At 40.7% G+C, this 60,948-nt stretch overlaps 7 protein-coding genes across 11 annotated transcripts; 4 read left to right on the top strand and 3 right to left on the bottom strand.

The window, feature by feature from the left end:
* Positions 1-347: 347 nt before the first annotated feature.
* cers4a (ceramide synthase 4a) lies at positions 348-15,821 on the top strand. The gene is made up of 11 exons (XM_010871549.3): positions 348-429; positions 2,236-2,409; positions 5,185-5,302; positions 6,517-6,635; positions 8,021-8,078; positions 8,306-8,356; positions 9,550-9,642; positions 10,680-10,808; positions 11,152-11,258; positions 12,978-13,134; positions 13,771-15,821. Exons 2-11 carry the CDS (start codon positions 2,237-2,239, stop codon positions 13,963-13,965), a joined length of 1,200 nt encoding a protein of 399 aa, XP_010869851.1. The 5' UTR covers positions 348-429; position 2,236; the 3' UTR covers positions 13,966-15,821.
* Positions 15,822-15,917: 96 nt separating this feature from the next.
* Positions 15,918-19,088, bottom strand: LOC105011492 (kelch-like protein 23). 2 transcript variants are annotated; one of them, XM_020048899.2, is made up of 3 exons: positions 17,004-19,088; positions 16,468-16,876; positions 15,918-16,252 (listed from the first exon to the last, which is right to left on the bottom strand). In XM_020048899.2, exons 1-3 carry the CDS (start codon positions 17,968-17,970, stop codon positions 15,949-15,951), a joined length of 1,680 nt encoding a protein of 559 aa, XP_019904458.2. In that variant the 5' UTR covers positions 17,971-19,088; the 3' UTR covers positions 15,918-15,948. The 2 variants fall into 2 exon arrangements, with proteins under 2 accessions (XP_019904458.2, XP_010869850.2); XM_010871548.3 differs by having other exon boundaries at positions 16,468-16,879; positions 17,004-19,086.
* A 167-nt stretch (positions 19,089-19,255) lies between these two features.
* On the top strand, positions 19,256-32,493 carry tmprss9 (transmembrane serine protease 9). Of its 2 annotated transcripts, none has more exons than XM_020048898.2 (17): positions 19,256-19,619; positions 19,736-19,774; positions 26,753-26,929; positions 27,025-27,152; positions 27,252-27,319; positions 27,420-27,595; positions 27,785-27,826; positions 27,906-28,019; positions 28,157-28,322; positions 28,437-28,711; positions 28,815-28,957; positions 29,124-29,385; positions 29,511-29,624; positions 30,376-30,544; positions 30,787-31,052; positions 31,166-31,302; positions 31,980-32,493. In XM_020048898.2, exons 3-17 carry the CDS (start codon positions 26,797-26,799, stop codon positions 32,139-32,141), a joined length of 2,355 nt encoding a protein of 784 aa, XP_019904457.1. In that variant the 5' UTR covers positions 19,256-19,619; positions 19,736-19,774; positions 26,753-26,796; the 3' UTR covers positions 32,142-32,493. The 2 variants fall into 2 exon arrangements, with proteins under 2 accessions (XP_019904457.1, XP_019904456.1); XM_020048897.2 differs by adding an exon at positions 20,267-20,282 and having other exon boundaries at positions 19,256-19,746.
* A 181-nt stretch (positions 32,494-32,674) lies between these two features.
* Positions 32,675-36,390, bottom strand: timm13 (translocase of inner mitochondrial membrane 13 homolog (yeast)). Its single transcript, XM_010871547.3, has 3 exons — positions 36,124-36,390; positions 35,584-35,652; positions 32,675-33,748 (listed from the first exon to the last, which is right to left on the bottom strand). The coding sequence occupies exons 1-3, from the start codon at positions 36,241-36,243 to the stop codon at positions 33,650-33,652; spliced, it is 288 nt and encodes a 95-aa protein (XP_010869849.2). The 5' UTR covers positions 36,244-36,390; the 3' UTR covers positions 32,675-33,649.
* Positions 36,391-41,941: 5,551 nt separating this feature from the next.
* larp6b (La ribonucleoprotein 6, translational regulator b) lies at positions 41,942-44,063 on the top strand. 3 transcript variants are annotated; one of them, XM_010871546.4, is made up of 4 exons: positions 41,942-42,082; positions 42,188-42,321; positions 42,516-42,729; positions 42,842-44,063. In XM_010871546.4, coding segments are annotated over exons 2-4 (1,296 nt in total). In that variant the 5' UTR covers positions 41,942-42,082; positions 42,188-42,319; the 3' UTR covers positions 43,922-44,063. The 3 variants fall into 3 exon arrangements, with proteins under 3 accessions (XP_010869848.2, XP_010869847.2, XP_010869846.2); XM_010871545.4 differs by having other exon boundaries at positions 41,943-42,082; positions 42,191-42,309; XM_010871544.4 differs by having other exon boundaries at positions 41,944-42,082; positions 42,188-42,309.
* Positions 44,064-44,145: 82 nt separating this feature from the next.
* On the bottom strand, positions 44,146-46,634 carry vmac (vimentin type intermediate filament associated coiled-coil protein). Its single transcript, XM_020048903.2, has 2 exons — positions 46,017-46,634; positions 44,146-45,826 (listed from the first exon to the last, which is right to left on the bottom strand). Exons 1-2 carry the CDS (start codon positions 46,205-46,207, stop codon positions 45,472-45,474), a joined length of 546 nt encoding a protein of 181 aa, XP_019904462.1. The 5' UTR covers positions 46,208-46,634; the 3' UTR covers positions 44,146-45,471.
* A 294-nt stretch (positions 46,635-46,928) lies between these two features.
* Positions 46,929-49,853, top strand: ndufa11 (NADH:ubiquinone oxidoreductase subunit A11). The gene is made up of 4 exons (XM_010871540.3): positions 46,929-47,052; positions 47,468-47,560; positions 49,306-49,428; positions 49,664-49,853. The coding sequence occupies exons 1-4, from the start codon at positions 46,974-46,976 to the stop codon at positions 49,774-49,776; spliced, it is 408 nt and encodes a 135-aa protein (XP_010869842.1). The 5' UTR covers positions 46,929-46,973; the 3' UTR covers positions 49,777-49,853.
* The last annotated feature ends 11,095 nt before the right edge of the window (positions 49,854-60,948 follow it).

Below are 60,948 nucleotides of genomic sequence, written 5' to 3'. Positions count from 1 at the left end.
GTGGCCCAGTCAAAGCCCTAATCCCAAACAATGTTTCCAAGTGTTTTTCAAGAAAACTGAACATACCAGCAAAGAATGGACCAAAATCACTCTCTTGTACCCCAAAATACGGTATCTGTTATTCTCCTTTAAAAGTGTCTACCATGTGTACACTGTAAAAGTTGAGTAAAAACTATAAACGCTGGGTTAATGCTATTTCAAAATGTGGATTTGTATCTCAAAATGTGGAAATAGTTTCTACATTTTCAATTGTTTTGTTGGTAGGAAAGGACTTTCATAGAGCGGTGGCGCTCTAGTCCTGTGTTCCATTTGAAGGAGCCGTGTCTCACACCCGCCCCTGACGGAGAGGTTGCGTCACACCGCTCCTCCTCTCCCGTTTAGCGCTGTGAAAACACCGTGCTTCCCATCCCATCACTCGAGCGTGGACAGGTAATCTCAATGTTGTTGTTAATTTAAATCAATTTCAAGTTAAGCCTCTTCCATAATGCCTTTGGGCTAAGGGCTGTTGTATTCTTTAGGATATATAGACGTCTGTGGTTAATGGTATGGTATAGGCCATCGAACCCGTTTTTTTTAAAGAGAAGGCCTATAATTAACACAAAGACTAATTATGTACATACAGGCAATGCGTCGTTGTGTGGATATAGTTCACGATTCAAAGCTTGCTATATTTTTTATTAGGGTGAAACCGTGGTGTGGTTTTGGTCTCCATCTCAGACAAAAGGCTAGATAGAGAGCTATTTTTTTTATGAATCAAAGGGCTATCTAAGCGCTTTTCTATTCTCATTGCGTCGTTATAATACTAGTTAATAATTCTAAGTATTAATTGAGGCATTTCTCCTGGTTTATAAATGCAGCGGAATTTGATAAAATAACAGAAAGCGGTGTTATCCTAATACGCGCAAGGTTAACGCAGAGAAATTCGCGCTCTAAATGATGGGTTCTATTTGCTTTGCTTTTCAAATAGGCGCGGTCCATCAACAATAAATATATACACAAATATTTTATAATTATACGACTGATGTACATGTACACAGACAGTCAAGTAGAAATGTTATTAGCTTTTTATGTAAGCTACCATATGTAATTGGAATAATTGAGAAACGGATGAGATATGTGGGGTGTTACAGACGTCATGCTGTTTCTTAAAACTTGTCTGTAAATCGTGTATCAAGGACACATAGCGTCTGCCTTCAATCTCCTTGTTAATTCGGAGGGTCCCAGCTGTTGTCTTTTCAATAAATATTCATCATCGCAGCATCAATGTTTCAGCAGGCACAGCTACCGGCGGACTGGCCATCTGGCCATTGTGGCAAAAGCCAGATGGGCTGGACTATATTTTAGTTAAATGGACTCTTTAAAAAAACGCATAGCGACTCATGGGCCTTTCATCAATGGTTATTTATTTAATGTTTTGTTCTCCATTTCTCTGTTGTCATAATAGTGAGCATTTGGCAGATCAGTGGCTGTCTGACCGCCAAGGTGGGACTGTCCAGTTTTCTGATAGCTGAGATAAGGATGCACAGATTCACACGCAAAGAAAGATTTGGGCCATCAGAAAAGAGGCCCTCGCTGTCATCAGTTTAGACAGATACTGCCAGTTCTTTAATGGCTGGATATCATAAGAAGTAGTAAATTAATTACGACTTAATTAGAGAAGGGCGATTTTGGGGGAATAAAAGACACTAACTTGCAGATGATTCTAAAAACATGTTAGATTGTCTTTTATAGTACTTGCTCTCATTGCTATATAGTATATGATGCTTTTGATCAAATTTAATTAGGCTGATAATTCATTAAAATACAACACAACACTGAAGTAATGCATAGCTTAATTATATTAAGTTAAGATATTATTGTTTATCCTAACAATCTGCTAAAGGTGAATTTGGTGACTGTGGGCATTTTAAATGTTTTATCAATGTTTATCAGCTACTTAATCTAAAGTGGTCTCTGTTGCCAGCAGGGAAAGCGTTGTAATTACATAGCCACGCCAATGGATAATAGAAAGTTCTACCTTAAATTCGATTCCACTGAAACAAGACAAACTGTAACAAAACACAGAAGGTTTTATATCAAATTCAAAACAGAGAGAGAGGGTGGCGGGAGAGAGAAACTGGCAGTTTCGTTAGATTTAGGATGAAGCTGAATTTGGGCAGCTTGAAAGAGTTTTTGTCCCTATCCACTCATGCACAGCCACTTACAACTCCTTTGCATTTCTTTTGCTCTGTATAGGATGGAGGGACTGCTAGACCAGTGGCTATGGAAGGAGGACTACTGGTTGCCTCCAGGGGTCACCTGGAAGGACATCGAGATGGGGGAGGGTGAGCGCTACCCTCTCCCTCGGGACCTCTTCTACACACTGCCCCTGGCACTGGGCTTCATTGTTCTGCGTTATGTCTTTGAGAGGTGAGCTGGGTTGCATCGCAGAGCTTTTGTAATGGAAAATGAAATCAAGCGTTTCATATGGATTCCGGCTTATTAACTTGTGCTTTCCAGAAAATGTGGAACCGTTAACTTGTGCTTCGAGTGAAGAAATAATCTGACCATTTCAAACTTGTGTTTTGTGAAAAGTGAATGTGACTCTGTCTGCTGAGATAATGCATAGGTCCATATACCCAGTGGATAGCAGATGCCTGCCTGATAGGTACTGTGTTTTGGCTGGGGCTGTGAAGTGCCTTGCTGTTATGTATCCATCCCATCGGACAGGGTTCACATCGACTGTGGTTGAACGGTGATGGATGATGGTGTGTTCTTCAGGCTGATGGACACTATATGTGTTTGCAGTGTCATGGAGAGGATGGAAGATATGCAAACTCAGTTGTTTCTCTGCAGGCACTGGATGGCGAATTACAAATCTTTATTAGCAAAGAAGAACAAGGGTCAAAACATTACAATAGCTTATGCACGCGAGAGCATTTATTCATATTTTTTAACAGGCACAATAGGGCAATGAGTTTCTTCTGACCTGGAAAAGCTCTGGACTAAATACCTATAATCTTGACAAAGACCCATTGCTGTCAGATTTGCTAAGAACATGTGCATTTGTTTCTAACCTTTTCTGTCTTCGGTGGAGTCCACAAGGATTCAGAGATGTGTAGTGTAGAGCCTGGAAGTGGCATCCGTTAAGATAGACCCAAGGTGTAGCAAAATGGGAGGTCGTTTTCTGCATTTCTGCATAGAACCCCCAAATACCTTTTTCGATAACAGCAAAAGCTACCAAAATGTACTTCAGCCATTTTCACTGTAGCTCAGTGGTTCCCAAGCAGTGGTGCGCAAAAGATGGTGGGCGGCGTTGAGATGTAGGGCGAATGTTTTGCCCATACATTATTGGACGAGTTTAACAGAGCATACCAAAAACTGAATTATCACTGAAAATGTGGAAGTGATAATTCAGTTATAGGTCGACCCCGTACTGTTCAGCTCTTGACATCATAATTGGCAGCTCCCAATAATAACCTACTGTATCAATTCTAATAATAACCTGTCAGTCCTTCTCCGTCTGCCCTCCTCTCATCCTCCTTTCTTAATGACTAAACCAATCTGACCCCATTGACGGCCCTGCTGCCTGGAGAACATACATCTGATGCATCGACATGGCCTGCTCTTTCTAATCACTATTTCCTGGTGGTTTGGTGGGGCACTTCACCTGGGCGTGGCTGAGCTCAGGTGCCGCCGGGACATTTTGCCAACATAAAAGAAAACACGTAAACCTCTCATGTTGGGTTCAGCGTTCAGCGGGGACCCTTTATTAAACTGTGGGCAAAGATTACGGAGTGCATTTTTAAGTAACAAAAGCCTTCTGAACCTCATTCTGTGTGTGTGTGTGTGTGTACAAATTTGGCATCAACATTTCAGTTATTGAGCAGTTGCTCCTAACCAGAGCAACTGAAATGAGGAATTAGGGTTAGGTGCCTTTCACAAGGGAGCGACAACAGATTATTATACCTTAAATAAAAATGTAATTAAATAATTAACTATATGGACTTATTTTCTTTGTTTATAAATTACAAATGTGTAAACAAAACCAGTGTTACTATCCAGTAAATTGCCATTATACATTTCTTAGTAATTGATCCCTAGTCAGTAGGTGTGACTGTGGGGACGTAATTAGCAGCTGTTTTTTCCCTGTATTTTCCTTTGGGATTTGTGTAACCAAAAAGCAACGAGGGTTAATAATTACATTTCTTGTAATTTAATTTACTCATCTTCTGTCTCCTCTGTTCTCAGCGGCTTCCTGACTGGTGAAAAAGTACAAAAATAAATTTAGAGGCCACTAGGAGAACACATAAGTATATTCAATATCAAGGAAGCAAAGTTTACTGGATACTAAAATAAAGTAATAGGAAAAGAAACAAATGCAGGTATAGTGTAAAGACGTTACATATAAAACTAAAAGTTTCTTTGTGTCAATGTGCCTACATCCTTGGATAAAACAAAAGCTGATTTGTAAGGTGTTTGTCAGATTTTGGGTACTCTTCTGTGTGATAAGATGTCATTGATGAATGTCAACTTCTAATATAGCCAACTGTACTTTCTTGTATTTTTATCCATGTAAACTTAATTCGTATGATATTAGAATTTAAGTATATTACAAATTTTTACAAATATCTAAATTGGGACTGTAAAAACAGTCCACCCCACCAAGACAAGTGCCAATTTACATGTTCTTTCCCAGTATTTAACACTTGGGCATATATCCAACACGTGGGCATATACCCAGACGCTCACACACCCTCTCACAGATGAACACAGATCAAGTGTCCCTGAAGGCGCAATATCAATCAAGCACAAAGTTTGTCTAGCCTAATGTGACACCACAGTCATGGGAACTGGAGAGGCTCCAGTGGTTGTCAGTGCATGTTCCTTGATAAAAAATGACATAATAATAAGCTCTCATGTTTCTGTTCTACTGGTCTTGTTGAGGAGATCATGTTTTTATCTTAATCTATTTCAAGAAAAATATCCTAACCACCAGTATCCCCCCCACCTGACCTGTCCAATAAAAGACTGGTATCTGTTATAGGATATAATGATACTAGAGCCTGGAGTTTCAGGAAGTCAGTGAAATTCACCAATAGTGTTCAATGCCCTGTTTCTTAACTAAACCCACATAAAGGAATGTCTAAACGAATGCAAATATATGGGAAAACTGATGTTTGCAGAACTCGTTCTCATCCACAGGGTCATAGCCATTCCACTGAGCAGGCAACTGGGGGTGACAGACAGAGTACGAGTTAGAGTGCTGCCTGTACAAAAACTGGAGACCTTTTACAAACAGAACAAACAGCAACCCTCACAGGTCAGTAACAAAACACTCAGCTGAATTTACTATCTGTCTCCATCCGCGTAAGTGTTATTGGGATATGGAATAAGTGACTATTCAATAGTGAAACCAGCAACAATTGCAGATATTGCATATAGCGCTGTATTCACTAGATAAGATGAGAGCATATGCTATATTTGCTCTTGAAAATTAGAATTAGAATTAAATTAGAATTAGAACATTGTCATTTAAAGGCTGAGTTTTAATTGAATGGTTCAAACTGGGTGAATAGGGCTCAGGTGAATGTTTAGTAGCAACTCGTTAAGGGTTATTGGCTTGGCTTGGTTCACATGGAAATGTTCTAACTTTTGCTCATCAGAAGCTGACGCAGAATTTGCAAGAGTTGACATGTGGACTGCACACGTGCTGAAGGGGGTGTGTCTCCTATACATGTCCAATCTCTCAAAGAAGAGCATATGGAATTACACAAAAGCAATACTGAAACTACTAACTGTGCATTCAGATGTCATCATTTTCCATCAAGAAGGTTTTCATTGTTGAAGTAGGTTGTGTTACTGGATGCATTATTCTCTGGCTGTCAGTGTCTGGGTTAGACGAAAAATGCTGAGATCTGCTTCCTCTCATTTGCAAACCTCACATTTACATGAGGCACAAGGGCTCCTTATGGACACACATGTACAGTACAAATACAAACACTACACCAGCCCTACCCATTTTGTGCAACCACCTTGTTGGTATATAGCAGATAATTCCCCAGAAAATACTCTTAATGTTTAGGTAAGCACTGTCTCTCTCAGTGATTATTCATAATGACAGGTTCAGACAACAACTAGGAGCCTCTTGGGGTAATTATGTCCACTCACAGTACAACAGATGAAACATGATCCTGGCCAGTGTAAAGTGTCAGGGAGGTTTGGAGGGGGAGGGGAATAGCTTACACAGAGCAGGGATCAGGGAAATACCAACGCTGGGTGATTAACACATTTGTAATTTGAACAATCCTTCTTCTTTGGCATTTACTGTACATTTGGAATTCCGTCAAAATTAAGCTGTGGCAAAAATACTTAAATAATTAAATGATCTCATCAAAAAAAAAAAAAAAAAGACACTGAAGTAGGTAATGGATTGTGTTTGTGTTAAAGCAGTATTTGAAAGATGTGCTGATTGTCCACTCCTGGGAAAGAGGACAGTGGGGCTTCTCTGCTAAGTTATTTGTCCTGTCTGGTCAGAGTGAGGTCCTGGGTCTTGGAAAGCAGTGTGGTCTCAGTCGGCGACAGATTGAAACATGGTTCCGCCATCGTCGCAACCAAGACAGACCGAGCAACACCAAGAAGTTTTGTGAAGCCTCGTAAGTCAGGTTTAATTTCAAGTTCCGTGTACTCATCTGATCTATTACATTTTGACATAGAGTTTATTACAGGAAGTATTTGAAGTTATTACATTAGCAAGAAAAGGTTTGTGAACGCTTCTGAATTGTCTGCATCACAGAACATACATAAATGTGTACTTTGAACCCGTTGGTCAAACTAAACAGCTTAGGTTGGAGAATGTATGTGAACCTCTAGGATAATTAATTCTTTCAGTGTTGATAATTAAAGTTTGGTGTTACAATCAATGAGCTGACATTCAAGTTTGGGCTAGAGTTGCCCTGTCATATAAAACCCCCCACAAAGTATGGTTACCCAAAACAGAGATCTGTTGAAATGGAATGAGGCCCTATCAAAAGAAATATCAGAATACTTCAGAAGATTAGTTGAGACTCATATGGCTAGAAACAGCTAAAAAGCTATTTCAAGGATTTGGGCCTGCCAGTCTAAATCAGATTGTGTACAAATCGAGAAATGGCAATACCACAGTTTTTCTCCCTAGGAGTGGAGGGGACAAAAAAAACAAAGTTAACAGCTAAGGATCTGCAGGCAGAGCACTTTCTAACATCAATGTCAAAATAAGAAAGACACTAAAATAAGAAAGACACTAAACAAGAAATAGATAATGGAGGGTACTAGAAAGGACACCCTGCTCTCCAAGAAAAACATTGATGCCTATCGCAGGTTTGCCAAATACCACCTTGATGTTTCACAACCCTACTAGAAAAATGGACTTCTATGAACAGACAGTTTTGGCAGAAGGACAAAATGCTTTGTTTGGAGGAGAACAAATACAGCACACCGACACCCACAAATCTCTTCCCAAACGTGAAGCATTGTGGAGGGTCATGGTTTGGCCAAACTTGTACCGATCAGGAAACTCAACATGAGAATACTAGGATAAGAGTCCATCATCTGAATCTGAAGAGGCTGGGTCATGTAGCATGACAACGTATCTATCTACAAAAGCATGGCTTATAAAGGAGACAATTTGCATCTTCGAGTGGCCTGACCTCAAACCTATATAAAGACTGTTGCATGAGCTAAAGACTTGGTCTGATCAGCAACTACAGAAAATGTTTGAGGCCCCTTCATTTATACTGAACATCATGGTTCACATCCGTTTTATGGTTTATTGTTGTTGTTTATGTTTGACCAATGCGTTCGATGAAGACATGTAAAAGTACATATTTTTGTGTGTTCTTGGTTCACACACACCGTGTCATTGTAACAGACTACATTTAAGGAGCCATTTTTCAGGTAGTTCAATAACCCCTAAAGTATACTATACCCCCTAAAATAAAGGAGAATATGACATTGCTATGTCATCTGAAGTTCTGAGAAACATTTTGTATTGTTTTCGCAGTTGGAGGTTTGTTTTCTACCTCATTGCATTTGTGGCAGCACTGGCCTCACTGATTGATGTGAGTATATCAAAGTAACGATCCACAGCTATCGGATAATCTTTACCAGTAGTTTTGAAAGGAGTGCTCACAAGTCGAAATTTGTCCCCAGAAATGTTGCACAATTGTGTAATACGTCATCTGTTTTGTATAAAGCGATACCACATTGTTATGTGCTTTTTTAAAATTAACTTTGTATGATGTTAGGAATTTCCTGTGAACGTTTGTTTTGATGCTCTATCCCACAGACCCCCTGGTTCTGGGACCACAGAGAGTGCTGGAGAGGCTACCCCAAACAAGTGAGTAGTACAATTCACACTTACTTCCAATTGGCTAGTGGTCCCAAACATGCTTGTTCGGTTACTCATCAAAACCTATAGAATTGTCCTGTCACCCACTGAGTAAACACCTCTAAAGTTTCTAGTGACTGCACAGTTTACGGTACAGACCCAATAAGGAATGAGCCGCATAGCACATCATTGAGTAATGAGCCCCAGAACACGGGGAGAAAAACACATTGGACAGTATCTTTGCTTTTCAGCATCACTACTGAAATGTCTGGAGGAATTGCATGGCATTGTTTGTTGGCATTGTGTGTTGGCATTGTTTACGACGACTTAACACAACCTCTCACCCCCTTTCCCTATGAGGTCACGACCCGAGACAGAGAAAAAAAAAGGACGACTAACCAAACATCACTATCTACATGTAAACTGATTATGGTACTCTAAACCCCCTGATGTTGTTGCTCTTTCCTTTGTTGAAGCCTGGCTGTTATTGGTGCTTTGCAAGTATGATGGAGGTGATTTTTAAGGGTTTCTAAGGGCTCAGTAAACTTCCCTCTATTGTCTCTCTAGAGCCATGAAGAGTACTGCTAGTGGGGGGTGATTGGGTCACGTCAGCCTTTTGGATTTATTACCACTTTCCATGTGTGTTAACGATCTCGCTGATATTTTTTATGAAAAGTCCTAAACTGCCTGGGGAGTACACTTTGTAGGTCTTTAGCTATGAATATTGGCTTGAGATTTGTAGGTGGTGTAAAGAGCAAAACATAGCATTCTCCTGCTCCAGGTGTGTGAAATTCAGAGTTTAAAAAAAAACTTTAGTCAGAGACTCATTTTCGAAATGCTCAGCTGTGCGGACAGTGCGCGGCCTGCATTGGCTGTGGTCTGTGTCCTTGGTTGTTTATCTTGACTGACTGTCTGTCCTCTACCAGTGCCCAGATGGGGGAGACAGTCAACAGATTAGGTTCTTACACCGTGGGATATGTAGACTATCAAAGGTTTCTAAACGCCTCTCTCCCCTGTTTCTCTTTTTTAATTAGTGCTTATGTGTGAGAACCAGACAGGTGAAAGTCAATACCCCTATATGCTTCTACTCCTCTATGGTCTTCAACTTCCTTTTCTGAACCCTTTCCCGGAACCGACCCCAGAGTCTTGCTCAGTCTTCTTCAACCCCCTGTTGTTTGTTTTGTTTCTCTCTGTCCTAGCAGCCTGTCGCTGAGGCACACTTCTGGTATTACATCACAGAGATGGGTTTTTATTGGTCTCTACTGCTCTGTGTCTCTGTGGATGTGAAGCGGAAGGTATGTGTCCTGCCTGTCTCCTTTACACACACACATCTGTCTTCATTCAGACAGGGACTCCAAACAACACAACACCCTCAGCTGTACCTAAATTACAATGAAACCTCCTTGTCATAGTCTTTCCTCATACTTACAGTGGTGTCTGATGTCCCGGTGAAATTACTTTCCCTTCTAGATTACAGATTAAAACAGCATTTTTAACTGAAATGTCATTTTGTTCCTCTCAGGAACTATCCACAGAGGTGATTGCTGATAAAGTCTCTACTGTACAGCACAGTATCTATGAAAAAAAATCTTATGGCCGGTACACAAAAAAGTGACATTACATTTGACCTGTAATTAGACCCCTGTGATTTGAACAATTTGACCATGGCGCATTGTAAAACACAAGCTGCCCTCAGCACGTGGTCATTCTGATCACACATAAACATAGGGGATGATAGTCCAATTGGCAGTCAGAGGTGAATTTGGAAACTGTAGTACAGTGTATCCTAGAGACAAGCTGCTGTCTGCATGGTGGATCATACCCATCACAGATATTAACATCGTTCCCAGGCTCTGAGCCACCTTTGATGCAATAAAACACAACGTCAGATCACCATCAGACTGACTGATGACCTTCTAAATCTAAATCCTGCAAATATTTGGCTCCAACTTTTGAACCGTTGGGTTTATAGACCCAGGAAAAGGAACACCTACATTAAAAAAAAAGACATCTCTGCAAAATAAGGGAAACTGTACTTACCATGCTGTATAACTCAGACCTGCTGTAACTCAGGTTACAGTATAGCCTCTATAGCTTTGTCCCTCCAGCACTAATGCTGCCTACACCGGGATGGAGCATTTGATCAGTAAGGGAAAGGTTGCTAGAACGAATCTCAGAGCCGACAAAATAAGGCAGTCAACCCTAATTGATCTCCGGGTGCACATCACGGTGGCTTGCCGCACATATTTAGAGGGGTTTGGTTATACACGTTGGCCACATTTTGGCTGGATTGTGCGTAAACTGCCAAAAATCTTCCCTTGTGTGTCTTCAGGACTTCAAAGAACAGATCATCCACCACATTGCAACCATTTTCCTCATTGGTTTGTCGTACTGTGCTAACTATGTGCGCATTGGCACTCTGGTGATGCTGGTTCATGATTCCTCAGACTTTCTCCTGGAGGTAAGATGGCCGTCAGTATCAGTCTCATAAAAATCACTTAGACACTGACAACGCGTTTGTTCTTCAGTTCATGCTAGAGAAAACCAATACACTTGTCAGAGAGTTGAAACTGAGAGGTCATACAATGTTAGACAATGTCAATGTTAGACAATGTCAATGTTAGAAAATGTCAATGTTAGACAATGTTAATGTTAGACAATGTCAATGTTAGACAATGTCAGTGTTAGACAATGTCAGTGTTAGACAATGTCATTGCTGTACATTAAGCTGTATCATTAATAGTGTCTTAAGGGTTTTAAACAGGTTTATCTGTGATAGCACTAATATTATAATTCATTCACAGTCTGCCAAGATGTTCAACTATGCTGGCTGGAGGAAGACATGTGACACACTGTTTGTCATCTTTGCACTGGTCTTCCTGCTAACACGACTAGTGGTGTTCCCTGGCAGGTGAGTCCGGAGGTTCTTACACATGGATGCTACAGATTATTAGAAGGACGGTATATTATAACGGTCATTTTACACAGCTCGGGAAAAAATTAAGAGACCACTGCATCTTTTTCTTTCCTTTCCAAAAAAGTTGAAAAGAAGGTTCTGCGTAGGGAACAGAAGTGTTAAATTTGCAGTGGTCTCTTAATTTTAACCCATCTGTTCCCTACTCAAAACCTTCCTTTTCGACTTTTTTGGAAAGGAAAGAAAAAGGTGCAGAGGTCTCTTAATTTTCTCTGGAGCTATGAGTAATATTAATTGGAGTCCAATATGTAATTATTTAAAGACAGTTTATCCTTAAATCAGGCTTAAATCAGGCAGGCTAATCTCTGGAAACAATTATCAACTGCACACAGGATTAAATATTCTGTTGCTCCTGATCACAATTTTAGAAGACCCATGACATATTCTCATTTTCGCCGGACCGCGTAAGCGGAGCCGGCCAAGAAGAGCGAATGTCTCTTACTGAGTGAGTGAATCACTGACTGACTGACTATCCCTTGTTAAATAGCGTAGTAGTTAGAGAAGCGGATTTGTGAACTATAGGTCTCGAGTTTGTATCTCCTCGCAGGCAACACGAAGTACGCATTATTAATTATTCCATTTAGATGAAAACTTTGCTGGCTAAAACCTTTACTACCTACATTATACTACGCCTGAAATAAAACAGTTTTATCACGGATGCATACAACAAGTATGCATCCGTGAATTTGTTTTGGGTAAGGATAGACAAACACATTTGCTGGCTTAACATACAGTAGTTATGTTGGCCTTAACTGAAACTGTATACGGTTATATTGCGACTGTTTCTGGCATGGAAAAGTTCATCTTCAGTCTCGCTAGCAATTGCTCAATTCTTATGATTATTCCTATAGGAAGTTAGTAGATACTAGTAAGCCGATTACTGGCTAATAAGCCAGTGGCAAAAGCAATACAGTTCATAGACGCTATGGTGGAGGTGAACGTAATAAGAAACGTTAGTCAGTTAAACACAATCCTCAAAGGAGTCTAGCGACTGCCTAAATGTGTGATTCCGTGGTGTAGAGGTGTGGAAGACCTAAATTCTAATCTATTGAGAGCAACAACATTTATTTATTATTTCTGGTAGATTCCATAATTCTCTCGTCTTTTCACTTGATGAAAAAGTTAATTATCATCACCTTTATTGATGGTTATTGTATTAATGTATGTTGTTATGCCATGAAAGAAAAAAATATGTTCTTATGCCATGAAATGAAATAGCTTTGGCAGACTCGCTAGCAATTGCTAAATTCTTATGACTATTCCAGTAAGTTAGTAGATACCGGTAAAGCTTATTACTGGCAAACACGCTGTTATAACAGCAGAGTTTAACTTAGTAAGAAAAGTTAGTCAGTTTAGTCAGTGTCATTCAAGAATGGCCAATTAACTGTTAAAACGGCCAGTGGCAAAAGTGGATTTGTTCAAGGTAAACACAAGGGGCTATACTGACAGCTGCCAAATGTACAGCTCCTTGGGGTAGACTTTCACGTGGGCGACCTGGGTTCGAATCTCGAGAGGGCAAGACTTTTTATTGCGGGCCGGCTGAACTAGGCTTGCCATTGATAGTCTCTTTACTTGTTCCACTTTAGTTTATAAATGTTAAAATGCAGGATATGTTATTTACTTTTTCTGTGCCACTTCCTTCTTCCTGCCTTTCAGAATAGTCCACTCTACCCTGGTTGTCTCCATGGATTTCTTTCAGCCTTTCTTTGGCTACTATTTCTTCAATGCCCTACTGCTTGTTCTGCAAGCTCTGCACATCTTCTGGGCCTGGCTGATCTTACGCATGGTCTTCAAGTTTGTCTTCTTGGGCAAGGTCAGTACAGGTTTACATTGTTATGTATATTACTGCCATACTTGCCATATCTATAATATTCAATATTACAACCCATTGTGCTGCTAGTTTACAGTACTCTTTTTGAACAGCTGCTAGTGTACAATGGAATATTATTGCTTTATTTCTTGCTATATTTTTGCTTTATATTTTTCTTGATTCCCTCTACGTAGTTGTAGTGTGCTAAGTCACCATTCATAGGCATAATACACTCATATGTATCTATAATATTCAATAATTCTACCAAATTACTGCTAGTCTACATGCATTTTTATGTATATTATTGCTATACTTGAAGTAGTCATCCACCATACTGCCTAACACTAATTTCACTGGAAACTAATGATATTTATTGCACTCATTCTCAGATTGTTACAATGGAAGGCAAAATAGTGTAGCTCATAATGATCCGATGGTGATGAGAGGCAACACACTCTTTGGGGAAATGTTTTGTTTAGACAGGCGTTTTGTCTGTCTTTGCAACCTTACACAGGACCCTAATCTCAGTACTGTTGTGCCAAACCTTAACCCTAAGTTAACGGTAAATGTTATTTGTAATTGTTCGTTATTTCTTAGATTTGCAGCTTTAACCTGTTACTTAAATGTACATTGTTTTAGGTTGAGAAAGATGAGCGCAGCGATGAGGAAAGTGAGCCAGAGGAAGAAGAGGAGGTTGAGGAAGAAGAAGACTCTAGCTGGGAGCAGAGAAAGGGAGCCCTCAATTCCAAACTGGCTTCCCTTGCCAACAACTGTGTCCTGAACAACCTAACAAATCAGAGGAATATGAACAGCAGACTGCCCAAAGCCAGATAGTACCACTCCATTTCCTCCACAAGGTTAAACTTTTAATCATTTTGTCTCTCCTTCCATAGTACGTGCTGGTAAGATATAATTAATTTGTATGTTTTATATAGTATATTACCAATGTGATCCATTTAGGACTTTATAGTTTTAGATAGGTACTTTATTTCAAAGCGAATGGAGTACTGAACTGTTTATTGCACTGTCGAAATAAGGGCCAGGACAAACCATGAAGTATGTTTTTTTTTGTTGATGTAATGTATAATTAATTAGATTTTGGGTTGTGTTTAAATAATGAAAGCCACTAGCTCTGGCCCAGTTGAAGTGGCCACAAGTGTGCCACAATTCCACCCTGAAACCTAATTTTGCAAAAAGAAAGACTTAATCAGGATTTTTTAAAACAACTAAAACCTATGTGGCATTCGTTTTCATTATATTAGCCATAGCGAGGCATGTATGATGTAGGATAGTAGCTTTTTGGATAAATAATACATATATTGAGCAAGAAACATTTTATGATATCATAGGTAACAACATGACAGCCTCTAGAAGGAAATGTACAGCTATTATTTCATTGTACTTTCTACTTGTTAGAATGGTAATAGCGCCCACTGGTGAGGAAAGGAGGCCATTTCTTTTGGAAAAGGAAAAGAAGTTGCGGTTGCCTTTATAGGATTGCTGGTGAAAAAACAACAAACTGACCATAGATCAGTGTCTTGGGTTAACTACTGTTACAGATAGAACCTTGTGAAATGACTAGTAGGATAAGTTCTGTTATGGCACATTTTACAGGTAGAACCTTGAGAAAATGACCATTAGGATGAGTTTTTATGGAACATTTCAGAGCCTTGACAAATGACTATTATTCTGTATTCTCTTATGGAACATTTTAGAGCCTTCGAAAAAGGACTATAAGGCTATGTTTATAATGTTATTATATGAATGCTTGCAGCATGTTTCAATTTTTTTTTTTACTCTGCTACTGAACTGTTATTTTGTGCCTTGGCTGCTATTTATACACTTTTTCTTTTACAAGTATTTGTACGTACAGTAGCTCTTTGTATTAGTGCAGCTTTACAAAGCAGCTTCTTTTTTTTTATTAAAGAGCAACAACTCTCCCTCCATAAACCAACAGCATTTCATAATATCCAGTAGGTCAAATCAGCCAGAAGATGGCTACATGAAAACTCTAAACTCTATGTTTAAATTAATACCTCTACTGGCCAATTGACCTAATGCTTAAACTACTTTTTTTTATGTTTGAAGTATGGCCTCATAATTAGTTAACAGAAAGAAAATATAATGTAATTAGCTGGACAGAAAAGGGTCATGCACTGAAAAGGTGATACTACTGTGCATAGATTAATAGATGGGGCTATGGCGTGACCTGTATTCCCACTTTGCCCTGAGATATGTCAAAAACTTGATTGTCCATCTCGAACTGGAACTCACTCACCTGGTCCCAGAGATTGATGTGCTTGACAGGCAATGACAGTGATAATTAGACGAGTTGACAAAAGCACATCTGGGAGGGTAAATAAAAGGAACCCACTTCCTTGGGACTGAATGACTATGTGGTTTCCGGGGTCAAGGTGTGCCTCACTGTCTGTCTGATGTGCCACTGCCACCAGTACGACTCACTCCCACAGACCGTCCGTGGGTTTCATCTGTGGTCTGTTTCACCTAAGGACTCACTTCAAACACTGTTATTGGATGTTTATTTTATTGAAAGGGCAAGTATTGCAACAAGAGAAATGGCAATAACACAGGACTTGTCTTTTATTCTGCGTAACACACACCTCATAATGTTTGTTCACTCGTGGCCAGCTCAGCATAATCAATAAAGGATTTTTATATTGACAAATGGATACATATGTCTCAGGTGTACCATTTCATTATGAAAAAAATGAAGAGCTTATGTCTAAAAATGTTAATATAACATTTGGGGCAAGCAGCATTTTCAGGTCCAAGCAGTTCCCTGGCATCTCTCCGGTGTCATGCGGCCAAGCGCATGGTGACACATCCCCGGAGAGGCACAGGACAGGGAATGGCGCCGTCGATTTCCATGCAGGTGTCAATATAAGGATCCATCAGTACCATGTTTGGGAATGCTTTGTTTAATTTTCGCTCACTCATCAGGTAGATCTGGCCATTGACTGTGGTACAGCCACCAAAAAACTTCCTGCCCAGATACTCCTCTTCCACAACTGTCCATTCATCTGTATCAACGTCTAGCCTCAACGCCTGACCTCCCAGGAAATACAGGGCCCCATTGAGTACTGTTGCTAGAAGGTCATACCTACGGGATATACACACGTCTATTGTATAAGGAAATTATCATTGCAAACTATATTAGTCCAGTGACTTTCGAACTAGCCTTAAAAAGCTTAGTTTCTTTTTTATACCATTCAGCAGATGCTCTCATCCAGATGGACTTACAGTATGTAGTGAGCTCATACACTGTATTTTCCCCTTGGCAAGATGTTTTTACCAACACAGGACCAGTTCACTTACCTTGGCAGTGGGGAGTAGGTGACCACATCCCACTGGTCCTCCTTGACCCGGTACCTCTGAATCCCGCTGTAAACCTCCCCGTTCTCATCTAGTCCACAGGCCACATAGATACACAGACCCAGGGTGGCGGCGGCGGCCCTCTCCACAGACCGCACCATAGGGCTGACCTCCTCCCAGCCCCGCTCCCCCAGCAGCAGCTTCTCCACGTGGGCCTTGGGCCCCTCGTCCATGCTGCCCCCCAGGACGTACAGCTCCGGCCCCAGGCCGACAGAGCAGTGGCTGTGCCTGGACTTCTGCAGAGGGGGGCCATCCGCCCAGCGCTCAGTCCGACACTGGAACATCCGCACCCAGTCGACACTGTACCAAAAGACCTCGTCACGAAAGTAGCCGCCAGTGACGACAATGTCCTCTCCTGTGATGAGTGGAGAGACATCACTGACATAACCGAGTTGACTTATTTATTAAATTGCTTATTGATGATGAGCTCATGCACCACTTCATAGAATTCATTCAGAATGAAAAGGGGTTTTCTTTACCTACTGCTGCCACAGAGTACTGGGTGAGATTCTTCCTCTGAAGGGGTGCATGGGACTGCCACCTGCCACTGCGCGGGTAGTACTGGTAGAGAGACTGTTTTTCCTGGTCGTGGGGCCCTCCAAGTATGTACATTGTCTCTCTGGCCCGTGTCCGAGGTATGGACCTGCCCACAGACCAGCTTACTGGAAAATTGTCATTCAGTTTACAGATGAGTTTGGCTTGTGGGTCGGACCCTTTAAGCCTGGTCAGCAGATCAGTGAGGTAGGAAAGAGACAGGTTCTCTGGCCGCACCAGCTCCACCAGCTCCATGAATTCCGTCTCCCGATTTGGGTGAAATGCAGCCCAGCGTAAGGCCAGCTCCAGGACCTGATCCTCCCTGGTTACAAACAGGTCATCGCTGGCTAAGAGATCCACCATGCTCTCCTTGGACAGGAACAGGAAGTCCTCCTCTGTGGTGATAGCCGGCAGGTGGGTTAGAGCGACCTGACGTGCTGTGGTGTAGAGTTCCATGCAGCCCAGCTGCCAAGCGTAGGCCATCATGCCCAAGCAGTTGCTAAGGTGCAGCTCTCTTTCTAGAAACTTGCAGCATAGGAGCCTGGGCCTCTCCATTTGGAGGAAATCTGCTGTTTCTAGGATCCTCAGTACAGTCTCTCTGCTGAGCGGTAGCTTGGACATCAGAATGTATTCCATCAAGACTCGGAACTGTTCCGCACCCACACCTTGGATCCTAATGTGGCGTTTGCCACTCTCTCTGCTGCCACCATAGAAAAGTGCACGGAAATAGGGGCTCTGGAGAGCCAGCTGTTGACGATTCACAAAGAAGGACTCTGTCTCTAGGTGAAGCACTGTGTCAGGTATGACATCTATCTCAGGCTCATCATCTGAACCTTTGTCCTCTGGGCACAACTCAGAAGAAGTTGTTGCTCTTACGGTAAACGGTACCAGCTCAGGATTTTTGCAGGCCATGTCACAACAGCCACAGTCTTCCCCTTGTCTGCTTTTCTTTGGTTTGACACATAGCTACTACCCTGGTTGAGCTATTCATATCCCCAGGCCTGCAGTTGGCTATCAATAACTGAGAAATGAGGGCAGGTCAGTTTGCAAAACACAAGTTAAAAATAACTAGGGCTTCCAGACTATGCCAAGCAGACAGCGGGCATACCAAACTATTTGTTGTAGGTGAAAGGGTTTTGTTAGGACCCCTGTAATAAAGTTGAATTCTAAATTGCTAACTCTAATTATAGTACAACAATAATAATTAGCAAACCCAAATTATTACTGTACTGAGTTAATATTTTGTTAATCTTGTTTGAATTATAGTAAATGGGAATGAGGAGAAGATCGTCTTTACAGCCAAATTGGGAATTGTTGTAAGCTAGCTGTATGAAATCTTTGAGGGACTAGATGGCAGTGTTTCTAATGTAAACCACATTTGTGTGTTATATAATGTATAAGGGTTGTTAGCTTACTAGCTATAGTGTGACAGTTATAGCTGAAGTGGAGAAGCTGAACGGTTCTTTTCATCCTAAAGGGGATTGTTGATTGTGATCAGTAGGCTGTACTTCTGAGCTGCTGTAGGGAGTGTGTGTGTAGAAAAGCTACTCAAGCCTGTCGGCCATACTCACAAAGAGATACTTGTGGCTTCTGCTGCATCAACTTGAAACCACTCAAGCAGGAGAATAATGTTGTTGTGATGCTTAAGGTGATTTAAACAGATTTGCCTGAGACCACAGCACACAGTGTAACAAAGTTTTTTCCCAGTCAGGTCTTGGCGTGGAGCAATACAGTTTTTCATTACAATACAGGTCTGTGAATAATGTTTGATGCAAGGGCATTTCCTCTTATTGTACTATACAATCCCATACTAACTTTAAAGCAACCAACCTGAAAATGCGCTCCAGAATTTTAAGCACAACATTATTTTTTTTCTTCCAGTCCAACACATTTATAAGACATGGATGACAGAGTATACAATTTGAGGAGGTTGTACACAAAACATGGGGACCTGTTTTGACATTTGACCACCATTGTAAATAATGCTAAGATTATACAAAACCTCCAGAGTACAGCTTTTCTTTAGATAGATACTTGAATGCATTTCCCTATAGATTAATCAAAATTAAAGCTATGTTTTTTTAATCCAAAGTAGTGTATTGCAAATGGCAGAATGTCGTCGAACTGCACCAAGTAACTAGAACTGATAAGCAAAGTTGGCCAGGGAGACTGCAGTCCTTGTATAAGAATTAGAGATCTGCCAAGAGTAGAGGCATCAAGCCAAAAGTTAAAAGAATTCCACGACTCCTCCATCTTGAAGAGTTTTCTGATGCCAGGAGACAACAGATGATAATAGATGTAATACCTGGCCATGAATATAGCCAATCTAAACATTTCTACCAAGCATTTTACATACATGAACATTTTCCAGCTGAATCTTTTTTGTAAAACACTGTCTGCCAAGCCCCTAATTCCCAGTAATTCCCTGCTGTTTGGTCACATAATGTGTACCATGAAGCTTATGTACATCTGTGTGTGGTCAAAACCCTTTTAAAGGCTCTATGTGGGATCAGGGTTGGTGGGAGGCTCAGAGGATTTGTAAAGGGAAGTACCTGAGCAAGGTAATTCCAGCGCCTTCACGCCCACTGGCAGGTTGCACAAATAAATACTGGACCTGTTTCCGATGTATTCAGCCTCCATTGATGTTTTATCTGTCCCGACTCATCCTCTGAAACAGATACTGTGAAGGTAAGCGTTGGACATTGATACCAGACTGGTGAGTTGGCATAGTTTGTTTTACTTTTACTGCATGCGGTTACGCTGTCGTTGGACTTTTGATGAAGAGCGCCAGCAAACACTTCCTTTGTCGAATTGCTCTAAATAATTAGGCATATATGAGTAAAAGGGGATTCGACTCCAAAACTACATTCAACTAGTTTAGGGTGCTTTTCTCGCAACGCTAGATGTCGACTCACCATTTGTTCCTTACATTTGCATAGGGTCACCGGGTACACATCATTATCATACCTTGTATTAGTCCTTTGCATTCCTAATCGATTTATTCTGTGCATTTCGACGAGTAAGCGCATATTTGTGCAAAACGAAGCTCTTCATTAATAAACAAATGTATATCATATTAACCCTATAAACGCCTACCATTATAGTGCTATGATTATGTCTCAAGTAAATCGCATGAAGATTTGATTCTTGCTATGCTAAGATATTAACATTGGTTTGACGACATGCCTTTTCTCCCCATGAGCTGCAGATGAAATTAATGTACGGTAAAGTGGTGTAATTATCAATCAATCCAAAGGTTTTAGCTTAATTCTTAGATAAAATGTATTTAAAAGTGCTTAACAAAAAAGGTTCAATATCACAAAACAGTACCATTTGGAGCATGAAACATTTAACACATTTAGGTGTTAATATGAAAAGGAAATATTAGACTTGCAGAAAAACATGCTGGCCAAGCCCCAGCACTTAGAAAATTATAAACACATTTTCAGTGAATCAGCCATGATATGTCCACCCTGCTACGGACATGCACTTAACCGTCTTTAATTACTTTTATTTGACTAGTTTAGTAATATTAACTTTTTCATAAAGCTATATTGTGTCAACGCTGCCCATTTGTTCTGGTCAAATTGTAAAGAAATAACAGATTTTGTATACAATGTGTGGTTTTATACAGAACTTTTATGAAGATTCTTCAACCATATCTTTCTAAATAGAGACAGGTATTAATTATATTTTTTCTAACTTTATAATTGTGTGGTGTTGGCTGTGTCTTGCTTTTTAAAATACATTACACAAATTCTTGATGTGGCAATGTAACTGAATTAATTTGAAAAAGATTCCAACAGGGTGGACAGCTATAATGGGACAGAAAATAAATTGAACACTGAATATTGAACATTGAATAGACATCTAAACCAATCAGCCATAACATTATGACCACCTGCCTAATATTGTTTAGGTCCACTTTTTGCCGCCAAAACAGCCCTGACCCGTCGAGGCATGGACTCCACTAGACCTCTGAAAGTGTGCTGTGGTATCTGGCACCAAGATGTTAGCAGCAGTTCCTTTAAGTCGTGTAAGACCAGGTTGTCCTGCAGATCCCACAGATGCTCGATTGAATTGAGATCTGGGGAATTTAGAGGCCAAGTCAACACCTTGAACTCGTTGTTGTGTTCCTCATACCATTCCTGAACCATTTTTGCTTTGTGGTAGGACACATTATCCTGCTGAAAGAGACCAGTGCCATCAGGGAATTCCGTTGCCATGAAAGGGTGCACATGGTCTGCAACAATGCTCAGGTAGGTTGTACGGGTCAAAGTAACATCCATGAATGGCAGGACCCAAGGTTTCCTTCCAGAACATTGCCCAAAGCATCACACTGCCTCCGCCGGCTTGACTTCTTCCCATAGTGCATCCTGTTGCTATGTGTTCTTCAGGTAACCGACCCACACGCGCCATTCACGTGATGTAAAAGAATACGTGATTCATCAGACCAGGCCATCTTCTTCCATTGTTCCATGGTCCAGTCCTAAAGCATACAGTGGGGAGAACAAGTATTTGATACACTGCCGATTTTGCAGGTTGTTCTACTTAGAAAGCATGTAGAGGTCTATCATTTTTATCATAGGTACACTTCAACTGTGAGAGATGGAATATAAAACAAAAATCCAGAAAATCACATTGTATGATTTTTAAATAATTAATTTGCATTTTATTGCATGACATAAGTATTTTAATCACCTACCAACCAGTAAGAATTCCGGCTCTCACAGACCTGTTAGTTTTTCTTTAAGAAGCCCTCCTGTTCTCCACTCATTACCTGTATTAACTGCACCTGTTTGAACTCATTACCTGTATAAAAGACACCTGTCCACACACTCAATCAAACAGACTCCAACCTCTCCACAATGGCCAAGACCAGAGAGCTGTGTAAGGACATCAGGGATACAATTTTAGACCTGCACAAGGCTGGGATGGGCTACAGGACAACAACTGTTGGCGCAATTATTAGAAAATGGAAGAAGTTCAAGATGACAGTCAATCTCCCTCTGTCTGGGGCTCCATGCAAGATCTCACCTCGTGGGGCATCAATGATCATGAGGAAGGTGAGGGATCAGCCCAGAACTACACGGCAGGACCTGGTCAATGACCTGAAGAGAGCTGGGATCACAGTCTCAAAGAAATTGATTAAAACCCTGCAGCGCACGCAAGGTCCCCCTGCTCAAGCCAGCGCATGTCCAGGCCCATCTGATGTTTGCCAGTGGTCATCTGGATGATCCAGAGGAGGAATGGGAGAAGGTCATGTGGTCTGATGAGACAAAAATAGAGCTTTTTGGTCTAAACTCCACTCACCGTGTTTGGAGGAAGAAGAAGGATGAGTACAACCCCAAGAACACCATCCCAACCGTCAAGCATGGAGGTGGAAACATCATTCTTTGGGGATGCTTTTCTGCAAAGGAGACAGGACAACTGCACCGTATTGAGGGGAGGATGGATGGGGCCATGTATTGCGAGATCCTGGCCAACAACCTCCTTCCCTCAGTAAGAGCATTGAAGATGGGTCGTGGCTGGGTCTTCCAGTATGACAATGACCCGAAACACACAGCCAGGGCAACTAAGGAGTGGCTCCGTAAGAAGGATTTCAAGGTCCTGGAGTGGCCTAGCCAGTCTCCAGACCTGAACCCAATAGAAAATCTTTGGAGGGAGCTGAAAGTCTGTATTGCACAGCGACAGCCCCGAAACCTGAAGGATCTGGAGAAGGTCTGTATGGAGGAGTGGGCCAAAATCCCTGCTGCAGTGTGTGCAAACCTGGTCAAGAACTACAGGAAACGTATGATCTCTGTAATTGCAAACAAAGGTTTCTGTACCAAATAATAAGTTCTGCTTTTCTGATGTATCAAATACTTATGTCATGCAATAAAATGCTAATTATTTACTTAAAAATCATACAATGTGATTTTCTGGATTTTTGTTTTAGATTCCGCCACTCACAGTTGAAGAGTACCTATGATAAAAATTACAGACCTCTATATGCTTTGTAAGTGGGAAAGCCTGCAAAATTGGCAGTGTATCAAATATTTGTTCTCCCCACTGTATGTGCCTATTGTAGGTGCTTTTGGTAGTGGACAGGTGTCAGCATAGGCACCCTGACTGGTCTATGGCTACACAGCCCCATACGCAACAAACTGGGATGCATTGTGTGTTCTGACACCTTTCTATCAGTGCCAGCATTAACTTTTTCAGCAATTAGAGCTACAGTAGCCTGTTTGTTGGATCGGACCACATGGGCCTGCCTTTGCTCCCCACGTGCATCAATGAGCCTTGGCCGCCCATGACCCTGTCGCTGGTTCACTGCTTTTCCTTCCTTTCTTCCTCGGATCAATTTTGATAGATACTGACCACTGCAGACAGGGAACACCCCACGAGGGCAGCAGTTTTGGAGTCGTCTAGCCATCACAATTTGTCGCTCAGATCCAAAGTCGCTCAGATCCTTATTTTTGCCAATTTTTCCTGCTTCTAACAAATCAACTTTGAGGACAGAATGTTCACTTGCTGCCTTCACTGACAGATTCCATGATGAGATCATCAGTTTTATTCACCTCACCTCTCAGTGGTCATAATGTTATGGCTGGTCGGTGTACATAGTAATACATGTAGTAACAACATTGGAACTGCTATTCAGTTATACATTCATTGTGGAAAAACAACACAAATCACATTGTACAAAATAATTGGAATTACCATTAAAACACATTCCTGTCCATCTCTTCCTGTCCTCCTCTCTCGCTTCCTCTCTTTCCATCTCTCCCCCTTTCACCTTCAAATGCTCTTCCACAAACCTCCAGGTCCATTTTTCCATCTGCCCAGAGTGTTTATTAACAGCCTGTGGCTCTGGCATCAGACAAATCATCTGTCCATCAAAGTACCAACAAATATTTTCCTTTGGACTTGGGCAGAATCATTTGTTGATGCCGTGACGGTGCATGCACCATAATTCACCTTAATATTATGTTCCTCTACATCCATGATGATGCCAGGGTGTCCTCCAAAATCATATGTTTCCACTCTGATTGAGGTATTTTTACGCAGATGTTAGAAACCTCTTAACAAATACCATGTCTGTTATCTCCGTTTCAGTCCGTTAGGATGTCTAGCCCTGGGCTGCAGAAGAGCGTTGGATAGCTCTGCGGGGAAGTTATAGGCGCTGATCATCTACTGAAAGTCATTTGGTTCTTAATTTCAGTATGTTTAAACCCAGTTTAGAAATGTTTGCAATGCAACGTCATGCAATTTTGCAACAATATCATTTCATAAACAAACGCTTTTTAGTCACCTATTTGACCCGTCAATTCTGATCAACAAAATAAATATTGAAATATTTTTACTAATGCTGTAAGTCAAATGTAGTCATTTCCATTCATATTTTGTAATTAGATAATGCACATTAAAATGCATGAATAGAAATATCTGTTGTCCCATTGCAGATTAACGTTTGAAAATAAAATCAATCATCCTGTATATTCTTTTCGAAAATTAATCAACTGAGCATTGAAAGGTTTTGCTACGTTAAGAAGGCCTACATATTTGTTTTAGAATAAGCTATTTCAATTAACTAGGCTATAATATTTTGTGCAAGAGGTAAAACGTCACGATAAGCAGAAAAATTTAGTCTAATTGTCATTGCGTTGCGGTTTCAATTTGTGAAGAGTGATAGTGAACAACATGGATTTAATCTGAAGAACCGGTTCCTGGATCCATGTGTATTTTCACAATATTATTAGGGCTTACACTACAATAGGGGCGTAAAATTAACAGTGTAGACAATTATATAAGTAATCACATTTATTTGTGTGATAATTAATCGTCAACGAAAACGTCATAATCGTGTCAGCCCTAGTGCCAGGGTGCCATGTGGTGTCATCCTTGTCATGAGATGCAGGGAGCTGGTTAGATGCTGCAGGGTCCCTCAGAGTTGCCTCTTTGTGCTAAAACAAGGACAGTCCAATATGCGTGTGACCATGCACTCAGTTTCTCTTTGGGCCTTGGCACCACTAACCAAAATCTTATCCATGTCTAGTTGCGAAACATTATGTACAATCCATGCATTTATGTCTTTGATAGGTTTTATTAAGGTATTGTAACGACCTTGGTAAGGCCACTACTCGCCAATCCAAATGGGATGTCCCTGGGGAGCCAAAGGTTTGAGAATCTGCCTGCCAAATGCTACAGTATCAATAGGGCAACACCAGTGTATGCACTCAGTAAGAAAAATGAATTTAATGTAAATGAAGAAAATGGCAATGCTTTCATATACATAGTCTATTTCAGGGCATGTTGCCTTAAAGATGCAGTCTGGGGCATTTTCAATCCACCAATTCTGGGCTGGATTTACAAATGTATGTTGTTTAAATGTGTGTAAAATATACAGTGAAACTATTCAGACCGCTTCACTTTTCCCACATTTTATGTTAATGTCATAATCTAAAATGGATCAAATACATTTTGATCAATCTATTTACAATTCCCCATATTCCCATGTCCAAGCAAAAACATTGTTTTAGAATGTACCAAACAGAAATATCACATTAACTTACAGTGTCAGTCAAAGTTTTGGACACACCTACCCATTCAAGGGTTTTTCCTTATTTTTCCACATTGTAAAATAATAGTAAAGACATCAAAACTATTAAATAACCTATTTTGAATCATGTAGTAACTGAAGAAGTGCTAAACAGATCAAAATACATTTCATATTGTAGATTCTTCAAAGTAGCCAACCTTTGTCTGCCTGTTTTGCATGCTCTTGGAATTCTCTCAACCAGCTTGGCATTCTCTCAACTAACTTTTGACTGGTAATCTAAGTATGACACTCAAAATTGATCTCCGGTGCATTTATCAGATCTGGGGAAGGGTACCAAAGCATTTCTGCAGCATTGAAAGTTCCCAAGAACACAGTGGCTTCCATTATTCCTAAATGGAATACCTTAATTATCACCAACATTGAACAGAGCAAAATATGAGTCCTTGAAGAAAACCTGATCCAGAACACACAGGACCACAGATTGGGACAAAAATTAATCTTTTAGCACAATAACAACCTGAAGCACACAGCCAAGACAACGCGGGAGTGGCATCGGGACAGGTTTGTGAATGACCCTGAGTGGCCCAGCCAAAGACTTGATTGAAAATCTGTGTGGAGACCTGCAGAATTCAGTTCACCCATGTGCCCATCCAGTCTGAAAGAGCTTAAGATGTTTTTCAAGGAAGAAAAGGCGAAACTGGTGTGCACAGCTGGCAGAGACATACCCAAAAGACTTAAAGCTGTGATCGCTGCCAAAGGCACTTCACCAAAAGTACAGAATAAAGAGTCTGAATACTTATGTACATCAGATATTTCCATTTTGTATATTTCCATTTTCAATAAATTGTCACAAATGTAAAAACATACTGTATTTTTTTTGTTTTGTTATTATGGGGTATTGTGTGTAGGTTGACAGCAAAAAAAAAAAAAACATTTAATCAACAATGTCTACAATATAAAAACATTTGGAGAAAGTGAGGGGTCTGAATGCTTTCCGAAGACATTGTACATGTTCATAGTACAAAACTTTCCAGGTTTTGGCTCGACAGCATCACTTTTACAACTGATGGAAAAGATTCCCATAATAAATCTTTATGTAAAGCTAGTTTCAAGACAAACACTTTGTTGAAGATAATTCCATTCTATGTGCAGATATTGGAATGCTCTGTGTAAGGTAAGCTCGCTTCGAATCCAACATGGAGGTAAAGAAAGATTGTGAGTGGTCCCCAGGGGAACGCCCTGCTACTCCCCCCAACTCTGTCTGCTGTAGGAGCATCCTCTTGGCTGTTATCCTCATCTTCATTGGAGTATTTGTGGGCTTGTTGGTTGGTGAGTCAAATTACATTCGTCATGCTCATAAGATACTCTGTAGGCTAACTGAATAGGAGTAGTTACCAATACCTCATCCTCTCTGACATCATCAGCATACTTGGTGCAAGAGAAGCATTACTTCATTGAGACAGTGGAGCTGACAGGTCTGAAGTATGGCCCTGACCTGCTCGATGAGAGCTCTGCATTCTCTATAGTTCTGACTTTTACTCTAAAGTCTAAGGTAAGAGCTGACTGCATTGAGGTTAAGGGGCCTGATCTCATATCACGTTCATATTTAATCATCTTATTAATTTAATACATCTTTCCGTTACACTTTCAGATCAAGAATGTTTTCATTGCCTCTTCAATAGCACGTCACTATATTGACTGTAACATTGTTGCCTATGGGTAAGACCAAACTGAATTACACTCAATGTACTCAAAAAATGCATGGTCTACATTTTTCAGTCCTCTAGTATTATGTTTAATCTAATTTCCTATTTTCCAGTAACATCAAAGGGGATGTCATGGCCACTTTTCAATTGGTCTTCAGTGTGTCTAAGGCCCAGCAGTACTCTGATAACTTTATTCAGGATCTCATAAGGGTAGGGCTGAATTCCCTGCTTCATGGGAAACCCATAAAAGTGCCGGCGTATGGAGAGATCAACGCAATTGTCTTACTGGGTACTGTGCCATCTTTTGTCTAACACATACATTATCTTAATAGCTAGACCATATTTAGACCGAAATGGATATTTTAGTTTGAAAAAAGACAGGCATAAATATTGGCATGGTTCTATCGTAATCAAAGTTTATAGCTACGTACGGGTAATATTTTATCCAATCTTTATTTCCTTTTTGTTCACTCCCTAGGGGCCAGCGGAAAGTCATTCTATAAAATTGGAAACGATATAGGTGAGTGCTTCTATTCTGCCTTAACCTTGATCCTGGGTCAGGTTTTACTGTCTGATCCTGTGATACTGTATCCCCCCAGCAATCTGCCCTGAAAACACTTTCACCTGTGACAATAGTGAGTGTGTCACCAAGGCCAACGCAGAGTGTGACTTCATCCCAGACTGTGCCGATGGCTCTGACGAGGCTTACTGCTGTAAGTGCTCTTTAACCTCTACCACAGAAAGAATGACCCTGAAGAAGTGCGGTCTCCAGCTACACAATGAAATACAATTACAGTAAGCCAACACAAGACATTTTCACCATGTACTAACTTACTGCCTTTGTCTCCAGCCTGCGGTACTCGCCCAGCCATGGGCAACAGGATAGTGGGCGGAGTAGAAGCCCGGCCTGGGGAGCTGCCCTGGCAGGTCAGTCTGAGGTTGCACGGCAGACACACCTGTGGAGCCTCCATCGTCAACCGCCAGTGGCTGGTCACTGCCGCTCACTGCTTTGAAAAGTAAGTCACTACTCGTGCCAGTAGAGCTCCTGACACATGGACAGGTTGGAGAGGCGAGGTTGACTGTGTCCAATTGAAGTGGCATCAGTTGACCTCTCTTTTCCAATCACACAGGGACAAGAACCCGCAAGAATGGACCGCCCTGGTCGGAGCCCACCTGGTGAGTGGTGAAGAGCGGGGAGCCGTCTCTGTGAACGTCAAGTCTGTGGTGGTCTCTCCAGATTATAACCCTTCGACCACAGACAACGACGTGACCGTGCTGGAGCTAGAGACTGCCCTCACCTTCGGCCCCTACATCCAGCCGGTCTGTCTTCCCTCCTCCTCCCATGTCTTCAGCCCTGGGAGGAACTGCGTGGTGTCAGGCTGGGGTGCTCTCGGACAGCACTCACGTGAGTTACCTTCGATGACGTCTTCATAACCACAGCGTTTTCCTTCAGCGTCACACCTTCCCCACTGTGTTGTTGTGCTCACTGACTGCTCTCTGCTGTGTAGTTAGTACCCCACCAACTCTGCAGAAGGCAGTGGTGAATATAATTGATTCAAAGGTCTGCAACAAGTCATCCGTTTACAGAGGCACCTTGACCGAAAACATGATGTGTGCTGGCTTCCTTCAGGGGAAAGTCGACTCTTGCCAGGTGAGAAGAAGAGAGGTTCTCTCATTTTTTGTCTCACTTTTTGTATTGCCTCTACAGGGTTGTTCCATCACTATTACATAGGGCTCCCCTACAACTACTGGCCTGGGTTGACAGTATGTTGACATGCTTATTACGTTCCCTGACTTTTATATTCAATCAATATTAGGGTGACTCTGGAGGGCCACTGGTGTGCGAGGAGGCCCCAGGGCGGTTCTTCCTGGCTGGGGTGGTGAGCTGGGGCATTGGCTGTGCTCAGATCAACAAGCCAGGGGTCTATTCCCGTGTCACCAGATTACGGAACTGGATCCTCAGCCACACCAACCCTGGCAGGCTCCACTCCCCGGTCCACTCCATGCCAATGGTGCCGGTTCCCACAGCAACAGTCAGTCCTATTTCCAAGATAATGGCAGCGGCGCCACTCATGCCTGGTACTGTACAGCATGTTTTCATGAGCAAAGTTACAGAAACCATATTAGGCATTTGACGTTTCATAATAAAACATTTGTATCGTGTAAATAATCATTGGGTTCCGATGGTTGTGTATTCCTGACAGATGTGAACTGTACTGAGAACTTCCAGTGCAGAGCTGGGGAGTGTATCAGCAAGATTAACCCTGAGTGTGATAGTGTCACTGACTGCATTAACGAGGCTGATGAGAAGAACTGTGGTGGGTTTATCGCCGGCCATCTGACAAACCGTACAACCGTGTCAGTTGTCAACATACGGTGACCTCCAGAATTATTGGACCCCTTGGTAAAGATAAGGAAGGCTATGAAATATGGCATAGTTGTATATCAGCTTGGTCTTACACTCAAAATATGAGAACTTAGGTTGTTCAAGGATTTGTTTATTACTATTGATCAATACTTATTTTAATCTAAAGTTTTTCACAATTATTGTCACCGCCAGGAATTCTTATGTACAAAATCTGACAGAAGTATCTTCCCATTGATATAAGACAGAATTCATGATTTCCTGTTTCACTGGGGCGTAAGGAAACACACCCTTTTAGTTATACAGTATATCAATATGGAGGAGGTCAGAGGACACACTAAATTAAACAAAGTTGTTGAACTTTATAAATTAGGCAATGGCTACAAAAATATTATCAGAGCAGTGGCTTTTTTCTGGCAAGGCGTCTAAATACTTTGTTGGCATGGAGGTGATGTTTAATTGTTGTCTTAGAGACTTGGCGCTCTGAAACTTCTGCAGTTCTTCAATTGTTATCCTTAAAGAAATGTTTTCATTAAGATGATGAACAACAACATATTATAGCTTTTTTGTAGCTCATCTTTACCAAGAGGTGCAGTGATTCTGGAGGCACTGTGTGTAGCAAATTAACCCAATGTAAGACTCCCTTTTTTCATAGACAACTTTAAGTTCTAAGTTGCCATCTTGTGCTCTCTCTCCCTCTGTAGACTGTGGGATGCGTCCAGGGGTGGGCACCCAAAGGATTGTGGGTGGGGTGACGGCTCGAAGGGGGGAGTGGCCGTGGCTTGGCAGCCTGCAGTACCAGCGCTCACACCGCTGCGGAGCCACTCTCGTACACTCCAAGTGGCTCCTGACTGCTGCCCACTGCTTCAAAAGGTACAGAACACATCACTGCCTCAACATCCCGCATGTATGGTAGGCCCTTCACATTTTCACAAGCTTACCCATCCATCCATATGTTCCCTATGTTCAGGATAGTTTAAGGGCATGCCTGTCTCTGTCTGCGCCACGTAACTCAATATAGAACGTTCAGTTCTACACGCACTCCGAAATCCACACCCTTACTCCAGCGCCTTCGGCCATCAGCTCAGTGACTATGTCCTGATCCATCACCATAGTGACTCCGGCCCTGGCAGCTGGTCTGTGAGCCTGGGTTCAGTACTGAGATCCGGGGTGGGAGCTCTAGTCATCCCTATCCAGAGGATCATAATGCACCCGGGCTTCAACAGCACAAACATGAACAACGATGTGGCCCTCCTGGAGCTGGCTGTCCCGGCACCCAGGTCCTACACCATCCAGGCGGTGTGCCTGCCCTCGCCGGTACACCGTTTCCACAGGGACAATGAGTGCTACATCACCGGTTGGGGCTCCACGAGGGAGGGAGGTGAGAGTTAGGGCCGGTGTTTCCGTGAGACGTGTTTTGCATGTTCGTGTGTGAGAAGCATTGGGTGTATTGAAGTCTTGCGCGACTCATGTTGACATTTGTCTCACCCACAGGTTCTCTGACCAACCTGCTTCAGAAAGCTCCGGTGAACATTATCGAGCAGTCCGACTGCCTACAGGCCTATGGCAATGGCCTCACCCCCGGAATGATGTGCGCCGGTTACATGGAGGGGGGCAAAGACACATGCCTTGTAAGAGCTCAGCTGACAGGAAGCATAGTGCACCCTTTCTCCCATGTTCAATCAATTGATGTCTTTAAAACACCGTAGCTCAAGATAGGTCAGCGTTGTTAGGGCAGAAGTACATATCTTGAAAATTAAAGTTTGGATGGTTATTAATCTGAAGACACTGCTGCACTTAAATAATTCTGATCCGAAAATAATTCATCTTCAAAAGGCACCAGCTTCCTCATCTCTTAAGCTGCTTATGTAACCAAGTCAGCCATGGTACATTCCTGTGTCTGGGCATCTAGTGTATAGCTGGGCATATGGATGTCTAAAAAGCCTCCAAGTGTCACTGTTCCCAAAAATAAGTTTAGTTTACACTGTGGAGAACATTTAAATTGGGTGATTTATTTTGTTGTTATGCCTTTAAATCACATTCCAAGGACTTGAAAAGTTAACTTTAAATAAATTCCCACAACCTCCTAAAATCTCATTAGTGGAACTCCCAGGATCAGGAGGGAATAAGCCCATCAGAGATCCATTAACCAGGATTTTCAAAAACATGGAATTCATTGAACATTCCTAGAATTTTCCCACACTACCCATAACCAATGCACATTTTGAATGTTCTTACTGTCAAGTATTTTTTTTTATTCACCACAAAGCATTATTAACAGAGGTATTTTTTCTCTTTCTGGAACTAGGGAGATTCTGGTGGCCCACTGACATGTCGTGAACCCTCTGGCCAGTGGTTTGTTGCCGGAGTGACCAGCTGGGGACACGGCTGTGGACGCAGTGGTTTCCCAGGAGTCTACATACAGGTCACTGCCATCAGGGAATGGATATCTGACTACCTCCCCTTCTGAGGCTATAGAAGGGGAGGAATTGAGAAGGACAGAGACATCATACAATACTCGAGGACACAATGGGTTTTCTGTGTTGCAGCCACCGCTGGCATTTCTCGTGCTACTGGTCAAGGATGATACACTGCTGTACACCACTGTACCTTCACGAAACTACCTGGAGATCCAGCTAAAAGCTTCATCTTGGATTATTGTGTATGATGGTGGTCTATGGATATTCTACTACAACGTGCATATTTACATGGGGAAGTGGTCTATTTATTTTACAGTATTGAGGGAAAAATAATCCATATTTTCAAAAACATTTCAGTTACTGCAGTTGGTCTTTGTTCATATTCTGCGGGCTAAACGCCTAGAAGTCAGAAAGCTGAAAATTTTTGCAGATGTTCACAAAAGGAGCCTTGCATCATAGATTAGCATAGCTCTATCTGCACTTCTGGAAGCAGTTCAGGTGCTGAACAATTATAATCCTGGTTCCTCCCACAGAGGAAAACATTACTTTACCAGGAATAAGTACAAAAAAAGAAAGCAACAACTCTTGATCATTGGGATTTATTAACTTTTCAACAAGTGAAAAGGGCCATTCGGGTCAGTGACTAACACACATCGGAGTCCTCTGATCAGCAGCCACCTTTTAGCGTTCACAGGCCAATCATTTAATTGCCTTCACAAGTCACAATAACAAATGCAAAGAGCAGCTGTTTCTCCAAAAAATTGCTGCAGAGCAGTTAAACAGACCAATAATGCGGTGGTGAGAATTGGAAAGCAAGTTTTACAATCCTGATAAGACTGTTTAGTTGGTCTGAGTGTCAGGCCCTAAAATATGAAGTCAATTCTTCCACAGGAAAGAAACTAGGTCTCATAGAGAAAGGTTGTGGTGGTCATTGACACCTCGCCAAACCCAAGGAATCAATTTGTTTTTCTATCCTTGCGGGGACCTTAAACCTTAACCAAAAAAACCATGTTCTGTATTCCTTAGCACTAAACCTTACTTAACCTAAACTTGAGGAATAAAGTTAACTGGGCCCAAACACTGATCCATAAACCTAACTGGTAAAACTAAGTTACTCAAATTGTAACATGCTCGATTGTATATTTTACCCTAGACCAACCCCCTTAACCAGAAATCACATTTCCCATAGTGGGGGCCTGCCAAAAAGCCTTGTAGGAACCGATTGTATTCTTTTTCACCCACACATTTTAGCAGAACAGACCACAGAGTGTTTGAAATGACAATTGCAGAGAAACGTTCCTTTTGAAAATTATTCATTCATGACTTAAAAACAATAGAAGATATCCATTTGTTAAACTATCCTTTTAGTGAAAGGAAAATGTCCAGTATCATTATGGCTGCCATTCACAGGGTCTGAAACACTTGTCTGTGTGGTGTTGTCACAGATGGTTGGTGTGCCATTGTGGCAGAAATGCTCCTGTAGCCTCAGCTCAGCCACCAACATCTTCACTGTCACATCTTGGCAAAAAGGTGGCTGGCTGGCAGAGTAGGATCATGTTCATATACGAGCCCTTTCCCTCTTTAGCCTGGAGTTGTAGGCACAGGACACGGTATTCCAGGCATCCATATATCGATCCATGCACATAGCAATGCATTTCTGCAATAAACAGCATATGTTGGTGAGTATGACCTAACATAAAGGCATATATTACAAGCATTTTAAAATGTTCTGATTAATTTACATTACAAGTGACTGATTCAAGACACGGGCTGCAATTACTCAAGCTTCTACACAGATCGTACAGTACAGGAATAATGTATCTGGATCCAGTAGTAACTTTTCATCCCCATACAAGTTGACAAATGGCTGCCTCATCTGTTTTAGCAGCAGGGAGCCCAGCCAACTGTTACTGTAAATTGGCAAATGTTATAGCAGTACCCTATGACCTTGTTGTTCCACAGAGTTATCATTTTTGGTTACCGCATTGGAAAGGTGTGTAGGATCAGTGCATTATAACTCACTATACCCATTTTAAGCAGTATGTATTTCTATGACATTGGACAAGCTCTAGATCGGAAGAGAGTTCTGGTGGGAATGGGGTGTTTTGCACCACCGAGACTCACAGAAGTCTGAAATCCAATTATATGATGCTACAACAGAATTCATTTAGTTTTGCAGGAACTGGGACCAGCATCGAACAAAAATAAAAATGTTTTAGTCACTGCTTCTGAAGCAATCAAATCACGATCAATCAGAAGTCTATCTTGCAGCAATGCAGTCTACAGCAGGTTGCATGCATCTAAAACAAGTAAAGCAATGGGCTGTGGTACATATTGGATAGACATATTTACTGAACAAAAATAAACAACCACTCACGGATTTTACTTAGTTAATGCCTGGCAGAGTTAAAACCGGGACTCATTAGAGGAGAGCACATTTCCAGCATGACAGTGGCCATTGATGTCAGTTATGATGCCAAACCAAGGTCAGTTCAACAAACTTGCTTAGAATAATAAGCACGCACAATGGCGTCCTGGAGGTCCATGCAGAAATTCAGCTAAGCAAGCCCAGTTTCATCAGCAGTTGATCTCACAATTCCACAAGCAAAGAAGCTGGATGTGGAGGTCCTGGTCGGGCGTGTTTACATATGGTCTGCAGTTGTAAGGCTGGTTGGACATACTGACAAACACTTAAAAATAATGCTGGAGGCAGCTTATGGTAGAGAATGTATCATGACTTCTCTGACAACAGCTGTGGTGGACATTCCTACAATCAACATGTCAATTACACACACCATCAAAACTGCAGAAATCTATGGCATTGCGCTGTTAGAAAACTGCATATTTTAGAGTGGCCTTTTATTGTCCACAACACAAGGTGCACCTTGGCTGGGCTGTTTAATAAGTTTTTTGCTGTGCCACTCCAGTCAAAAAAGAAATGCTCCCTAACAGGCATGTACACAAATGTGCAAAACAAATTCAGAGAAATAAACTTTTGACCAATATGGAACATTTGTGGGATCGTTTATTTCAGCTAATGAAATCATCAATTTACAAAAACGGTTTATAACTAACTAAAGGCTTTATAGACTAGAGCAGACGTTGGGGACCGGCTTACAAATCCTACCCTTGTGAATTTTTTCTTGACAATGTTGTAGTGCCATCAGACCGCAGAGAACACTATCTTTAATCAGTAGCTGTTGAAGTTTTTCTTGAAGGGGAGACAATAGCAACAAATAATTCGATGTAATGCCTTCTTGGGCATTGCATGGTTACGCAAATAAGACCGAACGGACTACCGATCACGTGCTACTAAAACAGGCCAGGTGAAGAGATATTGTGAAGTCATAGGCAGAAATATTGCGCTCTTCTATGTAAATAATTACTAAATAAGTGTCTTAGACAAGGTGCTTGACTATACGTGACGGCGGGCTTGGGTCAAAATAAACCATATCCATTAACTCGTCGTAATGTGGAAATAAAACGCCATACCTGTTCAGAGTTGTCCAAAGTGCTTCCAGGTTTGCATATGCATTTTTTGAAACATTTGTCCGTCATTCTCTACAGCAGAAAAACAAAACAGGGTTTAAGTTTCAATCACTCAGCGAGGTACTGTACGTACAGTAACTAACGTTGGGTTTGGCTAAAGAGAAACAATATTACATACATAGCTAGGACCACGACATACAACGTGGCTAACTGCATTGATAATCATGCAATGATATATTAACATTAATATGAATAGCTTCATTCACAAAATCCACCATTCTCATTTATTCATTCATTCATTCATTCATTCATACATGCACACACCACAGGCTACAAGACAAAAAAAGGCCAGCAACAGAAGGGTCAACTACTAGCTAGATAGCTAGGTTCTAGGTCTATTCGTTAGCTACTAGAACTAGCAAACTAGTTGGAGCTAGTTATATTTAACTATTTACTAGTTGTTTCAATCAGTTAGATTTGCCAATACACTATCAAGTTAACTAGTCAGCTAACTTAGCCTTAATTAATAGCGACTGACTGTACCTGCAATAGCTCTTGCGCATTAGCCACCGCTATCTGGACCTTTACTTGTTCAATGATGGTTCCGGTGTCCATTTTACCGGACCCAGCACCCGATGAAAAATCTGAGCCAAATCCGTCCATATCTAATTATAATATTAGCTGTAAAAAAACCAAAAATGTAGATAGGACCTGCACGTGTAAATCACGAAGCACCTCGACAAATTGTCCTTGAAACTAGGGGAGGATCTCAACATCAAATAAACCGTGCATCCTCGCTCCTCGTCTCCTTTTTGAAACCTATTGGAGGAGAATGTAAGAGTGGCGGGACCGCAGTCTGTCTCATCCAATCGGTTTTGAGAAGACCAGGAGAGACGAGTATAAATGGTGATCTTGTGACTTCCTGTAATTCCAACATGGGAAATGTAGTTCCAGTTCTGTTAAATTCAATCTTCCCCAAAAGGTGATTAGCGTCATGCAGGCAACATTAGAGATTCCGTAGCAACAATAAGACTTCCGGTTTTCGGATTTTGCCTTCAAAATAGAAGTCCGCGGTGAAACGCGATTTTAATAATATTAAATGTATCTATTTTGACACTTTGCTTAGTGTATATTGTAAAAATGTACTCTAAGAAATGTTCAGGAGACTCTATAGAATAATTATATGCAAAGAAATCAAGGGGCACTATGTATTTGCAATTGTTGCTGGTGTTTTACTCCACCCATTCCATTGGCCACAATGCAACTCAATGGATATGAAATACATATTGGCCTATAAAAAAAAACTATTCTACACGCCGCGGTGAATGTATTGTAGGAAATGTTCAGGAGACTCTATAGAATGATTATATGCAAAGAAATCAAGGGGTACTCTGTATTTGCAATTGTTGCTGGTGTTTTACTCCACCCACCCCATTGGCCACAATGCAACTCAATGGATATGAAATACATATTGGCCTATAAAAAAAAAACTCCATTTAGTTGCATTGTGGCCAATGGGGTGGGTGGAGTAAAACACCAGCAACAATTGCAAATACAGAGTGCCCCTTGATTTCTTTGCATATAATCATTCTATAGAGTCTCCTGAACATTTCCTACAATACATTCACCGCGGCGTGTAGAATAGTTTTTTTTTTATAGGCCAATATGTATTTCATATCCATTGAGTTGCATTGTGGCCAATGGGGTGGGTGGAGTAAAACACCAGCAACAATTGCAAATACAGAGTGCCCCTTGATTTCTTTGCATATAATCATTCTATAGAGTCTCCTGAACATTTCCTACAATACATTCACCGCGGCGTGTAGAATAGTTTTTTTTTTATAGGCCAATATGTATTTCATATCCATTGAGTTGCATTGTGGCCAATGGAATGGGTGGAGTAAAACACCAGCAACAATTGCAAATACAGAGTGCCCCTTGATTTCTTTGCATATAATTACTCTATCCACCTTCCTTGACATTTCCTACAATACATTCACCGCGGCGTGTAGAATAGTTTTTTTTTTTATAGGCCAATATGTATTTCATATCCATTGAATTGCATTGTGGAAAAAGAGAGTGTGGAAATATTGTGTTGCTAGATATAGCACACTGTTCCCCATGATTAGACAGGTTTGTCTTACTCTACACATTCTCCTGGACATTTCCTACACTGCTTTCTCTGTGGAATATTGAATAGTTTATTAGTTATGAGGCAATATGTATTCCATATTCTGTCATTGGCATTGTCTGAATTTTACCCTTGGAACGTGTTTTAACACCCACTAACACCCACTTTTTATCGAAATTACTCTTAAATATGATCATATGTGAATTGTTGTCAATGTTTTGAGAGTTACATGTTCTCAAACAATTAATAAACTCAATTTATCTCCGTTTTTAAGTAATTCGTTGGTCTCTTTTATTTTGAAAAATTCCAGATTTTCGTGACCCGGAAGTGTTTCTTTAATGTTGCTCACAAGACGCAGATCAAAAGGTGCCTGTTTTGTGTACAACAGGGAGTTGGTGTTTTACTTAAAGGAAAACTCCCGTCACACCAAGATGAAACACTTTTCTAAAAACGTGATCTCACCTTGTCTAAGCTGAAATCTTGGCTGAATCTCAAATCGCATACTATGCCTACTATATAGTATGCCAGAAGATTAGTATGTCCCAAACCTGAGAACGCTGAAAATAGTATGCCAAATGTGCCCGGATAGTCTACTATTTCTGGCGGATTTTTCAAGTATGCAACCGTGCATTCGTTTTCTGGTAATACAGACCACAACCCCTTGACCTGTGAGAGAGGAGGGGGTTGCAAGGTTTTTCTCTCGATTTTCAATTGACGAAAAAGTCAGCAATCGTCACTTATATTGATAGTTATTTAATCAATGTAATTCAGGTATGAACGAAAAACGAACGATGTTGTGCCATGAAATTATATTGCTTTGGCAATGTAACGTTTGTATTCAGTCTCGCTAGCATGGGCTCAATTCTTATGTATATTCCAATAAATATACTAGGACTGGCGCATACGCTATTAAAACGGCCATTGGCAACTACTGTTAACTAGCATATCATTAATTAGCATTTCTGAAAATATTTTTCAGCTAGTTGGTTCAATTAAATTAAATGTATTCCATGTCAACAAGTTGATAGGAATTTGTCTTGGTACAACTCTCAGACATAAAAACAAAAACTTAAAAGAAATACATCATAAGTACAAATGGGACATTAAATGGTTAACGACGTGGCTAAAAATTAAGACCCCCTATTATCCCCAGTAGGGGCTACATCCATAGATATGGCTACATCCCTCAGAGCGATGCGGACGTCCACCACGGTCACGTGGACGTCCTCACTAGGGGGAGCCCTCGGGTGGACGTTTAGCAGGACGGACGAGGGATGTTGTGCTGGATGTTGAGCCGTGGACGTCCATCACGGTCACATGGACGTCCTCGCTAGGGGGAGCCCTCGATAGGATTTTAAGCTGGACGGACGAGCGACGAGGGATGTTGAGCAGGATGTTGAGCAGGATGTTGAGCCGGACGGACGGGCAATGAGGGATGTTGAGCAGGACGGACGGGCGATGAGGATGGAGGGCATGGTCCGGACGGACAGGAAAGTGGCCTGGACATCAGCATCAAGCTCTAACTGGATGTACATTGAAGCGAACTGGATGTATTGTGTATGAGCATATTTTGAACGTACTAAATGGAGAATGAAGCGATCATCAATCAAATTATGGCTATTATCCAATGACAACATGTATTCTTTCTGTGATGATTATGCTAGAATTCAGACTAGGCTGCACTGTTTCTTCTATTTGGGGCAGTGTTTTATGTTTTATGCAAAAACGACACTGAAGTCTTAAGATATTTTACTATGATGTTGTGTTTTTATAGCACAAATAGTCGATTTAATTTCACTTCGTAACAATATGTCTTGGTCAGGCTATAGTTTACCGTGTTATGTATATTATGGCTTTATTATTTTTGCTTAATTCTTACTACGTAGAATGCTATGTGACAAAATTTCGTTGGGCAGGATGACGCTATGTTTTTCGGTGCATCTGATAAACTGAAATTTAAACCTTAAACATTCTTACTATACCGAAATAAAACACATAAATTGAAAGACAACCCGTCTGTCAAGTCCCCCTTTATTTAATTATTTCCCGCTTTTGTCATGTCAAAATAATGAATAATAATAGTAATTTCTACATATCGAGTTTTAAATAAGACTCACAAAAATATAGTTTTGATTTATTTAGGTTTTAATTTCCAACAAAACAATAAGGGTAGTCTAAGTCCTACAAATAGAAAATAATTATTAACAAAGAAATGTAAATACGTGGCCTCATTTTAATGTTACATTTATAAATACTAAACTCCACCAAAACAACAGCATATAAAAAATTCCAAATACACTCATAAGAATTATGGAACATGTAATCCTCACAGTATAACAACAAGTCAATTAAACTGGGATATCAATCTGTCCAGTTAGGAATCATAAGCGATTGTAAATCAGTGTCATATGTTTTGGGGCAAATTAAAGTGACAACAGGTGCACTGGAGAGACAACAGAAAGACAACCTACGGCCAGACAATAGCTCTCTCCTTATCCTAACGGATTCTTCTCTAGTTTTGCGTTTTACTCGCGTCATTGTCACTTCTGGTAGCATGAGGCATTACCTGCAGCCCATTCAGGTTGCACAGGCAGTCCAGCTCCTCCGGGAAGGGTAATCCACATGTGCCGTCGCTAGAAGGTTTGCTGCGTTTCCTAGTACAGTCTTAAGAGCATAGAGGAGATACCAGGGGATGATCCGTTAAACGAGGAGAGCTGGCCATGGGCGGTAGAACTTGTTGCGGGATACAATATGCAAAGTCGAGGCCGTCGGCTTTCTTGCAGAAATCCTCCTCAGACGAAAATGTTTGCTCTGTTTTAAAATATGAAATGTTTTTTAATACTGTTGTTCAACACATTTCCTAGTTGCCAATGTTGAAGAACCGTCCACTATTCGAATCACTTCTGTAGACTTTAGGCCTATATATTTGTCGTTCCTGCTTTTTGTAATAAGAAAGAAAACTAGGCTAAAACAAGCACCGAAAGAAATTGTCATCCGGATAGTGTGCTTTGTGCGCATTCTTGGACTGGCTGATTCGCGGCTTTATTGTCGCTCGTTTTTCTATTTAATTAAACATAATATATGACAAATCTTATGACTTTTAAAAATAGGAAATGCAGACTTCTCAAGTGAGGAACAGGTTTCAGTGCGCTTCCTGATGGTACCCTCCACGGGCTTGCATTACAAAACATCGCTCATCGCCGTCCGTCCAGCTCAACATCCCTCGATCCCCCGTCCGTCCTGCTAAACATCCACTCAAGGGCTCCCCCTAGCGAGGACGTCCATTTTACCGAGGTGGACGTCCACGTCGCAATGAGGGATCTAGTTGCATCTCGTCCCCTATTATCGGCCACCTTACTATTTTTCCATTCATTCATTCATTCATTCATCTTCTTCTGCTTATCCGGGGCCGGGTCGCGGGGGCAGCAGTCTAAGCAGAGATGCCCAGACTTCCCTCTCCCTAGACACTTCCTCTAGCTTTTATTTTTCCAATAAAGTTTAATTTCCTTTTTATTTGTGCTACAAATGACAGATCACAGTCTTTACTCAAGCATTTACTATAATGTTTTAGCTACGTTTCATGCCTTCTGGTGAAGAAAAAAAATGTATATCTAAAAAAATTATTTAATCTCCATACATCTCTATAAGAAATGTCAGTGTGCTAGCTGGAAGGGTTTAGTTCTCCCACCGCTAGAAACGGCCGATAAGGGGGGAGTAGCTAGGCCTACTTTAAACCCAAACAAAGCTTGTCATTGGCCTTCATCTCACACCTTCCAGGAAGTACCCGCCTACGAACGTCTGATATTTTCAGTCCTGACACTACCAGAGACTATTAATGTGTATTATTGGATATTTTAAAAGGAAAATGCTGCATAGTGCACCTTTAAAGGATGCTAGAGGACGGAGGAAAGGGGAAGATAAATTCAATCCAAAATACAATGGAGCTCGCCCACCATCGAAGTTTTTAGGCAAAGCATCATTTCCATATATATCGCGTTTCTTGTTAGTGTTCGTACTATTTCTTTGTCATACACTATACGGAGTAAAATGGGATGAATGCTGGGGTCAGAGACACAATTCAAACATATTCTGAACATGAAAGCAGATATTTGGAAATACCCCCCAACCTAAATAATAAAAATAGGACGTGAATGCCGGGTGCATATTTTAAAAAACAGTGTCGAAACCGCAGTGTCAACGGCAGTAGCGCTATGGTAGAAAATGTCAACACCTGATTTTCCTTGATTGCCCCCAGCACACGTTATTATCCAATAGTCATCTCTCAATTGTGACGCACGGAAAACATTAAATTAGAATGTCGAAAAAAAATCATGGTACGGTGGAGACGGGTCGGGTCAAGAGGTTTACCAGGTAGGTTATGAGATCATTTTATTTAGGAAATAAATATAATATAGTCACCAAATACCACACGAATGAGAAAAATCTTGAGTTAATTAATTGTGAAATCCTTTTCAGTAGCACAGCATGTCTTCACCAACTGCAGACGTCTTCCGAAGCGGGTTGCAATTTCAGCTGTCTCCAGATTCAAAACAGCTTGGGTCATACATGGAGGACGTTACATATGATAGTTTGGATGGGTAATTTTGCATGTAGGCTAATAACTACTGGATGTGAATACATTTGTCTTATTTTAAAATTCTTCTGATTTAGAGTTACCATCCATTTTATTTGATCACAAATCAAAGCCTGTGTGTATTAAAATACTGGTAGCTACTTTATTCAATGTTAAAACCATGCCTATAAACTTGTCAAAAAATGATGGTAGATTTTAATGGTTCTACAGGAGCTCCACAGAGTTAACTGATGTGTTTGAAGAGGACTGTATTGAGGATGACGTGTGGAGTCCCCCAGATACAGAGCTGAAACAGAAAATTGCTGCTCAGCTTGTCAACTATCTTTCCAATGAGAGCCTGTCTGAAGATGCTTTTTTACTGAAACATGTTCAGAGAAATAAGTTGGGCTATGTCAGTGTGAAGTTACTAACCTCATTCAAAAAGGTATCACTGTTGGCTTAATGTTGTTGAAAATGTTTTCTGAGTTGAGGCCTGCACTTTTACAGTTTTCTTCAACAAGTTTCACTTTTGAAAATAAATCTCAAATGTATTGTAGATCCGGGAGCTCACACGCGACTGGCGAACTACGCTGGCTGCTGCCCATGCCACACGACTTCTGGAAGTGAACGAGGAGGGGACCAAGGTGCGACGGAAAGACCCGGTGCCTGACTGGCTGCTGTCTGTCCCCACCAGCAAGCTGCTGCTGGCCTGGAACCTATTGGGAGAGGAGGAAAGTTTGGGCCTGATGGAGACAGCCATGCGACTGTTCAGCTGCTACGGCACCATCACCTCCCTCCGAATCCTCCGTCCAGGGAAAGAGATCCCAGCTGAACTCAAGCGTTATGCCAAGAAGCACACAGAGCTGGGATGTAAGGTGTGTGCAGTGGTGGAGTATGACTACCTGGAGGGGGCCAGAAGGGCCTACAAAGCCCTGCATGCTGAGGAGCAGCTTCAAGGCAATAGGGCAGTACGTGTGGCCCTCCTAGGAAGCAGGGGCGTCAGGAAGCCAGGGTGCAGCCAGGACCACACAGAGGAGGAGTCTGAGGATAGTGGCAAGTGTGTGGGCCTCAGGAAGTCCAATCGCAAGGCCAGGCACTATACAGGCTACTCCCTGGAGGATTCTGCCCTCTACAGCTCATCGGAGTCCGACTTTGCCCCTGCCTCGCCGCGGCCAAACCGCAGGGTCACACGATCTCAAGCTCTGTATGGCAGTCCACTGGCTATTCCCCTGGCGTCCCCTTTCCGCTCTGACCCCTACAAGAACCCTGTGTGTAGCCCTGTGAGGAGCCCCCTCCAGCCCCGCAAGCTGTTCCCGGGTGGCCACACCCCCTCCCCACTGGCCGCACCAGAGTTCAGTAGCAGCCCAGTAACCAGCACCCATGGGACCTTTGGTAGCAGGAGCAAGTGCTCTGGGGACTTTACCCAGGATAGTCTGGGCTTTGTGGCGAGCCCCTGGGTCCAGCGCCGGAAGACTGCAGCCCAGACCTTCTTTCCTGACAAAGGTGGGCCCCTCTTGCCTGGCCTGCCGAAGAGGCCGCCGGGCATGGTGGAGGTGCTTCGCCAGCCTCTTGGCCCTGATGGCACTAAAGGCTTCTACAACTGCATTGGCAGGGGAAAGCTGGTACTGCAGCAATGATAAAGCCTGGCTCATATTCTCCATTGTTTAAAGCAAAGTAATTGGTTCTTATGTAAGAATCCATATCCAAAAGCACTTTATATTGTCCCAGTGTTGATCTAAATTAACAGGAATGTCTCACTGGTCACACTTGCTATGAAATGTTATTTTGTATGACTTAATAAAGACAACTGTACATCAAAGTTTTGTTCTTGTCTGTATATAATGTATGTGCAGTACTATTGTGAAGGAAAGGGAAAATTAGGGTTTTATTCCTGATTGATCTTCCATGACATAATCCCTCTGGTGTCATATATTAGGAGTTAAGTCCCACTGTGGTGATGACATGTAAAAGTTGTGACAATTAACATTCATTCTCTTAAAATATGAACTACATAGTGTATAAATTTTTTTTATATAGCAGACTGGTCTGTTGAATTGAAAAAAAAAACAAAACATTCATTTTCTCAGAAAATACTAATTCAATCGACTATGGCCTGTTTTCCCAAAAGCATGTTAGAGCCAAGTTAATCATTAGAGCCATGAGATTTTTTTTGGTTCAAATGAACTTCGAAGCTTTTTGGGAAACAGCCAAGCACGGTAACAAACAGCCACACAGAACAGTTCAAAGGCAACATACAACTGTCTCAGTGAAGCAAAAGTACAATGATCACAACATGAACAGTATAAGCAGTAGAACAATCATGCTTTTGCACTGAAAGACACGACAAACTTGATTAGCCAACTGATGATTTACAAATCCAACACAATATATAATATTGCTTCTATACTGACCAAGCAAACAGTAAGGTATAAGAAAAGACCACAAACAAGGCATAGTTGTGATGTCATGAACTTAACACTTTTTCCTCTTAAACAACCAATATGAAAAAATAGATTTGCTTCCACTTTGCTTTTGACCCTATTAGAATGTAATATGTTGCAGCTTTTGTAACTTTGTGAGTTACATGTAATTCAACTTCAACATTGCATAGACTTTGCTTCATTGAAGCAAATATTGACAACAATATGAGTTCTTGGATTGACCATTAAATGTGTAATGTTTACAGTAATTCAGTTTTCAAAAAAAAATATATATCAAGCACTATAAACTGATCTGTGACTTTGCAGCAAAAAATAAATTATACTTGCACACTACAGCCAAATGCACACAAAGTTCAACATGGTTTAGAGGTTTTAGACCTCTTGAACTTAAACAGAGGTCATGTTTACACAATTTCCAAAAACATAGCACTTGAAACAACAGCATCAGATATGAAAATTATGGACATCTCATTATTGTCCGGTTAAGACGCAATCAAGGCAGATTTGTTTTTCTATTTGGATACATCATAGGCTTCATAGCATGTCAAGCAGCTGCCCCACATTTATCTCACATTGTTAATTGTACTTAATCTGCCAAACATACAAAACTAATTGCGAGTACACAAGTTTCCTTTTCAAGATTAAAAAAAAAACCCACATGCATGTTTTGAAATAACTCGTGCCCTTGCTTGAAAACCAAATGTTCTTCTAAAACCTCTAACCTAGCTATCCCCAGAAGCCTTGTACTATACAGTTGTTCCAAAACGTATCTCATCCAGCTCCTGGTCATCCATGTCATCCTCACTGAGGGAGAAGTCTTTGTGGTTAGAGATGCGGTTGGGACTGCAGTTTGACTCCCCGTCTGTGAGGGATGTATTGGCAGTGGGGTCACCTATCCTTATCACTGGCCCAAGTCTTTCCGCCTCAGCCATATGGGACAGCATACTGTCTAGTAAAGGCCTGCTCTTGCAGATGTTGTCCAGAAGTTGGCAGCGATGTTGCAACTGTCCTATCATGCCATCTCTCTCCTTAACCATGTTCTGAAACCTCTGGATAGTCTCCTCTGACTTGCACAGCTTCTCGTGGAGGTAGTACATTTCCCTTGTGGAAAAATAATAATAAACAGCAACATTAATGCAGAGCCTTCAAAATATTTCTGCAGTCTTGAGTACTTTATGCACATACGAAAGATACATTATTGAGAACATGTAAGCACATTTTTCTACAATGGTTTGAGGAAATGAAGGGTGACTTTTGCAAAGCCTGAAGAGACAAAAACTCTATCACTTACTTATCCTTGGCCTCGGTGATCTCCTGAGTAGCAGCCCTCAGTTGCTCATCTTTCCTGATGAGACTCTCTGCTTGCTCCCTCACGGTGTTCTCCGCCGCCTCGAGCCGCTGCTCCAGCTCTGCTACACGCCTGTGCACAGCCGCTAAGTGTGCGTTTGCCTCCCGAATTTGGACCGGTGATGGCGAGGACATGTCACATGAGGAATATGGTACGACGTACACAAAAGCCAGTTTACAATATCTAGTTAGATTTACCGTAGATATGTGGTGACGACAGACTCATTATTGACAAAGCTAAGAATGTATGAGCACTCGAATTCTCGTGAACACGCATGTCACCGGATGGTTCGTGTGGTGTTCACTCGTCCTGCCACTGCTGGAAATTCTTTAGCGTTTGGTCATCGGTAAAAAAAACTTAACTGAACCAACAAATCTTTTTTCCGTGTTCAGAAAAACTGCTTGATGTTTCGCTAGCAACAACAGAAACAGTTCGCTACTGTAGCTAACATTGGTTAGCCAACTACCGACACGTCATCCTACACTAAAACCCATTACAAATATATTAATATATATTATTAAATGTATAAATTAAGAATAATCAATGGAGCTATATAATTATTCATTACCTGTACTATGTCGGAGTATAGGCAGGATAACTTTAAGGAACTTCGCAACAGCTTTGTAACCTGTGGATTAACCCTAACTCCGCCTGCCCCGGAAACAATCTACTATTGCCGTTACAGAACATTTTGAAATTGGTTATTTTGTGTTGATGTTTTTATATAATTTAGTTACATTAAATATATTTCAGATTATGAAAATAAATGTTTTCAACGGCGTATCTTTTTAAATATGTTTGTTTAATAGATGTCCATCAATAAAGTTTCGAATATTCATTTTCGTCACATGCCCATCTCGCGATATTTCCCCGCTGTTTTGCCCTTCATGTGAAATAAAAATGGGTTACTGGGATCTTGAAGAGGGGAAGGATTGTCTTGAGAAAACATGGATCACCACTAAATTGGGCACAGCCCTGGGTAAATCTAACACAAAATAAGACATTATGATAGAAGTTAGCTAAACGTATTAGTTTTAAAAAGTGACGCTAGATTCCATGTCAGGCTAGTTAATGAAGCTGACCATCCATAGCATAATTAGCAGCCAGGCTAGCTAGTACTGTTGACTAAGTAACGTTACCACCTCAACTAAGTACGTGTTGTGATGTAACGACGTAAGCAAATTTAGCTAATTTAGATATTTTTCAGATAGTGCATCTAAGGTAGTTAAAAATTTAATCTGAGTTTAGTTTACCAGTTAGCTAGCAAGCTAATCATAGCTAACGCTGTGACTTTGAGAAAACAAATAGTGCTTGGCTAGTATTGTACAGGAGGCTAGATCGTTATCTTTGCACAGTAGGATATTAATCCTCTTATTCTTTACATCAACATAAAGGGTTGGTGGGTTCAGCCTATCACATTGTGGCATTCCAGCCCGATACTGCAATCCAGGCTGTTCTGAGAGCCACAAATGCCACAGTCACTATGGGTAAGTATGTCTCTGGCGTGGCAGGTACCATAGCTGTTTAAGTACAGTACAACGAAATGCAGTTAGCATCTAACCAGAAGTGCAAATAGAGGAGGGCAGAAAATGTACAAGTATTAAGTATATGTATATTACCGGTGTAATGTGTAGATTAGCAAATGCAGTACAAATGGCAATACTAAATGTGCAGTAAGGCAAACAGAGGAGGGCAGAAAATTATGCAAGTATTAGGTATAGTGTATGTTATAACTGGGATAATAGTTATACAAATTTCAAAATGTCATTCAAGATGTGCACATGGGGCAAATGAAGGAGTGATGTATCAAGGTAGCATGTGCACCTGAGATACAGAGACAGCAGCAATGAGGTCCCGAGGTAGACAACTGTAAAAATGCAGGCACAAAGGCAATTCTAAATTTAAATTGAATGTACAAGGTGTATGTGCAACTGAAATGCAGGGATAGCAGCGGTGAGGTTCCTGAGGTAGACACGTACCTTTAACAACTGAAAACTTCCATTATCAGGCATAGCAAGGCAGTGTCAAATACTGTCCAAAAAGATACATACTAATAAAACATTAGGTTGGCTTCAGAACTTATAAGTATTTCACCATTTTGTAGTGGTGTAGATGGATTAGTGGTGGTGCTTGTGCTTCCTCTAACTTCCTCGTATTAATGTTTTTACCACTCTAGCCAGACGTCAACTTAATGACAATACATTTCTTGATATACTGAGAGAATTAAGATACCTTCTCCTATAACATCTTATAAGACTTTAGTTTGGATTACAGTGTGCACATAGGATGTAGCCTTTAGTTTTGATGACATGCACAGGCTCTAGATAAAAAAAAAAAAAAACGTTCATATAACCTCAAGTTGTTTTGTGTTTATTACCTTTGATTTTGTATTTTCAAGAGGCAGCTTAGCCTATTAGTCATAGATATAAACAGTGCAACAGTGATTTATGACAGTTTTTATACACAGTCACCCTATGTAGGTCACCAAAGGTAGGTGCATGGATTCAAGTAATGTGGAAAATCAAGCAATTATGTGTAGTATTTGGTTGCAAATCTTTTGCATCCTATAACTGCCTGAAGCTTGTAACCCATTACCTCTACCAGACACTGTCTTCTCTGGTGAGGTCTTGCCAGTCATTTTACTGCAGTTATCTTCAGTGGTTTGATTTAAGGTCTTTTAAATCTCGTCTTCATCAAATGAAAGGCATGTTCAATTGGATTTAAATCTGGAGATTGGCTGTTGAAGCACTTCATCATACAGCACAACAATGTTCCCAAACATACTGGCCTAGCACCTAAGGAGTTTTTTTTTTAATGAAGTGGAAAGTTCTTAATTGGCCAAGTCAATATGCAGTTTTAAATCCAATTGAACATTTGAATTTGGGCAAATGACAAATCACAATATATCTGAAGATGGCTCCAGTAAAGGCATGGCAGTCCATCACCAGAGATGATAACTAGCATCTGGTTATATATTCATAAATAACCATAAATAAAAGCTCAATCTCCACTTTAATTTCATACTAATTGTTTGATTTCAAAACGTCTGGAGTATGAAGCCAAAAGAAAACAATGCTTGACTATCCCAATAAATACAGATGTGTGTGTTAAATAACTTGAGAGGTGCAGACCTATCCGTGATCAGATCTTTGTGGTTATGAACAGCACAGTTAAGATATAGTTTTGCAAATGTACTTTAATGTAATGGTTTTTTGGTCTCCTTCATTGACAGCTTCCTTGGGGGCCATCTTTGGAATGACCACTTGTCTAGCTGCTCAAGCCCGGGATGCTCCTGATGACCCATTGAATTACTTCCTTGGAGGCTGTGCTTCAGGAGTTTTTCTTGGAGCTCGTAGTAAGTAGGCTACAGATCACGATACCTGGAAGATCTGAGTTGCAGTCATTAAATGCAAATGTTTTTTTTTTAAAAAGAATCCTGAGGGGATTTTTGTCTGACACGCTTAAGCAAGCGGCTCTATGTATAGTTCCCATCCTGTTGCTGTCATCCATTAAGTTCAACGTGGCTGAAGAATGACTGTGAATTTCCCCATCTTGATGAATTCTCACAGAACTGTGTTTGTGATCCACAGCTCACAGTGCAATGACGGGCACAACAGCATGTCTTGGACTTGGGACGCTTGCCATGTTCACTAAGGTCGGCAAGGCAGAGGGCTGGAGATTAACGGGGCCACCGAGGATGTAATCAACCCGAGGGGAAAGCATCATTTAAATGTACATTGTATATGAAATATTCCTTGAATAAACTTGTGTTGAAGAGTCTGGGCCTGCAGTATGTATCCAGCACCTCCCTGCTTTACTCACAAGGTGGAGACATTGGCCATCTTCCGAGCCAATGGGCACCAATCAGCTCAAATTCAAGTCAGTAGATGTAACAGTAGGAAAGATGAACACCATTTGGGAGCGTAATTTAGTTCATGCTCTTTTCTGAGTGACATATTATTGTTCGCATATATTTATTAGTTTAAAATGTTTAATGCTGGACAGGGTAACCAGTACATCACGACCGTATATATTTTAGTATTGTATAATACAGTAATGATTTTATTGCAGTTTGGCATAGCCCTAATCAGCCATGTAGATCACAGCTAGCACACACGTGTCCATTTCATGCATAATTTCCAGTACTAAATTTGTTCTTTGACGTTACTAAAATACTAAAATGAAAACGTTTTCAACAATCCGTCAAAATATGTATTGACAACGTGAGGTTTTGGTTTTGTACTTGATTTAGACTTTTTTACACATTTCATGAATCATGTGAATACATGTTCAAAATATTCTTGATAATGTTTTGTACAATAGATAATCCCACTAGCAAAACATACTAGAGCGCTGACTTTACAACCTGAACATCACTGACGTCAATTTGAGCTCATTTGTTTTAGTTCCCAGTTGTCTTGAAAGCACCATTAATCATCAATTATAAACCGTGTTTAACAGGAAACGTATATTCACTACCAATTTCGAGATTGTGTTTTTAATTAGGTGACCTGATTGGGATTGGTACTATTACGTTAACTCTTTGGCATGTGTTTCTCCTGTTGATCATCTCGTTAGCCTTCTCACCTGTATTCGTAATGTAATATAAGAGCTCATTACATTGCCTCTGCTGGAAACAAGGACGCCAAAAGGGCCTGACATTTTTTCATCGTTTGTTTTGGTTTTCAATTGCTCCATTTCCATTTTTACTACTTATACCAATTTTTTATTTTAATGTGCCTTTCTGGGGAGAGACATAGTCCGCATCTTCAAAGCGCAAATACATTTTAAGCATAATGATGCTTTGCCATTTGCATCTCGTCAAAATGACCTACCTTTCACACAATAATTTTTTTTTTCCACTCATATTTTAATTAACAAGACTGAAAGAACGCGCTCGTCAACCATCGATAATTGATCTTCTGTGTTTGGTGAAGCTTTGACGCTACGAGCGGATATGACGCTACACAAGTAGCGTAGCATTTGTAATTTATTTCAAAATTTATTTCTTAATTGAAGGCTGATGGCAATACTGAACGCTCGATGATGGTAGCCTAGCTCAAAACTCACAAAACATTATGGTTCGTTATTAGTAAAAGTAACACGGAATAACGATAAGGGACCTCAATGGTTTGTAGTACAGTTGGCTATAGCCGGTCACTCTAGGTGTGCTCTTGGCATTGGTATATGTTATATAATGTTGCTTTCAGTATCTGTGGACATTTGTTTTCATTTGATAAATTGGGAGTTATACTATGGTGGCTTATTGATTTCAGGCCAACAATATAATCCCTGTAAGGTCTGTATTTGACAAAGACACCGTTTGGTGGCCTCACCCAATGTAGTTAAGAGTGGAAAGGACTAAAACAATCTTTTCACCAATTTTAGGCAATCACATAATTTATACCACATTTTCATTACCTTTATTGCACTGGTGTTGGCCTCCAGTATAGAAATTAGTTCAAAATCAATTCATGCAACCAGTGAGTCATGAAAGGATAGAGGCTGTCTGTCCATTGATGTAGAAAGTCAGACTGGATTTCCAGAGTTGAATTATGTTTATTTACAAATATGTTAACCGGGGAAAAACCTTGATTACAGCAATCAACAGTATTCTAAAGAAATAATAAAGACATAACTTGTATATAGTTTTTTATCCAAAATGACATTGTGATTGGTCTTACAGTGTTTGGCTTTCAAATGATTAATACACATGACATATGTAAGATTCACCTATAACAGCAGGGTTTCAAATGTATCCTTACTGGAAAATGTGTTGCGGAAACAATGAGCTCTTCTGTTTCTTCCAGGCGGTTAAAGCTTCAAGACAGGAAATGTGGAGCTGCAATTAATATGGATACATGTGTCCTATTCTAGACAAAAGGCCCATTATTCCCGGGGTATATAATAACGTTTAGAAAGATTTCCTACATGTATGGCTCTAACAAACAAAAACCTGACAACAGAATTGTTCAGGTAAGCCCCCCACCCTGTAACATTCTCTGATTTGAAGGTCTGCCACATTTTATAAAACATATGTAGCCTAGTTCATCAGCAGCAGCATCCCGGTAACTCTCAGTGTCTGCCAGTGGAACACACATTTTATAAAACATATGTAGCCTAGTTCATCAGCAGCAGCATCCCGGTAACTCTCAGTGCAGTCCAATTGAAACCATATCAGGATTAAAGTACTGATCACTGGTTTTCAGACTCACTCATGAATATTTCAAATACTTTATACATGAAACACAGGATTAATAAAACAAATTGTTCATATATTCAATTACTGCCAGCAAAAAAAAAAGAAAACCGTTGCATGCTATTGATTATTTCAGCTGTAGTTTCTCCATATTTGAAGTTATAACCATACAATGTGTCACTCATCGTAGAATTGTCAAAATATTACTAATTCAAGACCATAATACTTTTTAGTTATGTTTTTTTTTCATTCATCCACCCATTTTGGAACATTTTGTTTAAATTACAAAGCTCCAACTGCCAAACCCTTGCCTTGATTAAGCGATCCTCTGAACACAATCACTGCAGTCACCTTGGAAGCTTCCTTACCCAACTTGATCCCAGGTTGTAACCTGAGCAGGTAACCTGAACATGTAGCGCATTGTAATGTAACCTAACGTTACATGACAAATACGAAATTGGGTTTATGTAAAATAGTCTACGTAGTCCCCTGAGATCAGGTTGCAACACCATATAATGTTCCACAGAAGCTGCATTGCTGACTAGCCATTTCACACCTGTTACAACTAGGAGTTTTATGAAAATATAAACTACATCATGGATCTTCATATAAAATCTCAAGTCAGTTGCATCACAGTTCAAGAAGAGTTAAATGATTTTCTAGAAATAAAAAATGGTCATAAATCTGTATAATGGCTATAAATCTGAATAATGGCTACTATGTAGGAAACCTTATTACACTGAGTCCACATCCCCATCGTGCTTAAATAAAAACCTTTGTTTGAATCCTGAATTCTCAATGTCAAAATGTTTTTCTTGTATTATTGTATCGATAACTGGTTTAGCAGCGTACGTGGCACCTCTGGGGTTTGTGCTATATGGCCATATTCTGGCATCCTGGAGACTCAGACACCCTCCACATAGTGGGAGGACACACGAGGTAGTATGCCCCTTCACACAGCCGGACTCTGGAGACATCAGTGGCGGCTGTCTTGTCACGTAAATAATCTCCATGACCAAATAGCAGGAGCAACTAACTCATAAGTAACCCTGTTCAAATCAAGTCCCTGGAACACAAATGTTTTTAGTTTTAATGTAGGAGCCGATGCCCACAAGCGAACCAAACGTTAAGCTAAGGAGGAGGGAAAAGGGAAAATGACCTTCATTAAAATGTAAAAGTTTGAGTTAAGAAGTTCACCAACTTTGTTCTCCAATTATTGCCGGCAGAAAACGTAGTAGGGGAGGCCACCTATCTTGCCTTTTCAGCCTAGCTTGGAGCCGCTTCTGTTTTCCCCCAGCACTTCTAAAGGCATGCCTATGCCTTCTGTTAATACCATATGCAATTATTTAGAGAAAATCCCATCAGGATTGGCAGTCTGTGTGAGCCAAGGTGGAATGTGACCTTCCAGATCCTGCCATTTCCAGCCTGTGAGTCAGTTGACAGTCAATGGTAGACCCTCACCATTAGGCCCCACTTTGTTATACTTGGATGGTCAGAGTATTGCACGTTTCCTTGAGTAATCACTGCCCTGACTTGGCTGGGATGGTGTAAGCTATTTAGTGGAGTCCTTGCCGCTTTACCTGCAGAGCTGAGTCATCCCGACAATCGATTATCCCAAGAAAAGTATTGACACAGGACTCAGTAACCTTACTTTCAGTTGTCCGGGCTCAGCATTTGTAAAGTCTGGCTGTGGCTGCGGGACAGCGTGACGGAGGGAGCTCAGCAGAGGGCGTTACGGGGATCAAGGCCGGAGCACTTGACTTCCCTTAATGCAGGTTGTCCATCACTTGTACTTAATAATGCTTATTAATAATCCAGTCGTTGACCCTTGTTACAATTCCAAATCACATGCCTTCTTCAGCCAGGCTTTCAGTAACGAGGGGAGATAGGTTAGCACAATAAAGGGGAGAGTGTACATGGCTCAGGTTTCTTTGTAAATGGCTGTCTGGGCTGTTTGGGCAGATCTGGTCATGAATGTTTGCTTATCTTGGGGAACAATTTGAAATCAAAGCTCATGTACACTTGCCACCTGCCCCATCACAACTAGAAAAGGACTGACCACCCCCTGGGACCTCTGTAGGGTCCTTTTTCGGCACATATCTGTCTAGGCACTTTTTCTAAATCATAGTGCTTCAGCATCTTGCTGCTTGCTCTTTGGGCTTTTAGACTGTGTTTGTCTATAAACATTTAGTGACAACTGCTGATGACTTTATAAAATAAACTTGATTAAATCTGCTTATCTTAGTGTGGTTTTATTACACAATCACTGAAATAGATTTCTTCACTCACCACCCTCAGACTACATCACTCCTGCCTCTAGGGCAGATATACACTACCAGTCAATAGCTTAAGAACACCCCCATTTTTCCAGTTTTTATTGAAATTTAAGCAGTGCAATTCAGCAAATTACCTGAAATGGTACAAAGGTAAACGGTAAATGGCCAGAAGTAAAACAAAGTTTAGGTAAACATACATTTTAAAATTATGTACATTTCAGAGTTATAAAAAAGGTAATGGGTTACTAACTAACCGTTGTTCTGCAGTAATGGAAGTAAATTATGCCTTGAAAGTTGATATTAAAAATTCCAACAGGTGTCCCAACTTGATTACTTACAAAACCTCTATCTGTATAAAAGCAGTGTTGGAACAAACTGTGTTACTATACCCTCTTAAGCATTATTTAGATACCATTGTACTGCAGGAAGTAATATATTGTCATCATAACGGGGAGAAAATGGCAATTTACAAAGGAAGACAGACAGACGATAACAACCATTAAAAGTAAGTCTTTCATTTCGAAAAAATTTAAAAGAAAGCGGAGGTGTTGGTGAATACAGTTTCCTACACCATCAAAAGGTGCTTGGAAACTGGTTTAAACTCTGACAGGAAGAGATCTGACAGACCCAAAGTCACAACTGAATCAGAAGACAAGTTTCTGAGAGTCAACAGCTTGGGTGATTGGTGGCTGACAAGCACAGCTTAACAATGGTAATCTCAGTTTCAACTGTGAGGAGAAGCCTGAGCTGCAGGTTTGACAGGTCGAGGGGCAGTAAAAAAAACATAGCTAAGATGGGAAAATAAGAAAATAGGCCTGCCTGGGCCATGAAGCACAGCCAGTGGTCTACTGAAGACTGGAAGAAGGTCTCTTGAAATCTTTGGTTCATTACACATATTTTAGGGAACCATGCAATACCCTCTGGTGTATGTCTAGCTGACCAGGGGTCCTTCCAACAGCAAGATAAGGACCAATAACATACTGCCAGGCTATGTCATAATTACCTTAGAAAAAAATAACAAGACAGTAGGCCTCAAATCATGGAATCACCAGCATAGTCTCCCGACATAGATCCCCTCGAGCGTAATTGGGATGAACTGGGCGGTATCGTAATCACATCTAATAAAAAGCCAAAACGTGAATGACCAGATCCAATCCCATAAATCCTAGGTTGAATTCTATAGTATTAAGACATTGAGATGTACATTTTGTTATTATGGTATGGACACATACAAGATGAATACCTTCCAGAGCAAAGTGTTCCAACACAAATCCCTTATTAACTGAATAAGGAAGAGCTCAGTAAGTCCATGGTTCAGTGATATCTCATGAGACTGATTGTGTGACATAACCTTGACCCAGATTTTTATGAGGAGAGAAAACAGATCCATCCGGGTCCTGGCATTGTTGATATGTCACAGGAAGTGAATGCTTATGTCTGACAGGTATTCTTAATAGAAGGTCATATTGTAATGGATCAAGTCCACACGCTAAATTCATCATCCCAGGCAAGTTTTGTGAAATACCAGATTAAAAGAAACAGCGACAACAACCACCCAACTTTCTGGATTATTTTGGCTGAATTTATCAGTTTGCATAACGTCTTGGAAAAGCAGCTTAGAGATTTAGTCTATTATTATGTAAATTGATACTGAAAAGTTAATAGGAAAACAAATATTTCTTATGTTACAATTCAGATTGACATGTTATTTTAATAAGTATTTTAGAGACACATTACATTTATAAAATCACAAAAAAAATTATATTAATTAATTATAGATTCCAGAAAGTTGTATGTAAATGTATGGGAAAATAAATGGACCAAACCCAGAACATTGTTAAAACACATCATACGTTTTTAATAAGTTGAGAAAGTGAATGAACTCTCAGGAATGTTAGGGAAAGCTCAAAGAAAAACCCTATAAATCAATCTGTATTAAAATCCTACTCCAACATTTTTGCATTGTATCATGTTGCCAATAAAAAAATCACAAACATGTGATACATGTTTCTGTTTGAGATTCAATTGCACTGTAGGAGAGAGCCAGTGGTTTGGTTTGAATCTGTAAAATGGACTTTAAGTAATGCAGCTCTGACTTCTGAAGGTCTGGTCTTGATTGCACAGTTCATATTTAATGTTTAATGTCTCTTGCTATTGCTGTTGCTCCATTGCCTGACACCACCTCTGTGCCTGCCAAGCAGAGGTCAACACGAGGGCATGGTATTATTAGAACTGTCTCTGTAAAATGGAGAGATATCACCATGCTTCTGACTGTCTTTTCTTTTCAGAAAGTCAGAAAGACCTGATTGGGGAGTAGGAAGCCTATTCAGACAACAAATGTTTTGTGACTACAATTTCATTTAAATAACATTCACATTATATGGAAATACTATTTTGGATTTACACTTGCAATTACAACATCACACCCATGAAAATTGCAGGACATATGCGCACAAAGCGGCTTGCCCTGTTAAAATATGATATTTCGCTTTAGGGCAAAAGCTAATGTAAGCTATCTCACCATGGCACACAACATTGTTAACTACATTTTTGTCATTTACAGGTCAAATGAATAGCTTTCTCAACAGAACAGTTCCAACTTTAACAGAGACCCATTTGCTAGTGTTTTGTGGACCAACAAACAGGCAAGTTTGACAGTCACGAAAAGCTAACATGCTAACAATGTAGCTGATCCAGCCGGTCAGATTTAATATTAAATGAAAGGGAATAGGGTGCAACGGACATAACGTTGTACTGTGCAACTTGAGAGGAAAACACCATAGCACACAATGTTGAGTGTGTTACACCAAAAGTTTGCTAGCTGCTGCTGAACTAGATAAAATTAGTTTTTACATTGTCCTAACACCAGCTGCTGCAGTGCTTACAGCTTTTTCAAAAGGAGTTATTTCTGAGAAAATATGCTGATGGGCAGGCAGGCTGATATTCAATAATGTTAGATGAGTATAAATACAACTTTATAAAGCAATATATTTGTGTCACGGAGAGTTAGCCTCCCCTTACTAAATATCTCTGCTACTACAATAGAAAAATTATTTGATCTCCAACATCACCAGTCATGTCAAAAATGTACACAAGCGATGCATTAGCGTTTAAGCCTCAGTAACCGCAGACTGTCTGTTGGGAAAGTGTCCTACACTACCTCAGAAGATGACTGGTTTCAATTTACATGTTCAACCGTTTTTCACTTTAAAGTAATGAGCAGTGTCAGTCAAATGTTGGGATACACTAACCCATTAACTGGTTATCCGAAGAAAGAAACAACATTTGGCAGTGTCTTAGTTCCTAGAGGATTATTTTTTTTTTATTTTTTTCCAATTGAAACTATATGGGCACCTTTAAAATTTATTTTCACAGAAATCCCTGGTAATGGTTCCTCAAAGGACTTTTTGATAAAAACTGATGATTTTACATTTCATGGGTTGTTTCTATGGTTCCTAAAGCACTCTTTAATATTTTCCATAAACGTATAGGGGTTCCTTCCATTTTTTATGTTAAGAACCCATCATGGCTCATCCAATAGCCTTTATTTTTGAGTTGACATTTTGATAGAAAGACAGGTTGCTGAAGGCTTCTTTTACACACTATTATGTCAGACAAAGCAGGATACCTTTACATATTCCTTGAGTCAGGAGTCACCATAAGCTTTAGAAATGTTTTAGGATCCCAACAGCTACTGCTGAAAGCGTCAGTTACTTATCACACAAAACATGGAACTTGACATAATTTGACTAGTACATTACAAAGACAGAACTACATACATAAATAAAAAAAATAAAAAATACATTTCAATCCATCAACAACATTTAAATCCAAGTTCTACTGAGACAATTGTTCTGTTTATGCAGACCTTGAGATCCTGGTTTTTGAGCTCATGTTGCGTAAACACTGAATCGTTCAGACCACAACATTGTGCCCTCATTGAAAAGGTACAAAAAAGGCAAAGATTTATAAATATTTTTCTTTTCCTGAAGGACATCTAAATCAAACACAAATTAGCTTACAATCACAGAATCCCGGGACACGAAGGCAGTGGCAGTGAAGAGTGTAAACAGTATGAAGCCTGTCCGCGGTATCCACCCACTCAGTTTGCTCTTATCTGCCAATGTTTAATGCTCTGCAACTAGTGATGGATTTATTGCCGGGGCCCATTGAGGAATAGGACGGATCTCCTGGAGGAAAGAGTAATTCCCTCCTTCAATGGTTTCCTTACTGACGCTACACTGTAGCCCGGATCGATTTTAACCATATGAGCATCCGGTGAGAAGCAGGTTTCGATAGATTTAAAAGGCTTGTTTCAGTGAGCTGAGCTTGCTGATTCTCTACCATGCCCTTTTACCACACCGAGATGTAAAAAAGAGTGTGATGTACGATGTGTGGTAACTCATTTGTCACACACCTGATACTGTGTGCTATGGAATACCCTTTGGTTGACTCATAAGTAACTCGAAGGGGTGACCGGATGCTGAATTAATTGAAAAGAAAGATTCTGGGTTTCGCTGTATCAGTGCATTTTATATTAAATCCCATAGAGTAGATCAAGCCAACATAAACAAATCAATATGGAACAGAAAACGCACATCAGCCCCTTTTGCCCTGCAAACTCATTAGAATAGGAGCGAGGAGTCAAATTACTAGAGCCCTGGCAGTTGGCCTTTACTGTTAAACTGAAGTATTGTATAGAAATAGAAAAAAACTGTCAGCTAACTCAGGCCACCAATATCTTTTATTTTTTCCTTTTTACATTTCAAATCTACAAAATCTACAAAAACTGAACGCGCTTTCTCTCAAATAGACATTTTGAGTCCAGCTAAATGTTTATAAATGATAACCTAAACTGCTAAATATGCAATTGGGTCTGCGTTGTTTACTGTGTATACAACTGCATCTCTGGCAGCATGAGTCGCATACAGTGTGTGTGGAGTGTAAAACACACCACATGAAACTTGCATTTGCAGAAACAGACAACTTCTGTTCAGTACCAGCCCAAACTATGGACGCACCAAAACCCTTGAATGGGTAGGTGTGTCCAAACTTTTGTCTGGTGCTGTACATGCGTGGCCTAACAGCCCATTCACTGCATTCCAGTACATAAGTGACATCGTGGAGCGGATCGATTCGCTCTTCTAGAAATGTTGCAGGTTGGCCAGCAATTGTTGACGACAAAGCGACAAAGTGAATGCTTTTCTTCCCAATGATGTGTCTCTGAGCCCCCAGCAGCATAGTTGTTACAATCTGTGGGGTCCCTCTGGGTGACGACCTTAAGAGAAATGCACTGCTACTCTAGGTTACCCTGAAAATGACGAGAGGCTAAGCCAGGTCCAAGGTCAACACAGGTTACTATGGAGTTGAGCTGCATATTGTTTAATTTGGCTAGATCTGAAAATATATTGAATGACAAACAATCCGTCTTTGGTGTCTTCTTGGAGGTATGGGTTGTACTGCCAATATTCCAGGACTGTTCCAGGCACTCTGCAATGCGTCATACCTAAGAACAGCTCTTAGCCTTGGTATATTGGTCACTTGTCACACACACTTGTGGCCCATTGCTTAAACATTAATAATCATCCTTAAATGCTTGCGTCTTTCTAGAGAATGTGTTGGCTACTAAATTTATCTGTGCTTATAAGTCCCTACTATGTTTATTTGATTGTCCAAATATTTGTGAACCAAAGATTTTTTTGTTTTTTGTAGGCTTTTCACAAGGTCCCCCCAGCTTCCTGTTCTGTCCTGTTTCGTTAAGGATGTGTACGTTTTGACAGTGAAGCTGAAGAAATGATTAGTACAACCTTTCCAACTAATCGCCCACCTCTGTCAAAGGCCTTCATAAGCCCAACAAACAGGACAGGTCAGAAGTCAAAAGCCTGGTGCTAAATTACCTGATAAGGACAGTGGTTAGTCTCACTTTGGAAACTGTGTCAAGGGTTCATAGATTTTGCACAACTAATACCTGTTTCTATCAACAACTTACTGTAGCCTGTTTTACCGGTAATTTGATATTTAACCTCTGTACAACATGTTCTACGTTATGCTAAACAGGTCGACAGGGTGTTTGTTGGTCGCTGATGTGGGCTGATTTGATCCAGAGCATTTGCATGTGATGAACAGTTTGCCAATGTTTATGTGGTCTCTGAGTTTCCTTTGAATTACTCCTGAAACCACAAGATTCCATTGCGGTGTATACAAAGTCTCACAAGCGAGGAATCCTGAAGACACTTTCCATCAGGACTACTTCCATTAGTTGTTTCTTACCCTGTCTTGTTTTCCTCTCAATCCTGTATGTGCATTTCTAGGAATGGGCACAATTTAGATGTCAATTTCCGTGACATTTTCAACTTTTCGATACAGGTATTTTATCATATTTTGAAAATGTGTAGGCATA

This window comes from Esox lucius, chromosome 8 (assembly GCF_011004845.1).
Source record: "Esox lucius isolate fEsoLuc1 chromosome 8, fEsoLuc1.pri, whole genome shotgun sequence".
Classification (NCBI taxonomy): Eukaryota; Metazoa; Chordata; class Actinopteri; order Esociformes; family Esocidae; genus Esox; species Esox lucius.
This window is presented reverse-complemented; position numbering and strand designations above follow the sequence as displayed.

Excerpts from the sequence above, each read along its gene's own strand:
- vmac (XM_020048903.2), bottom strand. The coding sequence starts at position 46,207 with ATGTCCTCGCCATCACCGGTCCAAATTCGGGAGGCAAACGCACACTTA. Across the intron at positions 45,827-46,016 it reads ATCACCGAGGCCAAGGATAA|GGAAATGTACTACCTCCACG; the intron begins GTAAGTGATAGA and ends TTTTTCCACAAG.
- LOC105011492 (XM_010871548.3), bottom strand. The coding sequence starts at position 17,970 with ATGGCCTGCAAAAATCCTGAGCTGGTACCGTTTACCGTAAGAGCAACA. Across the intron at positions 16,880-17,003 it reads GTACTCTGTGGCAGCAGTAG|GAGAGGACATTGTCGTCACT; the intron begins GTAAAGAAAACC and ends CACTCATCACAG. Across the intron at positions 16,253-16,467 it reads ACCTACTCCCCACTGCCAAG|GTATGACCTTCTAGCAACAG; the intron begins GTAAGTGAACTG and ends TATATCCCGTAG.
- tmprss9 (XM_020048898.2), top strand. The coding sequence starts at position 26,797 with ATGGAGGTAAAGAAAGATTGTGAGTGGTCCCCAGGGGAACGCCCTGCT. Across the intron at positions 28,020-28,156 it reads CTCTGACGAGGCTTACTGCT|CCTGCGGTACTCGCCCAGCC; the intron begins GTAAGTGCTCTT and ends CTTTGTCTCCAG. Across the intron at positions 31,303-31,979 it reads GGGGCAAAGACACATGCCTT|GGAGATTCTGGTGGCCCACT; the intron begins GTAAGAGCTCAG and ends TTCTGGAACTAG.
- ndufa11 (XM_010871540.3), top strand. The coding sequence starts at position 46,974 with ATGGGTTACTGGGATCTTGAAGAGGGGAAGGATTGTCTTGAGAAAACA. Across the intron at positions 47,561-49,305 it reads AAATGCCACAGTCACTATGG|CTTCCTTGGGGGCCATCTTT; the intron begins GTAAGTATGTCT and ends CTTCATTGACAG. Across the intron at positions 49,429-49,663 it reads AGTTTTTCTTGGAGCTCGTA|CTCACAGTGCAATGACGGGC; the intron begins GTAAGTAGGCTA and ends TGTGATCCACAG.
- larp6b (XM_010871545.4), top strand. The coding sequence starts at position 42,197 with ATGTCTTCACCAACTGCAGACGTCTTCCGAAGCGGGTTGCAATTTCAG. Across the intron at positions 42,310-42,515 it reads ACATATGATAGTTTGGATGG|GAGCTCCACAGAGTTAACTG; the intron begins GTAATTTTGCAT and ends ATGGTTCTACAG. Across the intron at positions 42,730-42,841 it reads TACTAACCTCATTCAAAAAG|ATCCGGGAGCTCACACGCGA; the intron begins GTATCACTGTTG and ends AATGTATTGTAG.
- timm13 (XM_010871547.3), bottom strand. The coding sequence starts at position 36,243 with ATGGACGGATTTGGCTCAGATTTTTCATCGGGTGCTGGGTCCGGTAAA. Across the intron at positions 35,653-36,123 it reads ATGCGCAAGAGCTATTGCAG|AGAATGACGGACAAATGTTT; the intron begins GTACAGTCAGTC and ends TTTCTGCTGTAG. Across the intron at positions 33,749-35,583 it reads CTTTGGACAACTCTGAACAG|AAATGCATTGCTATGTGCAT; the intron begins GTATGGCGTTTT and ends TGTTTATTGCAG.
- cers4a (XM_010871549.3), top strand. The coding sequence starts at position 2,237 with ATGGAGGGACTGCTAGACCAGTGGCTATGGAAGGAGGACTACTGGTTG. Across the intron at positions 2,410-5,184 it reads CTGCGTTATGTCTTTGAGAG|GGTCATAGCCATTCCACTGA; the intron begins GTGAGCTGGGTT and ends TCTCATCCACAG. Across the intron at positions 6,636-8,020 it reads AAGAAGTTTTGTGAAGCCTC|TTGGAGGTTTGTTTTCTACC; the intron begins GTAAGTCAGGTT and ends TTGTTTTCGCAG.